The sequence below is a fragment of the Cibotium barometz genome, chromosome 41 (assembly GCF_041138505.1).
Source record: "Cibotium barometz isolate CiBa-2024 chromosome 41, ASM4113850v1, whole genome shotgun sequence".
NCBI classification, from domain to species: domain Eukaryota; kingdom Viridiplantae; phylum Streptophyta; class Polypodiopsida; order Cyatheales; family Cibotiaceae; genus Cibotium; species Cibotium barometz.
This window is the reverse complement of record NC_141086.1, coordinates 37707636-37779724: the sequence shown is the minus strand read 5'-3', so window position 1 is coordinate 37779724 and position 72089 is coordinate 37707636. Positions and strand designations below refer to the sequence as shown.

The 72089-nt window shown below is 40.1% G+C and overlaps 2 protein-coding genes across 3 annotated transcripts; one reads left to right on the top strand and one right to left on the bottom strand.

The window, feature by feature from the left end:
- Nucleotides 1-6833: 6833 nt before the first annotated feature.
- Nucleotides 6834-11128, bottom strand: LOC147614935 (carboxypeptidase). Of its 2 annotated transcripts, XM_086780251.1 has the most exons (4): nucleotides 10929-11128; nucleotides 10679-10807; nucleotides 7533-7658; nucleotides 6834-7354 (listed from the first exon to the last, which is right to left on the bottom strand). In XM_086780251.1, exons 1-4 carry the CDS (start codon nucleotides 11053-11055, stop codon nucleotides 7338-7340), a joined length of 399 nt encoding a protein of 132 aa, XP_086636377.1. In that variant the 5' UTR covers nucleotides 11056-11128; the 3' UTR covers nucleotides 6834-7337. The 2 variants fall into 2 exon arrangements, with proteins under 2 accessions (XP_086636377.1, XP_086636376.1); XM_086780250.1 differs by having other exon boundaries at nucleotides 7337-7658.
- A 27038-nt stretch (nucleotides 11129-38166) lies between these two features.
- Nucleotides 38167-48653, top strand: LOC147614934 (sister chromatid cohesion 1 protein 4-like). The gene is made up of 14 exons (XM_086780249.1): nucleotides 38167-38931; nucleotides 39329-39608; nucleotides 39847-39935; nucleotides 40122-40171; nucleotides 40283-40362; nucleotides 40463-40911; nucleotides 40990-41095; nucleotides 41174-41310; nucleotides 41403-41944; nucleotides 42045-42078; nucleotides 47072-47141; nucleotides 47230-47377; nucleotides 47464-47558; nucleotides 48514-48653. The coding sequence occupies exons 1-14, from the start codon at nucleotides 38808-38810 to the stop codon at nucleotides 48518-48520; spliced, it is 2211 nt and encodes a 736-aa protein (XP_086636375.1). The 5' UTR covers nucleotides 38167-38807; the 3' UTR covers nucleotides 48521-48653.
- Nucleotides 48654-72089: the final 23436 nt, after the last annotated feature.

The window sequence follows — 72089 nt, the reverse complement described above, 5'->3', positions numbered from 1 at the left end:
AAGATGCTTCTCTTGGTTGCTCAGGAGGTATGATGCCTAAACGCATCATTAGGTATCCATATATCGGTATTCCAAGAGTTATTGGTATACTTGGTGCCAAAGAAACCATTAGTCTTACTGCCCATTCTAAATGCACTTTAATCGGCCTAGTTCTTGTTTATTATGTACAGATCACGCCACCAACACCATACCCCCACCTCTGGTACTACCATCCCAACTGGTTCCTCCTGAGACCACACCAGTGCAATAGTATTCGGTGACTTTGCAAGTGGACTATGAGAATCCACCATAATAGGAGAGCTATGATTTATATGAGCAATATGACTCCTATGGGTATCTTGAATATGCGTCATTCCTATGGATGAGTTTGAAGACTCGTCCTGCCACACTTGGACGGAATTTGAAACGATGTTTCGAAAAGAGTTTTTTCCTGTTAATGAGGCGGAGAGAAGCTGGGAGTGCTTGATGGAGAACAAATCCCTGACTCAGTACATCTCAGACTATAGGGAGATAGTACTCAAGCTAAAGGGGATCGATGCATTCCAGACATTGCGAGGCTTTAAAAGAGGCCTCAAAGATGATTACCTTGAGTATGTAGAGCCCTTACAGCCTAAAGACTTAGCAGAGGCAATTAAGTATGCGCATATATTTGATGACATCAAGCGCCGTAGTGCGCATGGTGGTTCGAGCAAGGCCGAGGGTAGCGAGAAGAGGAGGTCAGGCCTTAAAAGAAAAGGTTTCCACAGTGATAAGGAGGGGGATATGATGGACCACCCAGGGAGGACAGGGTGGTCATTGGTCTAAAAAACCGCGACCATCCAGGAAGAAAAGAGACAGTGAAGTCCAAAAAAAAGAGGAGTATATTAAAGCGTGAAAGGAAAATCACTGCTTTAATTGCAACGATGTAGGGCACACGAAGGCTGAGTGTCCAAAGCTTAAAGCCAGCACGAGTGGCAACGAGCCCAAAAGAGATGGTAAATCCTCTAGGCAGTTGCATACAGTGAGACTCCCTCTCAGTTCCGCAGAGTTCAGAGAGGTGACTGTGTGTTATTGTGTTAAAGCATCATGCTTGTTCGGTGACACCAGCGATGTGGCAGCCTACTGTAGGTCCGCATGACATGGTGCGTATGTATGGCACCATGGGTGGCCCTAGAGTCACAATTTTTATCGATGATGGAACTAGCCACAACTTCTTGAACAACTCGTTAGTCAGAAGTTGGGGTTGACTGAGACCCAGAGCGATCATGAGTATACTGTTGGCCTAGCCAACGGGTATGACAAAACAGTATGGAATACTGTAGTATTGGGGGTCCCATTATCTATGCAGGACTACGAGGCTCCGCTTGAGTTTCTGGTCATGCACTTAGCCAAAGCAGACGCATATCTAGGCAGGGAGTGGCTATATGGCTTGGGCCCTAGTCTAGCTCAGAGTTACCTACATAATATGCTACGTTTTGAGCATAGAGGTAGAGTCATTACCCTGCAGGGCGACCGTATTGTCCCCGCCACACCACTTATTTCCTCCATGGTGCGGTCTGCAGCGGTCCGCAGAGGCCAGATAGCAGAGGTATATGCTTGTTACCCTCTTTTAAATTTTATTTTCATAGATGAAACTATAGATGATGTTTGCATAGACAAACAAGGAAAACAAAATAGCCTTGGACGAGACCCACTGTTTGAAAACCCTGTTTGGCATGCATGTGATTCAAACAACAAAAAATCCAAGGTGAAAGAGACGTTAAAGGAAAAGTACATAGATACTTTAATGAATTTATTAGAGGAATTTCAGGATGTTTTTCCTGATGATTTGCCAGATGGCTTACCACCATCTAGAGAAGTAGACCATGGCATCGAAGTTATGCCAGGATCAAAACCTATAAGCAAACCTGCTTATAGATTAAGCCAGTAAATATGAATTTTTTGAAACAGAAATTCACTACCTTGGCCATATTATATCCACTGATGGTACGCGGATGGAGCCAGAAAAAGTAGAGGCTATTCTTAAATGGCCACAGCGCCGAAGGATCTCGAGGAAATATCGGGGTTCTACCGACAATACGTGAAGGACTACGTGAAGATCAAAAACTAAAAACATTAGTTACAGAAGAGCTTTGATAGCCGTTTGTCTTGGAAATAGACGCTAGTAATGAGGCCATTGGGGCCGTACTTATGCAAAGGGGACGTCCAATTGCATTTGAGAGTAAAAAGTTACATCGTGCACAGCATAACTACTCGGCTTACGAGCGAGAGTTATTAGCGATAGTTCATGCACTGAAAAAGTGGAGACACTATTTATATGGTGCTCCTTTTGAGGTCCGGACGGACCATGAAAGTCTGAAATGGCTTTCAAGTCAAAGTGAACTGAAGGGTAGAAAAGCTCGGTGGGCGGAGATTCTACAGGAGTTTGACCTTCAGATACGTTACCAGAAAGGTAAGTATAACGTGGTGGCAGATGCACTTAGTCGAATGCCACATATTAATGAACTTAGTTTCACAGTCTTCAAGAATGATTTCTTGGAGTCACTACGTGGTTTATGTGAGCACGATCCATCTTTTAGAGAGGTCTGGCGCGCGCTGTACGCGTACACACTTCTTCACAGATGCGACCACCTCCCTCGTTGGCATGGATTGCTAGTCCGGAGAGACTGGCCAAAGGTGCAACGGGAAGGGAAGCGAGAGTTAGTTCGGAGAAATTAGCCATGTCTTCTGGGTATAGTTTGGAGCTGGAGAGCTCTGACGTAGGCCCTTCATCACCTTTGACTGCCACGACTTCAAAGGGAGGTGATAAACTTTGTCGGGGGGGAGAAATATGCTAATTACTCCATTGACGATGGGTACTTACTTTACAAGGGTAGAGTATGTGTACCAACTATTGGTGACTTTCGGGCCCAAATTCTTAAAGAAAGTCATGATAGTCCAAGTGCGGGTCATCCCGGGATTCAGAGGACCTATGCACTAGTAAAAAGACAGTTTTATTGGCCTAGTTTGTTTAAGGACGTCTAGACTTATGTGCTGAAATGCAATAAGTGCCAGGTCAATAAACACGAATGTCTTAAGGTTGGAGGACTACTCCATCCGCTGGAGATTCCTCAAGGGAAATGGGAAAGCATTTCCATGGATTTCATTACCGGTTTACCCAAGACGAGTCGAGGGAATGACTCGGTGTGGGTGGTAGTGGACAGGTTAACTAAAATGGCAAAGTTTATCGCCACACGAAGAAAACTGTTAAAACGCCAGAGTTGGCAAAACTCTTTATTGATCATCTCTACAAGCTATATGGCTTGCCTGCCTGCAGATATAGTGTCGGATAGAGATAGAAAGTTCAACAGTCATTTTTGGAGGGAAGTCTTCAAAAAGTTGGATACTACTCTGAGTATGAGTACGGCAGATCATCCGGAGTCTGATGGTCAAACTGAAAGAGTTAACCAAATTCTAAAGGATACGTTGCGTTCTTATGTTAGTAAGAAGAAATCTAATTGGGAAGAGTACTTGCCCTTATCGGAGTTTGCCTACAACAGCTCCAAACACTCAGCGACTAGATTTACACCATTCATGTTAATGTATGGATTTCAGCCGAGATCTGCGATGGTTGTAGGCCTAGAAAAGGAGAAGATTCAATCTGTCAAGGATTTCCTTGAAGATAGAAATGATATGCTCAGATCCGCATGTGAGAGCATTTGTAGCGCTCAGGATCGCGCTAAAACTTATGCGGATAAAGGACGTAGAAAGGTGACCTTTGCAGAAGGTGAATTTGTATTCCTCAAGGTTCCTGCAAGGTCAGAAACCATGAAAACGGGGAAGTGTGATAAACTTTCTCCGAGATATTGTGGTCCTTTTAAAATCCTTAAGAAGATTGGGGACGTAGCATATAAACTTGAGTTACCGGAGAGTTCTCAAGTCCATCCTGTCTTCCATGTTAGTAAACTGAAGAAATCAGTTCACGGGTTAGAGAACGCAGTTTCTCTAGAGATTTTGGTGGACTTGATAGTGCCACCAAAGATACCACGTGAACCTGAAAAGATTCTAGGGTATCATGACAAACAAACCCGACATAAAGTGTACTAGCAGGAGGTACTTGTTAAATGGACAGACAAGGATGAGGAGGCAGCTACTTGGGAACGCCGTAATGCAATTTCCAAGAGGTTTCCCTAGTTTGTTTTCGAGGACGAAAACTCTTCTTAAGGGGGGAGTAATGTCACGTAGACTGTAATGCCTGTGAGACCGACAGTAGACCGGATGGCCAGACGGGGCTTTAGCGTCAACACCTTGGCCGGAGTGCCGAGGACGTGACCATCCGAGGTTCAGTGGGAGAGGACGCCCATGCAGAGTCATGGGCGGCTAGGCTAGTGTCGACGGTAGGCCACACACTATATAGCCTGGGGGATGAGGGGCAATCCTCATTCTTCCTCTGTGGGGCTGGGTGGTGAGCCAAAGGCCGTCCCCTCCTGTGGTAGCACTCGTAGTGGTGCTACGGAGATCTAACACATAGTGGTCCATCAACACATGTTTCACTCACGATTAACACATAATCTGTCACTCAATCATTGTCTTCATTGTTATTAGTGGTTCAACACACGTTCCATCCGTGATTAATAACACATAATCCATCACTTAGTTATTACCTTCATTATTAATCATTGCATGCAACCGATTAAACACATTAATCCTGACGATATCATACCATCGCATATAGCTGATTAAACATATTAATCCTAGTAGATATCATACTAGCGCACACATTCCATCCGTGATTAATTAACACATAATCTATCACTCAATTATTACCTTCATTATAGTCAGTGTACATAGCTGATTAAACACATTAATCTTGATGATATCATAACAGCTGATTAAACATATTAATCCTAGTAGATATCATACTAGCGCACACAGTTGATTAAACACATTAATCTTGGTAGATATCATACTAGCGCACACAGCTGGTTGAACACATTAATCCTGGTAAAAAGCGCATCCAAAATAAAATAATGGACGTCCCCATAAAGATTATGACTAGCATTCTCTCTTACTTGGGTTGCAATTAACTTCAATTGCATGGTGGTCCCCCAACACATGTCCAATTCGTAATCCGCCGCTCAATAATTGTCTTCATTAGTAGTAGTCCACATAACTGGTTAAACACATTAATCCTGGTAAAAGGCACATCCAAAATAAAATAATGAACGTTCCCATAGAGATTATGACTAACATTCTCTCTTGCTTGGGTTGCAATTAACTTCAATTGCATGGTGGTCCAACACATGTTCAATTCATAATCTGCCACTCAATAATTATCTTCATTATTAATAGTCCAACACATGTTCCACCCACAATTAACACATAATCTATCACTCAATCATTACCTTCATTATTAGTCAATACACGCACCTAATTAATTTATTAATCTTGACAATATCATACCAGCGTATATAGCTGATTAAATATATTAATCTTGGTAGATATTATATACGTGTACATAATTGATTGAATACATTAATCCTAGTAGATAAATAAAAGGTGCATCCAAAATAAAATATCTCAAAATAAACTAATAAATATCCCCATAGAGGTTATGACTAACATTCTCTCTTGCTTGGGTTGCAATTGACCTCAATTGCATGAATGGTACAAGTGGATGAGAGATAAGAATGAAAAAAAACTTTTCTGACATCCATTTAGTATCTTCAATAAGATGATTCTTGAAAGTCACAAGATATGTTGCTTGTGCATGCAGTGATAGTCTCGTGGTCAATGACAGACTTAAGCACAAGATATAATTCCTGTATATATATATATATATATATAATCTTGAAAGGTCTATAAAATTTAAGAGCTAATTTTAGCATATGTTACTTTCTCTAAGACTCTTGGAGAAGGAATTCTAATTCTTAATAAGTACAAAAATTAAAGCATAGCATAAACTTACATAAATTAAAAGCATAAATCTTAATAAAACAAAATTAAATAGACAAAAAAGATGAAAACCAGAGAAGAGATCACCGTCGACACAAGATTGGGTTAAATCTCCCTTAGATGAGTGTGACCCTTGTACCTTTCACCCATATTTATATGTATTAAAAAAATCTTGCTTTTCAAAAAGATAACTTAAAAAAAACATAAATATGTTTGAGTTTTTGAGTATAAAAGCTTTACAAAAATATAACAAACTACAATCACAAAGTCTTGGACCTACCAAAAGTATCAAATACTAATTAGTATGTATAAAAGTTTGAAGTCTTAGCCTTGTAAAAATATTAAACCAAAATATGAAATCATAAAAAGTGTTAATATGTCTTCAAAAATATTTCATAATGATCAAACATATATTTCATCCACGATTACCACAGTCCGCCACTCAATCATTATCGTCATCCAAAATAGTATTAGTCAGTACACACAACTGATTAAACATATTATTTATGTCATATCATTGCACATAGTTGATTAAACACATTAATCCTAGTAGATATTATACCAGCACACACTACCAATTATACACATTAATCTTCGTAAATAAATAAAAGACGCATCGAAAATAAAATAATCCAAAATAAAATAATGAACGTTATTATGACTAACAAAACTACTAATAAATACCAAACCATTTTTTAAGTTTAATTAACCTAATGTAAAAACTAGTCACTCGTATATAAGTCAAATTTTACACTAAGCAATACATAATAAATACCTTACAATAGAATACTTGTGAGCTTTCTATCTTCCTTACTCTTGCTTGCTTGTACTCTTGTGCTCTATTGAATCTTGCATGCTTGATAGCGACTTCATGGTAAGTTTCTTTGTGACCCTTGCTTAACCAAGACTAAAAATCCATATTTTGTTGAAATGAAATTTTTATATTAGAAGCTCGTTTAAATAAGAAGAATCACAAACGTTTTTCTTCGACCATACGATATATGCAAGGGACTTCATTTGACCCCTTTTGAGATGTTACATATGCATTTGAGTTGTTTCATCTTTGGTTCCATATACCAATTCATCTAGAAGTCCTCTATATGTAAGCCTCTAACATCATTTGATAGTTGGAATTTCTAATTGATGGAGAACCCAATGACTATATTTCTACCTCCTCTCTTGTGTTGCTCGTATATGTTTCTAATATAGATTACTCATAGCATTGTTGCATCCCTGCTCCATAACTTTTAAATTATGTACTCCTCAACTCCTTTTTATGTTGCAGTATATGTTACTAACATACAATACTCATGTTACTAATATACAGTAGTCATACTTTTGGCACAGTAGCATTGTTGCATTCCCTGCTCCATACCTTTCGAAGTATGTACTGCTCTCGAGTTCATCTCATGAGGCAATGGCATTTAAAACTTTTTTCCTGATTTCAAAAAGATTTCATATGTCAAATAAAACTCATCAGGCCTTTTCTTAAATAAATCTTTCTGCAAGTCCAAATTTATATTTTGGGATCAAATCTATCATGTCAAACAGCTATCATCCACCACCACATAAACACTACTCCACATTACATCAATCATCATATGAAGCATGGGGTCCTGCAACACAGCCAGGATCAAAAGGGTCCTCGCTAGCACAGCAATGCCAGTAGCTGGTTATTTCACCACCCCCAGCAGTATCCATTGTTCCTCCTGTGTGAACACTCTCGAACTTCCTCTTTGTTTCACCTATAATGCAAAAGCAAGATTATAGCAACTTACTTTAGCCTATGAAAAATAAGCAAAGCTAAAAAATAGACCTCTGTTGTGATGCATTGATCAGGAATAAGCATATCCATAAACTGTAACATGGCTGCGGAGGCAGAATAGATTAACACTACGCAAACAGTGAGATTAACGCTAATCAAACTTAACAAGCACACAATAGAGAAGCGCATGTAGAACTAAACTGTTGCCTATTGCCAAAACATGATTCGATGCAATGAGATCTCAGATCTAAACTCAGAGCTGTACTGTGCATGCTGTGCAAACGACTACATAAGTGCTGACTCTGTTGTCCTCTACGAAATGCTCAGGAGAACTGAATTCTAAAGGTTCTTGATGCTATGTTTGCTGCCAAGAGGTTCAAGCTCTGCAAATGCTTGTTCACATCTCAGTCCTCTTGCTCGGGAATGACATGTATCTGCCTAAAATTAGGCATCTGATGTGCTGGTCGTATGCTGGTCAGCCAGCACTCTGCAGACCCAAAAATATTATCAAAAATATCATGTAACATGTCATATTGTGCCCAGTTTGCGTCCCATCCATAGGTGTGTGTCATCAGCACTTCTAAGCACCTATTGGGCAACTGAATCTGTCCCAAACAGTCCACACTCGCCCCCCTTGGGCAGCTGCGGCAGAGAATCGTGTCCATGAGCATCCCGCGTAGGGCATGCGCATGACATGCCACACCCAAGCATTGCTGCAGCCATACCCTCACCATATTGGACATAACCCCTTGAGCACTTTCTCATGATTAGACACCATGCTTTGCACCCTTGTAAAATGTCATTTATGACAAAATTCAGACAAGGTAAACACCCTTCAGAAAGCTGACTCAGCTCTGAAATTAGGTTGTTGAAGTGGGGGCACCCACTTAGTCATGAGGCATGAGGCACCTTTCACAATCAAAATTGAGTCTTTGATAGCTGTCTGGACTCAAACCATTGGAGTGTTAGATTGATAAGGGTTCAGAGTCTCGATACCTATGTGATTCCCCAGCTGTGTGACACTACCATGAACCCAAAAAGTGATTGTCAAAGAGAGCTGCTGGAACCCAAACGTTTATAGAGAGTATTTGGAAGAGTACGCATGCAAGCTAGACAAGCTCTTAGTGTCCTGTTTGTTTTTTTGCCTCTACTCCTGTGGCCGATGCTGTTTGCCTTGGTGTGGTACATCCTTGTCATTGGGGTGCAAACTCTAAGATGTGTTTTCTCCACACACTACTTGGAGAATATCTTTCCTACCCTTAGACCGCCCACATCCCACACCAGCTTGAGGCTGTGCCTATTGGTTTCTTCTCTCACCCAAGATGAGCTGAGGCAGGAGGTGGTCGAGAACATTGTCATGCAAGCTGAGGAGATGGCCCATATGGTGTTTGATTCACAGATGGCTAAGATAGGTGTTGTCGAACTAAGAAGGGAACATATGCATCAAGGCTAGAAGTTGATGGAGCAATGATACAAGGTTCTTGACGAGGTTGAAGCAGCAAGAGTTGTTGCACAGGAAGTTTATGAATAGGAGGCTTCACACAAGTTCCTCAAAGAAGATATTTGTCGAGATAGTTCCATCAACAGCAGTCGGAGGCTGGGTAAGATTATAAGAGGACAACCACCTGCCACTTCAATCCATTGGTGGACAAGATTATAATCTGCTATTTTCTTGCAGGAGGTTTCTGTTGTGAGGACTCCACTTTTTTGAGTTAACAATACACATTATGTAACATCACAATGCCTCATGAAGTATCAAGCTGTAAAGATCTTAGATGTACCATATAATTTAGTCACATTTGGGCATCCTTATAGGGACTGCTTGGCTTTTTAGCTGCACCTGTGGTATGGATAGACTAGGAGGGTGACACAAAATTTCAAAGAAATGATGGTCTCTCACGGCTGCTTGCATGATGAAGTTTGAATAACATCTTTTTAAGAAACTCACAATGATGCACTTTTGGTGCCTGGTGCCTATGAATTACATTTTTCCAGCATAATCTGGCTCTTGCAGATTAGATTGCTCAAGAAAATTAGCTGTTGCAAATTAGCTATTACATGATGTAAGAGATCCTGATCTAAAGGGTGTGGACCCTATTAGACCAGATAAATGAGAGAGTATGTACATGATATGTCTGAGTGCCCTCAATAGCTGAAAGTGGTTGCTGTCATCTTGGAATGTGGTTGCTAATGCCATCACGAATAAGGGTAGTCTCTGCTGTATACTGCTAAGATCACCGAAGAATTTAGCAAGCCCTGTGACACGAAGGCTTGGCGACAATATTGACTGAGACTCAGTGGAGGATAGGATGCGCTTGACATCTAATAGGTTTTTCTGATGGGCAAGCAACACAACCGCGGCTTCCTGTCAAAGGCAAACTGCGACGGCCAAGCTCCTTTATTGCTTGCCCACACGTGCAGATTTTGGTGTGGAAGCTGCAGGTTCTTTTTCCAGGGAAGGCTCAAGCTCCACGTGGTTTAAAGAAAGTCTTCCGATGGTACAGGTACTACCTGTAAGTCAATTGGGGGGCATGAGCTAACCTTCATGACTGGACAGAATTGAAGTCTTTTTCCTACCTGCTTTATGTGAAGAATATCTTTCCTACCCTTAGAGCGCCCACATTACGGCCCTTTGTTCTCATAAGAGGTAGTGATACATGTGGCAAGAACCATGCCGTACATAACCATGCTCGCCAAGTGCTTTGCTTCACATCACTAACATATTTACACTTAAATGACCCTTTGAGATGGGCTGACTGCTAACAGTTTTATGTGTACCTACCCCTCTTGAACAATGTTAACTGCATAGACGGTGCCTCTGGGCGATTCTGGAGAACTTCATGGCGAAAAGTTGCTTGCTTTTCGAGAAATCTCGCCGAAGACTTTAGGCAAATGCACATAAGGCGACCTTTTGACTAGAGGAGAAACAAGGCAAATGCATGCATCTTGCATATCCTTATGAAAAGAGTGCATACCCATAAAGGGTCTTTTCAAGCTTACCACCAAAGTGGGCGGTGTGGTAGAGGCAGGCCCGGGGGTGATTCTCTGAAGGGTTGAATTGCTTTTTACAATTACGGCATGTTCTCACTGTTGCAGTTGCTTGCTGTTCTCCAGATGCTCGGATCCATGCTGCAATTAGAAGAGGTTTAAGAAAAACGATAAAAACCTTGATTGCGTGCCCCCTGTGTGTGTGTGTGTGTGTGTGTGTGTGAGAGAGAGAGAGAGAGAGAGAGAGAGAGAGAGAATATACCTGCAGGCGCCCTCCAGCTTGCAGTCGCAGCAATTAGTGAGCTTGTAGGCAACAGCCCTCGATGAGAAGCGAACCTGGAGGAGACAAAGTGATTGCTCAGCAACATGATGCTCTCGATTGAGCTCATCGCTCATCGCCCCTCACCTAGATACAAAGGATGCTTAACTCACTAGTAGTCTCGTTGTCGCGGTATGTAAAAGATAGTAATATGCTAAAGGAAGTCTGAATACAAAGGGTCAATGGAAGGGATTTTCTCTCTCTTTTTTTTTAGAAATCCATGACTTCTCTTGTCTCTCTTCTCCTTGTTCCTTAGTTATCTATCCATCAATATGTAATAGATTAGTTCTATTCGTGTGATTAAAAAACTCTTAGTTTATTGTAATTATAATTTTAAAAATTTTAAAAACTTTTAAAAATTAAACAAGAAGAAAACTTGCAAATCTAGACCGATAAGGACCCAAAATATTTTTTTAGATTAATTAATTAACCGGCAAATGCTATCCATGACTTTTACGAAGGATTGGAGCTTCGGTTTCTTTTGGAATTGTGTACATGTGCCTTGGTACGTGTTTCCTTCTTGTTGCATGCCATCGTTTTCTTCTCTAGGTTGTGGCGCTCCTTCATCTTCGATTACAAGTGCGTCTTGAATGTGTTTGCTTGTATGGCATTCTTCTTGGGTGATCGATGTGCTCTTCTCTACTTGCTAGTCATGGCCATCACATAGGCATCTAGAACGCCTGTGATTGCTCTTTGTGTGGTGCTCTTCTATCGTGATCGATGTGTTCCTAGTTCTAGTGTGATCGATGTGTTCTTAGTTCTACATGTTCCGGCCTTGCTGCTACTTGCTATGTGTCCATTGATTCTTGTTTTCGAATCCTCTATTGTGGCTTTCCAAGGTATGGCCTATTGATCATTCATAGCACGCTTTCTATTTTGTCCTTCGTGCTCTTTCATGGCTCTTGGTACCTTCTCGCACACAACGACCTTCTACAACCGTCCTCATGTTACTGTGCATGGACCACCATGCTTGCCCAGGAAATACCGTAGCTCACCCGAATCCTTCATCTCAAATTTTTACTTCAAAAGCCTCATAACATCATTGGATATCTCTTGGCACCAGCGGCTATATGTGCAATGTCTATACGTTCATGTCTCTTGTTTCTTATTCTAGTGTGCCGTTTGGGGGAATTGTTTATAAATATCGCCATTTTGTCATTGCCCATCTGCTTCTAACCATGCCGCTTAAAAGGATCCCTCTTCGTGTGATGTCACAAACTCAGCACCTGCTTCTCTATCGACTGCCCTTTTCTGTTATGAAGCAGAACCAACTCAAACTACTTTTCCAAGAAATGGAGCTCCCAATTTGCTACCAGGAAGGATACATACCCCACCTGAAGGTCCCAGTTGCGTTCATAATGTTCTAGCAGTGAAAAGGAGAGCAACATCACTAGGTTGGTTTGTTCTTACATGTATAGAGCACTTATTTTAAAATCTATTAGACTGTCTTAGATACTGAACCACAAGCATACTTTGCAACATGGATGCTTGTATGCTTCACACGCTACTCTAATATATGTATGTATGCTTGTATGCTTCACACGCTACTCTAATATATGTATGTATGCTTTGTATCAGGCTCTTCTGAAACTCTTGATATAAAAGGTAAGGAGCAACAATCAAACCTTTTGTCAGCACAATTGCCCGAAATTCCCTACTCTGAAAAGGACAAAACTTATTGAGGCCTCAATCACAGTAGGGATTGGAAATGGTAATATTGACGTATCCAACTAGGAACTGCTTAAAGAGTTTGTTCGAACCATTTTCATTTCCAAATGGTGGTTTCTCTGATGGCATTGTCTTTAATAATTATTGAAAAACTGATAAAAAGATACATGCAATGGGATTTCTTCAAACCTAAAGGAGGATTGGTCATGTGTAGAGGACTGCGTCAAATCCGTATGCACACTTTTGAAGGTATGGTTAGCTAAGGATATTCACAAAAGCCATTTCAAGTTTTTATACCACAACATTTCATCTGAAGACATAACTCATGGGCAATAGCTATATGCTCTGTATGTTCAAGGGGATTTGAAGAACAAAGTATGTCTATCATTAGTCAATCTATTTGAGTGTGCATATGTCTACATGGAGAATTACATTTCGAATAAATTCGATGCAACACTTGAAAACACTCTACTTAGAATGATATGAACCGAGAAGTATTACCTTGCTGCATCATGGATAATATTTAAAATAGGAAATGGCATGGATAGAAAAAGAGCTTCATCGATTTGGAAGGTCATGAAAATTCCACACTTCACACAATGCACTAACATCGAAACAATTTTCTACATGGACACACCATCAAGAAGATACTTCTATGGAAGTAACACAGAAGATGAGAATCATGTAAATGATCATGGAAATGAAAAACATGACGAGGCAGGGAGTCGTCAAAAATCTAATTGTCTATGCTGAGGAGCGTCTTGAAGAAGAAGACTACAACACCACAGCTAAATTAAAGGAAGCAATTATCAGTGGACAAGACTATATGCCTCTATCCCCTACTACTCAAAAATATGTAGGCCTACCAAAGGATGTTGCCTGCTTTCTTTAGTTTGGTCTTTTCGTACACTGTGATTAGGTTCAATTTTCTCGTGGAGGTTTCCATGTATTGTCATCGTGTTTTTGTATTTGCGGTTCTTGTTTGTGCTATTTTATTCGTTGGTTTTCCATGTAAATCGATATGTCCATATTATGTATGCAACGACATTTCTCACTATTTTCGTGCAAAAATATGTGACTAGATGAAAAATGCGCCCGATGAGCCTACCATAATTTAAGTCATGTTTCTAATAAATATTCTCACTAACCATCGTGTAACCTATCCCCCTAAGAAATATTGTGATGAGACAATGAATAAACATACACACCAAAAAAAAGGTGAATATGCACACCAAAATTTCAAGTAGCGAACTTGAAAGTTTGGAATTTTTATATGCGATGATTCAGAGAGCTTTTCACTCTTGTAAATTTAACTTTTTTGGCAAAAATGGTGTACAACACATGTGAACATATATGGAGGGGCTCTTGGCAAATATGAAGGGGCTTAGTCTTAGCAAAAGCATTTACTTAAAATGAGGCTATTTTGCACCACTTCTCGTGTCATTGTGATATATAATAAGTAGTTTCTCTGTCTCATGGCATTGTGACATAATAAGCAGTTTCCTTGTCTCTAGCTTTCTCAATCTTCTCTATTACTCAATATCAATGCAAGTAGCTCTCTCTCTCTCTCTCTCTCTCTCTCTCTCTCTCTCTCTCTCTCTCTCTCAGCACTCATGAATATTAACAAAAAAGCCTTTTAGCTTTTCTTACTACATTAGTTTATTTTCATTGTCTCTATTGATTAGGGTTAATTTCATGAATAAAGGATTCAACAATAATAAATTTTTTAAGTATTTTTAGTGAATTATATTCTTAAATTAATTTTATGTAGTGATTTTGATTTTCTCTATTGTTTAGGGTTGAATTCATGGACATTTTAAGCTTTTAAACATGAATAACTCAACTATTAAAGTTTTTTTCCTATTGTTTAGGTTTTGGTAAAAGTGAGGCTTAGTAAATTTGTTTCTATCTAGTGATCGGGATTGGTGTCATGAACTATAAATTATGGTGCACATACAAACATAAGAATAATATGAAAATCCACAAAAAGGAGCAATATGCTATAGTAATCTCTAAACAAGTAATAAAAGTTAATTAGAGATTCATATGGTGATTAGTGGTGATAATTAACTCTCAAACAAGTGAATTTATTAAAATCAAAATTTTTAATAGAAGAGAGAGAAATTTGCGAGCAATATTAGAGAGAGAAAATACACATAAAAAATCACTTCTAATTATTACTAATGATTGGGTACACATAACACAATGAATTTGCAGCTTAAACACTCTAATTCTCTGGAAATGACTCCTATGGTTGCATATTTCCCACGCTTATTTCTCTACAACTTTTGGCTAATTTTTTTTCCAAACTTTTGCTAGTTTGCATGCTCTTTACTCTATCTTTTGATTGTGCACTATGCATATCATTTGAAGTATCCAAACCACCTTATTTTACTCTCTAGACTTGCTCTAAGGTTGCCCACAGCCTTATTGACTCAAATTTAATTGTTTCTCTACTCTATGACTATATGTAAGCTCTTAGGCCAGTCACCAACTAGACACTCATGGATTTGGTTATGCATCCTCAACACTCCCTCTCAAAACTCATGAATTTGGTTCTACATCCTCAACACTCCCTGTCAAAACTCGATCTATCAATTCAAACTCATGAATTCATGGATTTGATTCTACATCCTCAACACTCCCTCTTAAAACTCATGGTTATCAATCCAAGCTTCCAACAAAACTTCTCATGTTTATCTCTACTTACTAACATCGTCATAATGTCTACAATTTGATCATTTATATACAATATCAATCTCCTTTCGCAATACTTTTTCCTATATATAATGATACTATACTTCCACATGTTTAGTTCTTGCATTTATTATCCAAGTGGATCAAGTTAACATTACCACAAAAGGTACGTACTGGCTTCTCCACTTCAAAACCCAAACTATCAAGTAAAGATAACGTCCATGAAACCTCACATGAAGCTTCAGCCGATGCTTCGTACTCTACTTTTGTACTGCTTAAAGCCATTGTTAGTTGTTTCTCAAAAAGCCAAGAAACAAATCCATTTCCAAGTGAACACTTCTCCTTGTATTGGGATCTCTTGCCCAATTTGAATCACTCTGTACCTGTAGTCTCAACTACTTATCTCTTTCATAAAACAAACCAAAATTTATCATAGTCGTCACATACCTCATGATTCTCTTCATTGCATCATTTTTACGAGGCTTTGTGGGTTCCTACATAAATAGACTAATTACACTAACACTATATGCAATATTTGGTATAGTGGTGATAGTTAGATAAACAAGATTTCCCACTAGCATGTAATATAAGGTAACATCTTCAAAAAAAATCTTTGGACTATTTTCTTAGCTTTTGATTTATATCCATGGGCATGACTATTGTCTTGCAATCTTGTATGCCAAATTCTTTAAGAAATCCAATACATATTGGATGTGACATAAACACATACCATCTTCCGTTTTCACAATCTCTATTCTAAGAAAAGACTTTAACTCACCCAAATCCTCCCCAAATCCTTCATCTCAAGTCTTCATGCAATTACCTTTTTCACTTTCTCTACTTCTCTTACATTGTTCCTGGTCACTATCATCCACATAGACTACTATGAGTGTAGGACTCCCATTCATTTCTCTTATTACAAACAAAGAGTGATCAGAGGGGTTGATGTGAAATCATATTTACTGTAAATACATAGCCAATCGCTCAAACCAAGCTCTTGGAGCTTGGTTTGAGCTATATAGTTCTTTCCTCACCTTGAATATATGTGTCTTCTTTGAGCTATTCACATAACCCTCTATTGTGCCATATATACTTCTTCTTATGAGCATTCTTTCAAGAAAACATTCTTGACAAGTTGGTGTAGAGTCTATCTTTGACTTAATGCTATGGATCACATTGCGTATTGTTGTTGTCTTGGCCATTAGTGCAAACCTCTCATCATGATCAAATTTTTATGTTTGTGCATATTCCTTATAGCAACCAATCTAGCCTTAAAACAACTTATGCTTCCATCTGCATTGTGTTTGATGTAGTATATCCATTTGCATCCTAGGGTCAGCTTTGTTCAAGGAAGTTGTAGCTTCACAACAAGCATTTTCTACATTAAGGAGTACAACCCGTCTAAAGCATGAAAGCACGTTGAAAGCACGTTGATTGTAGGAATGAAAACCTGAAGGGTGGTCAAGCTTTTGAGAGCTCTTCCAATCCAATGCTTGGGCCTCCGTTATCTAATCACTCATGAGGGAGAATCTAGCAAGATTCCTCTCTCTCTCTCTCTCTCTCTCTCTCTCTCTCTCTCTCTCTCTCTCAATTAATCAAACTCTCTTAATCACACACTCCACATCTAGTTAATCACAAGCATGAATTAAGGAAGCTTACCTCAAGCACTCACACATGCAAGAAAGCAACTCAACAAGATTCCATAGTTAATGATAAACATACAATGGAAGCATACAAGAATTAGGAAAGGAACAAGACATGCAAGAAGGAAGGAGCTTCCAAGCTTGAGCTCAATAGTAGATTATATTATCAAAAGTATCTTTACACATTCCCATAAGTCACTTATATACAAGTGGGATTTACTCAACCACCCACACTTATGGGCTGCCTAAAACATGTTCTCTTTACACTTATGGGGTGCCTTAATGGCCGGCTTTCATTATAACATTGGGCTTTTCTTGGCCCACCCACACTTATGGGGTGCCCAAAATATGTTCTTTTTACACTTATGGGGTGCCTTATATGGCTGGCTTTCATTACAAGAGTGGGCCTCCTTTGGCCACATACAATGTGAAATATGTAAGCTAGGGTGGGGATTACAAAGAGTGTATCGAAAAGGAGTAGCAATCCCCCTTCCCTAGGCTACCTTCCATCGTAAAAGATGTTATTATATAGCAAGACAAGTGGCATGAGCGAGAAGTTATAGATGGCATCATGTCGAAGAAGAGGACTAATAGAAAAAGGCTAGCTACCATCCTCGGAAATGTTATTATAAAGTGACGAGTAGCATGAGTGAGAAGTTGCAGATGGTGTCATGTCAAAGAAGAGGATTGATAGAAAAAGGCTAAAAAATCTTCAACGTGCCACATTAAAATAACTCTATCATGAAGCATTTTGGATGTCCTTTGGTGATGAGATGGGAGGTATTGAACTCATTTATAATAGCTGTAAAACTGAGAGCAAAGTTGAAGGCTAATTTTTGCACTTCACTTTCATCTTATATGTGCCACCCCCACTTCATTGGAACCTTTGAGACAAATTGACAATGCGTGGAATATTTACAAGTTGCTTGGATTTGTAGAAGCTTAAACTCTTTGTGTTCACCTATGAGCATGCTCATGACTTCAAGCATACACTGCTTGTTGGTGATGGCTTCACCTGGCTAAGAGGGTAAATTTGAAAAATTGATCAAAAAAGAATTGGTGGCCTGCCACTTGAAGTATATCCTCCATGACTAGATCCTTTTGATCGGCATGTATTGTGGATCTATTTACCATTGGGGGGTCAGCACCTTGTGGTATTGGGGGCCCTTGGCGAATCATATGAGCCTCCACGTTGGTTGGTTTTCCACCACGGTGCTTTAAAATTCTCCCTTGGGCGGCTTGTGGTAGCTCACCCTCTCATGTTTTATATGGTCTATATCCCATTGCCTCCATTTGGACTTGAAATACTCCTTTAATAGAGGTAGCTCCATCTTGTAGATATTTGACATCATTGGAGACTGCACTCTATGGGGCAGGCTATTGTGTAGATAAAAGTGTTATACGGAGCAAGCTAACTTTTGAATTCCAGAGCAATTCCCCCTCCTTATCTGAACTTTCCTCTCCTACACTTTCTTCCTATTCTAGTATTAGTGTGTGTCAAGGGATTGAGGGCTCTGGTCAGGGTTCTCCTTTGGGAAAAAATGTTGAGAAAATCCTTTGGGAATCTTTAATGTGGTTTGGTCACTTATGCTGAAGGTAAATCGGTAAAATAAAAGTGTTGAGGCTATGCAGGTGATTCCCCTTCCCTTTATTGCTTCTTGTGTTCTCCAGCCTTGTGTGGTTCCTATGTAGATCTATCCACTGGGTGGCATTGGACTCCTTTGGGTTGATTCTCCTTATCTAGCTAGGAGTCTTCCTTTGTCTTTGGATCTTGTCTTTGCTGCCTGTAGGCTCTATGTACCCTTGTTTATCTCCTCTATCATTGCCTTTTCCATCCTCAACATATCCCTCTTTCGAGTTGGCTGACTGTTTTCTAGACCCTTGTGCTTCTCCAAACTCTCCAGTTCCTCAAGGAGATATTCAAATTCTCCTTGATCTTCTTTTGGGATTGTCTGAGGGTAATCCACATGATCTATTCTAAAGAAACAAAGCATGCATTTTCCTTCATCTGCAATTGAAGATGCCTATAAACATGAAAAAACATGTTCTATTCTAAAGAAATGAAACATGCATTTTCTTCTTGTGGGGTTGTCTAGGGGATGGTAAGCCACATGTTCTATTCCAAAGAAAGGAAATATGAATTTTCCTTGATCTACAATTGAAGTTGCTTATGGACGCACAAAGATATAGCAATAAAAGTTTGTGCGTACATATGCCAGGCACTCCATATCTACTAGCTTTTTATAAGTTTAGGGGTTGTCTAGGGGACGGTAAGCCACATGTTCTATTCCAAAGAAAGGAAATATGAATTTTCCTTGATCTACAATTGAAGTTGCTTATGGACGCACAAAGATATAGCAATAAAAGTTTGTGCGTACATATGCCAGGCACTCCATATCTACTAGCTTTTTATAAGTTTTTACAGTTATCTTCTTTCCCATGCCTTCCAGCCATGTTAAATCTACTTCTTTCCCATGCCTTCTAGCCATGTTAAATCTACTTTGCAAATGGCCATATCCATCGGCCAGGTCCCCTGAAAAAACGTTATTGTTACATAAGCCTCTAAAGCAGAGGGGACCTACCTGTATAATTTGGTAAAATGTGATAGGGAGAGTGGCTCATCTAGCATCATTATCTGATTAGCTTCATTCTATTGCGAGGGCTCTCGTTGCCGCATACGAGTTCAAGGAGCAGTAAAGCTATATCTTTCAAGTTGGCCTCCCTTTCCTCGGGGCGAGGGCTCTCGTTGCCGCATAGGAGGTCAGGGAGCAGTAAAGCTATATCTTTCAAGTTGGCCTCCCTTTCCTCGGGGCAGTGGGCTATTGATGGGAGTGCTAGGTGTGGAAGGCTCTTCGGCCTATTTGTTGTGAGCATCTCTAAGCATATGAAACTTTGCATCCAATGCCCTTACGTCATCATCCTTGACCTACAATTGCATCATCATATTCTTAGTGTTTTTCTCTAAGGCTTTTGGCATCTCATCTGCCCTCTGGAGCATGCCTCTATAAGATTAGCATTGTACTTACTCTGATGATTTGATTTTTATGTACTTAGTCTGATAGTTTGATTTTTATGCTTACTCTGATAATTTGATTTTTATGCTTACTCTGATAATTTGATTTTTATACTGAAGTATTTTATGGATCTAGAGAGGTGGCCATCAAGCATTGCTATTTTTTGTGTGAGCTTAGTGCCACCTTTTCTTTTATTACTACCTCCTTGCACTTGAACTTCTAGAATGATCCATTTTACATGAAGGGTTTTGGCTTCTTGTGCATGTTTCTGTTATGTGCCATCTTATGCATCTTTTAAAGTATTCTCATACATTTACACTTGTGTTGTGTGTGATTTGCAAAAGCTATAGTGTATTATAGATAATAGCCTTTGCACACCCCTCTTCCCTCCACCAAGCCAAGCTTCTGTGGGTGGAGGTACCTTGGGGGAGATTGATGAAGCCCCAGCTATGGAGGAAATGCACACTACGCATGTTAATGAGTTGGTTGATGTTGTGGGGATAGGTGTGCTCATGCCACTATAGGTGAATGTTAGGGGAAGTGAGGATAGGTGTGCTCATGCCACTATAGGGGAAGTGAGGACGTTGATAGTGGGGATTATGAGGTTAGTGATCAAGATATCCAATTGGCAAGTAGAGGTGATTTCATTAAAAAGTGTAAAATTGTGAAGTTTAATCAGTGTCCTTGGGTTCCTTTGTGTAGATTAATCACCTATGCCCGAGTAAGAGGATTGAGGAGTGATGTGTCAGCCCTCAAGTCTACAATTTAGCATAAGGGGTACATGGTAGAAAAGGGTGCATTTATTGCCTCGATTTGTACATGATGTAAGGGAGAGGAGATTCTTGTGGATGATGCTATAAGGGCCTCTTGGTCTCATTTATGGCAAGAGATTGATAGTGAATTTCAGACAAAATTAGCAAGGAGGCTAGATCTTCACTTCTTATCCAATAGAATGTTTTATGTTTGTGAAGGAAATCACATGACAATGTCTTAGATGTCCTTGATTGAGGAGATGTACACTGAAACAAAGTGGAGGCACATAAGTGTGGGGTGCACAATCATTGATCCTAGAAAGACAAGCGAGATAGCTCTACTAGTTGGCTTGCAAAAAGAATGAATGCATGAGTATACATGTTGCATCAAAAATTAATCTTTAGTAATTTTGATTGTATGTTTTGTGTTGTGATAAAGATGTTTAGCAAGGGAAGTGTTCTTAGATAATATTGAGAGGAATGTCATTACCTCTTTGGACAACCTATGTGGGGTGCTTTCAAATGCCCCACCTATTGGGTGATCCTCGGGGATTACTCACTCTCACATTATTTAGATGACATTAAATTGGACGGAAGAAAGCATATGTTTGCTACTTTGAGAATGAAGGATACTAAAGCAGAGTCAAATATTATTGTAAGCAAGGAGAAGCATCGAGTGGGAAGCCAAACACTAAACTAGTACAAGCTGCAAATCAAGTATATATAGGTACACTACAATGTCAACACAAAGAGTCTAGCTATTGATTGAGTACTACTATGAAATATGGCTCTAATATACATGAATGAATCTGTGGTTGATTTTTCTTGAGTCGTATTTTTATTAATCAAGGTACCTCTCTCACTTGTTGAAAGGAAAAGGGATTTTGGAGATGCCAAAGCAATGCACGGAGTGGAAAGCAATCTCTTAGCCTTTGACTTGTATATGTATCCTAAGAGCATGCATGGTCTCTCCCAGTGGGGAGTTGGCTGATTGCCCTTCATGGATAGAATTTACCTTAGGATAGATTCTTACGAGGGAGAGGGACATGTACATGTTGCATGCTACAAAGAAATGAACCTCGGTAGAAACTCAAGAGAAGACAGGGGAAAGAGCCAACAAATAAAGATATGATAGAAGGTATTGTGTGCCACCCAAGGCCTTAGTTAAGTAAGTTTTAGGCACCCATTTGTGAATAAGGGCCAAATGTATATAAGGCATTTTCTCATAATGAAAAGACACAATCCCCCTTTGTGCTATTGAGAGCTCTTCTTGTGTCTTGAGAGAGATTGAGAGAGAGAATTCTAGCATTTGTGCCTCTTCTATGCTTTTATGTTCATGCTTGTGTGGGAGAGTGAGAGAGAGTGATTGCCTTATGGGATGGTGTGAGCAACTCTACGGTGACAGTGTGGAGGTGGAGCTTGGAGGTTTGGAGCTTAACAAGTGAGATTGGAGGCCTCAAGGGACTCGAGTTTGAAGCATTGATAAGTGCCCTACGACAATTGTGTTTTATTGCTTTTCCCTTAGGTGAATGCATTGAGTTCCCTCTTGGAGGTGTGGTAGCCCATAACATTTTTGGCACTGCCGGGGAAACACCTTTGTTTTTTCCTTCCTCTTGGAGTTTCAGCTCCCATTGCATAAGATTCATGATTGCCTTTGCATTCTGGTAATGCATTGTGTAGGAAATGAATGGATAAGATTTGTGTGGAAGTAAAAAATTATGTGAGAAATTGGTTGTGTTTGTTGTGTATGTGTGTGGTGGAGTGGTCTTGGAATAGAGCTTCACTGTTTTTTCTAGTTAATTTTGATATTTGCATCACTAGAATCATCAACGTGAACGAGCTACCACACCTCCAAGAGGGAACTCAATGCATTCACCTAAGGGAAGAGCAATAGAACACAACTGTCATAGGGCACTTACCAATGCTTTGAACTTGAGTACCTTGAGGCGTCCAAGCTCACTTGTTAAGCTCCAAACCTCCAAGCTCCATCTGCACGCTGTCACTGTAGAGTCGCTCACACCATCGCATAAGGCAATCACTCTCTCACACAAGCATGAACATATAAGCATAGAAGAGGCACAAATGCTAGAATTCTCTCTCTCAATCTCTCTCAAGACACAAGAAGACTCTCAATATCACAAAGGGGGATTGTGTCTTTTCATTATGAGAAAATGCCTTATATACATTTGGCACACTTGGGTACCCAAATGCCTTATATACATTTGGCACACTTGGGTACCCAAAACTTACTTAACTAAGGCCTTGGGTGGCCAATATCTCATAATGTACAACTTTATAGTGCCTTTTCATGATACTTATTAATGTCCTCAATTGGAGGAGCATACTTGTTAATTGAGAATGGGATTACATCCCCCCTACCTGATGTAGGTTCTGTCCTTAGAACCTACCGAGGTCGAAAGCCCTGGTCACTGAACTCATGATGGTAGAAGTTTCGATATGATTGAAGCTTTTTGAGGGTTCTTCTGAATGCTAAGCGTAAACGCCAGAACCTTGTGTCCACCATGTCCTGGAATGTGACATGCATGTATGCAGGAAGACACTGCAAAAATGATGATAATACAGCATCATTCCCTTATCAAATGGGCCTTGATTTATGTCGAATTGCAGTTGTTCAACTTCATATCCATCATATGGCTCTTTGGGTTGATCAATCAGCACCGCGAGCAATTTTAAGAATCTAACACTGGCCACAATTGCTGGGTCCGCCGAGATACAACGCCATGCCTATATCCAAGTGAGCATATGTTTTCTTTACTCCCATATGTCTATAAAGGTGCTAGCATGAAGATTGGGAAGTTGTGATAGACATGCGAGTAGCGCTGCTTGGCCTCTTGAAACTCCAATGGAGTCCATCTTCTCTTTAGTGGCATGTACAATAGGTCAACTCGTTGAGTTGGTGGCACACACATATAGACATGGATGTATTATGGAATTGTTAAGAATTCCTTTCTCCAGTCCGGTTGTATTCCAAAATCCTCTAACTTGGGATGTGCATCATCTATGATGATAGTTGCATAGCCCCCTCGTGTGTGGACTGGGGGTGAGCTTTTCTCCACCTACGAAAGTAATAACTGATCATGAAGGTAACTATTCGGATTTCCAGCAAGTCGGCCAATTGTGGATTGGCTAATTTTGTTTGCCGTGCCACACTAGACCATAATGTACCCTCTCCAGCCAAAGGGAGTAGTTCTTCTAAATTTGGGAGAGGTGCTCGTAGAGGGTATTGTACATAATGTTTGTCGACGTGACCTCAGAGTAGGCCTTGGGTAGAATTCTTTGAGTTGGCTCAAATGGTGTTATTTACATTAATACCTTGAACGTCAGCTTCGACTTTAATAGTGGATTGCTAGCTCGAATGAAGCCTTCATATTCTGCACCAAACAATGACTCCAAAACTGTATCATCAGTAAAAGCTTCAATATTGTCTTGGGAGATAGTATGGCGTACCTCTTGAGGTTGCCATTGGGAAGGCAGGTGAGTTGCTAGTATCTCCTCGAGGTGAGAGGATTAGTGGGAAAATCTATATGTTGAGGAATGAGAGTAGAAAAGATGCAGTCGGCCTGAGACTTGTTAGTAGGTGGGGCATTAGGATAGGGATTAAGTAGTTTACTAGCGACATTAGAATATGCTGGGTAAGTGGAGATGGAAGATGAAGATGGTGTCTCTTCCTGACCTGAGCTAGGGGTGGGTGGCTAGGTTTGTGAGATTTCATAAAATCTTGAAGGTCACAGATATCCTCAGGATTTATATTAGGATATTCAATATGGGTGGCATCAAAAGTGTAAAGCACTAGTTAACATGGATTCTTAACGTTTGTAGATATTAGAGTATAGTTAACATGGATTCTAAATGTTTGTAGATATTAGAGTATAGTTTTAGAATTCCAAAAGGGTGATATAAAGAAGACTCACATAATTTTAAATGTTGGTGAGTATTGTAGACTTCTAGCCACTATAATCCATTGATAACTTTGTGCTACCACCTCATAGTTGGCCGGTGTCTTGGGAATATCATCTGGAACAAACAAGTCTAATTTTTTGACATTGTTGTCCAGAATTTCATAGTTTTGTAGTACTTGACACTAACTACGAAGGTTTAACAACACAATAGGGTGTAATGGATAAAAGTAGATATCATGTGGATTAGTTAATACTATATCTCCCCGCAAAATTCCCATTATGATAGTGGGTCAGTGTATCACGCTCAGTATTTTGCTTAATGAGGGTTAGTTCACCTAGGCCTAAGTCCTCATACAGATTTATATCGTATTGAAGTAAGGAGAGGGTTAGGGTAGACAAAAACAGAGTAAGAGTTTGAGGAGGGGCCTGAGGGGTTACTGGCACTGACCTATCTTCGAGGCTTGCTCAAGGAGTAGATGCATTTCATCCGTAGGCTTTTGTTTTTGACTGCGGTCCTATATTGCCAATTAGCATTCCAATTCTTGTAGACAGGAGTTGTTGGTGCTGAGGAGGTTTGATAGGGCTGTTTCGTAGACTGCGGTCCTATATTGCCAATTAGCATTCCAATTCTTGTAGACGGGAGTTGTTGGTGCTGAGGAGGTTTGATAGGACTGTTTCGCAGACTATCCGTGCAAGCAGTATCCAACTCCTCAAAACACCTCGTTGCATCCTCCTGGGCACACCTGGTAGTAACCTCTCTTTCTTGAGTCTCTATGATTCTTTGAAGTCTTTCGGCAGCCAGTCTTTAGCTGTCTTGTAACTGTTGAGTGACTTGTGCCATTGCCTCTCGGTGTGCTATCTCCATTCTTTGCATTTTAATTTGTTTGGCACTAATGGTATCATTAAGGGATCTCACCTTCTCTGCATGTGCCTTATTTGTTTATTCCCTTTCTTGTTGTAAGTGAGTACCCCTGCTTTCTGCTTCCTTCAGACTTGAGGATAGCTGCTGGATCTGGCTTTGCAGCTGTCTTCTTCTTTGCCCATGGACATATATGCTCGAGCTTTTGTACCTACTGGGCATGAATAGCTATTAGCTCGTGGTTGTGGGTAACCTTCTTCTAGAGTTGCTCCTTAGCATGTTCCAGCTTTGCCTTAAGATCCGTATTCTCTTTAATTCGCTGAACAATAGTTTGGCTTAGAACCAAATTATTGATTTCCAGTGATTTGTACTTGGCCTCTTGCTCCTCAGTGGGCTCTTGCTCCTCAGTGGCCTTCAAACTCTTCATGATTACATCTCGATGCATGGCCTCTACTGTTGTCAAGTATTCCTTTAAGGTATGTACTTGTGTGTTTGACTCTTGAACTTCCTGCCAAAGTGCAGTGTTCCGATCATATGAAGCATGTGTGTAGTGAGGAGATGGCAGCACCATACTCTTTGCTCTTGCTCCCATAGTGGTGCACTTGTGCTTGCGGCCCCTTCCAGTCCAGCATGTGGCAAGTTTAGTAGTCCATCCAAACCTTCCATAGTTTCCTCCTGCAGGAACTGTTCATAATCTATATTCTATAAGAAGGACAGCTGGGGTAGTCTTTCTTTATCCTCCAGATGCCTTTGTTTACTCAGACTAGATGTATCTTCACCTCTTGGTCTTTTACCTATATTAAGTGGCGCTGCTGGATCTTGCACTGGGATTGATGTCAGTCTCAGGTTCTTGTGATTCTTCAGCCACCACTAGTAATACTTTTGCTGTCTTTGGCTCCATCTCCACAGGTGTGTCCACCATGGTAGAATCCTTGAGCGGGGACAGGTTTTTGGATATAAGCTAAGCTAGGATCTGAGGAGGACTAATCTGTTGCGTTTGTTCTTGAGTGGCCTGACTGACAGTGGCTTCTTGCAGTGTCAGTACTTCCTGGTATGATCTAATCTCTTGTGCCAACTCAGCCTCTATCCTTTGTGATTCTTCAGCCACGTCAAGAATGATACCCCTCATCTTCCTTTCTGTTTTCTTTTTCCTCCCTTTCTTTATCTCCTTCATTATGGCTTGTGTTTCTGTGAGGACAGCTTGGTCTTCTTGCATCTCTGCAGTTGTCAGCATGCTGGTTGCTCTGGAAGTAGTGCTAACTGCATCTGCTCTGCTGGTTCAGGTTCTGGAAGGGTCCTCTTTGCCACATGGTTTAGGACTTGTGTTAGCAGGTAGGGGTTGCATATCTTGACTGATTGGCCTTGAGGTAGTTTTCCATCTCCTGGTGTATGTAGTATGCCTAGTCCTCCTCCTTCTCTTCATGGAATTTTGCAATTCTGTTTAGTGGGACCCTGTTGTAGCGGTCCACTGGCTTCACCTGCATCATCAATGACATTGCCTTGCATGCCTTCTCCATGGCCTCATCTTGGATATTTTCATATTCATCCCCATTGGAGTTATATGAGCTCTTCTCTTCAGCATAGCATCCAAGGGCATCTTATCAAAGGCATGGGCATGTACCTTGACTGGTGGTGGAAGCTACAAAGCTTCATGGTAGATCTTCCGTGATCAAGACCTACTCTGTTGTGCCATCATCCTTCATTATTACTGTGCCCCACTTGGTAACTTTGTCATAGGTTTTAATGTACTCGGCACAAAGCTCCGTGTTGATGTTCTTAGGAAGAATCTATGCCATTCTGCCTGCTGTCGAGGCCCACTTTCTCTAACTTTTCCTTTACTTCTGGCTCTTCCAAGATTTGGAGGCACTCCAGGCTATGATATTGCAACACCACCTTTCCATGGGCCGTATAGATCTCCTTTTGCTGATGATGGCACCATGGAAGGTTTGGGCATATGGGCCAAGTAATTCATCTTTGGTCCCTGCGTTGGTTTCTTCTTCTAGAAAATCAATCTCCAAACTAGTGGGGCAAGTACCACTCCTTTACTTTTATTTTCTCTCTTTTTTTTTAATGGCAAGAAGGTTAATCTCGGGATGAGAAGAGTGTCAGTGATGGGAGCAATAAACAAGGTGTGTTAGTTTGAACAGGTCAATTATGGAGCGTGAAGGTGTAGGTTTTTGGCGGTTTCGTGAAACTGCAGGTCGTGAGGAGTAAACTCGTGAGAGGGATTTCCATGAGGCGGAATCCCGTGAGAGTTAAGGACGTGAAAGTTAAAAATGCGAGGGGGATTTCCATGAGGCGGAATCCCATGAGAGTTAAGGACGTGAAAGTTAAAAATGCGAGGGGGATTTCCGTGAGACGGAATCCCGTGAGAGTTAAGAATGTGAGGGGGATTTGCGTGAGACGGAATCCCGTGAGAGTTAAGAACGTGAGGGGGATTTCCGTGAGATGGAATCCCATGAGGGTTAAAAACATGAGGGGGATTTCCGTGAGACGGAATCCCGTGAGGGTAAAAAACGTGAGAGTTAAAAACGAGAGGGGGATTTTCGTGAGACGGAATCCCGTAAGGGTTAAAAACGTGAGGGGGATTTCTGTGAGATGGAATCCCGTGAGAGTTAGTAGCGTGAAACTGTAGGTTTAGTTCCATGAAACTACAGGTTTTTGGTGGTTACGTTTTTTCTCTTAAAGGTTCAATTAATGCAAGTGATGAGTCCGCATAGCGAAGTTTAGAGAAAAACATGAAAATCGTGTGATGAAAATGCAGATGGTTTTAATGTGCAAGACATTGGTTGATTATAATAATCAAAATTAAAAGAGGATGAAAATGAGAAAGAAAAGAAAAACAAGGAAGGGTCCAAGCTTCCACCTCAATGTGTGAATGTTGATTAGAGTTGGAGTAAGTCAGGATGCGATGCAAGATCGATTGCGGGAACGCACGATGGAAGACGATTTGGGTTGGAGCACACGATGCAAAATGACGAAAAAAGGAAAGATTTTTGAATTTATAGTGTGACCGTCAGACTAGGCGGCTTCCTTAATGAAGAATGCCATGTGGTATCTTGTGATTGGTCCATGAGAAGTAACCGTTTCATGGCATGAACTGTTTTGGATTAGTTCATGGCGTGAATTGTTTTGGATTAGTTCATGGCATGAACTTTTTCGGATCATGAGTGTGCAAGATTGATACCTTCTATTTATCTTCATGCTCAGTCATTCAAACATGCATTAAATGAGTGAATGATACACCCAGTTTTACCTTGTATCCACCATTGTGTGGCTAATGGATACCTTCATCTTTTTATTGCCATGGGAACCAAGGTGACACCTTGGCACTACACCTTGGCACTTCTGTGGGGTAGGTGTTACTGCAGGCGTTTTAGCTTCGTGTGGGAGTGCTTGATTCTTCCTTCCACCCAAGTAAACGATGTTATTACTGAGTCCTGTGGTTTGGGGCTTTTATCCTTGTCCCTTTGCTGAACTTCTTTATTTCTCTCTTTAGGGTCCTTGTCCAGCTCCTTGATCGAAGTGGTATTGGTATTGCTTTGGCAATACTCAACCCATCTTGTTGAGTTGTCTTCTTCCTCCATACCAGTGTTTGTGCAGTTTAAGCATTGGTTTTAGTTGGAAGTTGGTTCCTTATGTTTTTACTACCCTTTTCTTTGTATTTGGAGAGCGGTTTGTAACGACAACCACTAGGTGGGTTTTTGGCACCCACACTACCATATTGCCTTGGTAGTATCCTTGTGCCAGTAGTAAATCCTTTCGAACCCATTGCTTACGAACGCCTTGTGGGGTGTTGGTTTGTCTAGAGTACTGCCAACCTATTTGTAAAGGCCATTTCTGATTTTTGGCCTCCTTTTTATGGGTTCCGTATTAACCTCCTTCTCCTCCTTGTGGGGCTGGTTTTTGAGTTGAAACCTGGGTACCCATTGCTGTGTACCCTGTGACTTTGGATATTGTTTGTGTGGGGTTTGCAAAACCAATGCTTTTTTTGCTTCATGAGTTGATGTCACCGTGCCTGGTGTTCCTATCTCCTCAATTATGGCCTATTTCCCTGTGTTTGTCAAGCTCCATAAAGGTATGGACATGACATTGTCACCCTCGTCATTAGCAGTGTTGTCCTCTTCTCCCATTGGATATTACAATTGCTGGCACAAATCCAAGATCGTCCTAGGATCATTTCCTCTTCCATGGAACCTACAAGCATGAGACAAACACCTTTCCAACTAAGGAATTATTTCTGATGGAAATGTTAACACTTAAAAATCCCTTAGCTTTCCTGGTTATCAAGTGCACATTGCGTACTTGTGCATTGGTGGGTTCAAGGTGCCGTCTATCTAAGGCTACCCATGTCTCATATGAGATTAGTGCTCGTTGTATTGCATTTAGCTGTAGAGAGTTCCACCCTGAGTTGTGCTGGCCCAATGTTCAGTTTCTCTTTATCTAGGAGAGTCAAGGAAGCCATGTTTGCATGCAACATTCTCTTCTGGAGTAATTGTTTGGCTTTGGCCTCCCTTGCCTTAGCCTCTTCTTGAGCTTGCTGGATTTTTTCCTTTGCGAGTTGTTTCAATGGAAGTTTGTCATAAGAACTTAGTTTAAGGGGTCACATGAATGAGCTAGCGTAGCAAATTAACAGGAGTTTAAAATTATTGAAAGTATTTCAAGAGTTAGCAAGGTGTCGAAGGTTAATCAAGGTCTATAACTTGTCTAAGTCAAGAAAAATTGCCAAGCTTAATAAATAAACAGATGACAACAATGTGTCTAAAGTGATGTCTAAAGATTGTGCTAAGTTCTACCAAGAAGTGATATCAGTCTAGAGCATGCACCTTACAAAAAGGTTATTAGTCCCCCACTCAACTTGTGTGCATTGGTTGCATAGTATGTGTACCACCTATTATGGGAGCTAGTGTTAAATTTCAAGGATTTGCAAATTTGACTCCCCCTTGGGGCTGTTGGGTGGGTATTTATGCATTATCTATAACTATTGGGTGGCATTCCCAACTATTATTTAAGAAAAATTAAAGTTTTGACCAACAGGGCGTCATTGCATATTTGAGCAACTCCTACTAAAGTAAATCTAGAAGTGCCAACTCCCAACTTAGTGCTTTGATTCCTTCTAAATTTGGGGCATTTAATAGGTCAATAGGGGCCATTTGGGTTGCTTGTGTGACCAAATCAAGACCTAAATTAGCGCTTTCTTGGCCCATTTTGAGAAGAGACTGGTCGCTCAAAAAGTTCTCTATGAAATCTTGTCTTTCTCATCTTAGTTTGGATGTACTCTACCAAGTAGCATGGGTTTGATGTGACTAGAAGCTAGGTGGATAGGAAGAATTCTAGATGTACTACAGTCACATAGATTGTTGTTGCGAATATTTTTTTAAGATCAAAAGTGCATCAAAACGAAAAATTCACTACTTTTTGGGTTTTTTTAGGGTGACTATTTGGGCTTGGACTCAACGATTTTAGCCTGAGAACTCATAAGGAAAAATCTAAAATGTTTTCTCATGGCATGAGGAATGGTTTTCTCATGATGATGTCAAACTCTACTCAATTCATCATTCATACAACATCGATGAAGATGGAAGATTCAAAAGTTTAAACTGGATAGACAAGTTGAAACATTCCCTTACAAATAGCGTCAACAAGGTTTTCTCACGATCGTGTCTATCTAAGAACTTGGCCATATAGGTGGAACATGGTAATGTAATTTTTTTTATCATACATAGGTTTAAACTTGAAAGGTTTCCATACAAACAATGTCAAAGAATAGCACTTGAGAAAAGGTTTTCTCATGGTAATATGTTTATTTTACAATTTGGCCATACAAGTGGTGTTAAATTATGGCGGTGTGAAAGTTTGAACCTACTAGTGTCACGCGTTGTATAGATTGTAGTTAAAAAAACAGTGTCATACACGAACCTAAAATTGGATGTGAGCAAAGTAGGGATGGTTGCCAAACCGAGAAATTAGCGAGTGTCTCTTCGCTAGTTCTTCATTAATTAATTTTTTAGAGTTGTCTATTCTCTACTTCTTCATTAATTAATTTGTTAGAGGTGTCTATTCTTTTGTGCGTTAAGGTTTGACCTTAGCACTGTTAACCTATGGCGGACATTGAGACGTATTACTTTTTATGTCATATAATTAATTTAAGTATTCTGAGTCATGGGCCGGCCTTGTCAGCACCACATGTAAAGGATAAAGGGATTGGGTGATCGCCGATGAGAGGCGCCTCGAATGTCATCAGGATAAGGGTTAGGATCGGCCGACCATGTGTGGATGCCCATGTGTGAACAGCTAGGTCACATATAAGAGTCAAATGTAACCCTAAAAACTCTCATTCTCAATGTGTTGAATACAAGGAGTGCTCTTGCCTTATCTTCTCCTTCCCCTTCTCCTGCGTGTGAGAGAGAGAGAGAGAGAGAAAGAGAGTAGCGATCAAGCATTGCATGGCGGCACGGCGGTGGCGGCTCCTTCTTCACCGTGGTGCAAGAATCCTTCACGGACAGTGGTCTGAGCGGCGAGTGACACACCTTTGCTCCCTGTTTGAGCAAAGGTGAGTGACACACCTTTGCTCCCTGTTTGAGCTTGCTAGTTTCTGGTTGTGTGCTTGCAGCCATTCGTCGCTCGTATACGGTGCCTGGCAAGTCCCCAGCTCCGACACGTGCGGCAAGAGTGCACATTTTTGGCGCCGCTGCCGGGGATATGCCCTGCACCAAGCTACAGATGCAGCTCGGGCTGCTGTTTGAAGTCAAATTTATCCTATAGGAAAGGCATAGAGAGGCGTGATTGTGTGTATGGCTATGTAGTTTCCTTTAGAAGAGGTAAAGAAAATAAATTCTCATTGAGTGTTTCATTTTACACATGAAGAGGGCTTCATTTTCTTGAAAGGAAATGCATTATGTTATTACCCAAGGTCTCTTATTTAGGCTCAAGCTTTAACCTTTGACTCTTGCTTATCTAAAGGTATTTCCACTCGCTCTTCCTTTGCTCTTAAATGTCCAAAGCAACCTTGTTTTTCTTGAATCCCTTTTCTTCATTGCTTTTGTAGAGAAAATTCCATTTGTAAATTTAATTTTCTCCCATGATGCTTTTTTGAGATGTGTTTTTTTAAACACAATTTCTAAGCTCCAAATTCTCTCCTTGAAGAAGGCCTTAGATCTGATACCACTGATAGGATCTTGAATAGGGCCTCCATTCTCATCAAATTTGGTGATTAGCTTTGAGGTGTGGACTGGCTTTGCCTATTCTTAGTCCAGGGCTCTTTGCATGGGTACTAATGGCCAACCTACCTTTTCATTTCCCATGCCAAACTTAACATGTCTTTGGCATATTCTCTGGTAGCAAAATGAAAGATTGAGGTTGTGTATAAAAACCTGCATTCATTAAGTTAGGATTCACATGCCTTATATGTAGGGTTTGGGGCTATATTGGATCTATCAGTAACTATCCCCCTTGCTTACTATACCATCTTTAGTGGTGGGGACTTGAATGGTCAAGAAATCATTCCCAATAGAGGTTGTGCATTGATTAGGTTAAAGGTTGTGCATTAATTAGGTTAGGGTTTTCATGCCCTATATGGTCTAATCATAGCAGATCTAAAGACTATAACATTGGCATCTTTCCAATGCTATCCTAAAATGGGGTATGTGCTCTTATCTTAACTTTGAGTTCACATGAAAAGCCATGAAGATCTCTAAGAGCTTCCTTGGGAAATTCTTATATGAAGTATACATAAATCTCTGAAATGTAGATGGTGCATTGGTTAAACTAAACAACATTACTCTATATGAAAATGTTTCCCATTCGAAAGCAAATATTGTCTTGTGCTAGTCCTTTGGGTCTTTGGATACTTGATTGTACCTGAAAAAACCATCTAAGAAGCTGTAGGCTTATTTTCTTGCCACTCTTTTAAGCATATGTTTAGTGCATGGCAATGGATAATGACCTCTTACCATGGGCAACATTTATGTTTTAACACACATGTGGATCTTATCATTCTTCTTAAACACAATTACGCTGATGACACCCAATATATATGATCTCAATCTCATAAATGAAACCCGTATTAATAAGTCTATCAATTTCATCTAGGTGTCATTATACGTGTATGATATTTGTTTTATTGGCCTAGTACCATCCACTAAAAGAATTATATGCTAGTAAACTTCTGGAGTGACTCCTTTTAAATTTGCATAGCTTCAAGCGAACACATCTCTATATTCCTTGAGAATTGCTACCAATTTTGTCTCCTCCTCTTGGGTCGACACAGGCATCACGGGCGAGTGTCAGTTTGATTTTTTTTTGTTCAATTTTAGGTTTACTACACAACACGACATCATTTGGTGCGTGAAGAAAGGCCTATCGTCATCATTTGGTGCGTGAAGAAAGGCCTATCATCATCATTGACATCGCATCTTCAAGCTTATCTTCAACAACATTATCAAGACTTTCATCACATCGCATCTTCAAGCTTATCTTCAACAACATTATCAAGACTTTCATTGACATCGCATCTTCAAGCTTATCTTCAACAACATTATCAAGACTTTCATCACATCAGTGATGGGCCATACTTGTTGCATACACTTTGTAGGCTCTTTCATCATCAGTGATCTACTCGTCATCACCAAGCAGCCATATTTGTTGCATTCATACACTTTGCAGGTCTCTTTCATCATCAGTGATCTACTGGTAGCCATATTTGTTGCATTTAGTGGGCATTGACAGAGTACCTATAGGTAGTTAGGATACTTGCATTTTGTGTCATAGTTAATTATTTTCATATACTTTGGAGGTTTCTTTCATCATCAATAATCTACTGGTAGCCATATCAAAATGCATTCAGTGGGCATTGACATTACCAATACAGGTAGTTGGGATACTTGCATTATGTATCAGAGGTTAGTTATTTGCAGTGATGTATTTGGGATTCTTTCTGTTGAGAATAAGCTTGATGGGACCAACTACTCATTGTGGTCCTATATGATACACCATGTATCAGTCAACCAAAGGGCTTTAGGATGTTGTTATTGGCATTGAGGCACGCCAAGTCTCCCCATCATAGTAGCATAGTACATGTACTTTGGATGGTGATATGAGTTCTAATGTAACTATGGCATGTGCCTTCACATCTCCCATAGTGGAACAAGCTAGGTAGGATGGCAGGGATGCACACGCACATGCATTAGTGGCACTTTTAGTGAAAAGGAGCATTATTCCTCATATTTGCTCATGTAAAACTATGAAGCACTCTTGGGATACATTTGTTGCACTTTACTAGGTGCGTAACAAGGCATGAGTGGCCTACTTGCGCAAGCAATTAGAGTTCGAGCATATAAATGAGGAAGATTTAATAGATGAGTTCCTCACAAGGATCAAAGATCTCAAGGAGCATATTAGATAGTTCTTTAGTGTCTATTTTTCTCATAGCTCTACCAAATTTCTACTAGGGTTTTACATCTACACTTTGGCTCATGATGAAGGGTAACCCCAATGCCCTTACTTTTGATAAGTTGGTTGTAGTTGTAAAACGAAACTAGTTTGCATGTGGAAGATTAGGCATAGATTGCTAGTCAAAAAAGGTAAAGGCAAGGCCTTTTCTCAAGAACCACCCAATCTTTTGGAAAGGATGACGATAAGGGGGGTGATACGCCTAAGAAGAAAGGCAAATGAACCTACTATCAGAAGCAAAGCTTTTATTTCACTGAATATAAAAAAAAGGCTGGAGAAGGAGAAGAAAGAGTTAGGCATGGTTGTAGTTATGCATTAGCACCAAGTGCTAAAAAGGAGGAGTCAGTAAACTATGCACAAGATGATTGGGCATTCATTGTGCACTGTGGTAATGATCCTTCTATCCATGTATGCATGTCAGTGACAAATTAATATGTTTGGTACTTTGATAGTGGTGCTAGCAAGCACGTTACTTCCCACGTGATTTATTTTCCTCACTTAAGTATGCTCCTCAAGGAGGTATAGTCACATGTGCAAACAACTCCTCGTATTTAGTAAAGGAGTTGGTAAGGTTGTTCTCACTCCTTCTGAAAATGATCAGAAGTCTTGTTTATGCCAGGCATTAAAAAAACGTGGGGTTAGTCTCTGCCATTGCTAGAGCAGGCCTAGTGGTCAGATTTGTTGATGACATGTATACAATTCATGACCGAAGTGATGGAGACATCACCGTGGTATCTAGTACTTTAAGCCATGGGCTTTACAAGTTAGACATGTATAAGATATTAACACATAATGCTTGTTCAGCTACATGTTATGAGTGATGCGGAGCTATGGCATGCTTGCTTTGGTCACTTGAATTTTGGAAGTTTATGGAGCCTTAAAAGACAAGAGATGGTGTCAAAGTTGCCAAAGCTTGAGGCCTCTGTCAAACATGTGTGTGAGGGGTGCATTCTGGGCGAGATGCAACATGCATCATCCCGATTAGTTATGGCTATTTAGAAATTATAGCTTATACATAGTGATGTATGCAGTCCCATGAGGACACCATTGATCGGGGGATATCTCTACTTTGTGACTTTTATTGATGACTACTCCCCAAGGCACACCTGGGTGTATCCATTGAAGGCAAAGTTATCTAAGACAATAAAAGAGCAACTCCAGGAGAAGATGACAAGGGGGTGAGAGCCAAGAGAACTTGCTCTGAGACTAATTGTTAGGAACACACAACCACTTAGGGGGGGTGTCTTAGCAAAGTTTTTATTCCTAGTTTTTCATCGATCATGACGCTAGGCAAACAAGGTTGAGGCATAGCCAAAAAGTTTTTATTGAGCGCTTATCATTATGGACTAGACTGTTTGTGTTGTCTGCAAACTATTGAAGGCACATTGGCCCTTATCTTCTTTGGCATTTCTATTCCTTTCAATGTTTGCATCTTGAACTAGCCAGCAAAGTGCATCTACAACTATTGTAAATAGGAGATGTGCAAGAGCACAGACCAAAGGCTTTTGTTAGTAGTCTATTCATAAGCTTTATCGTCAAAATCAATCTTGAAGAAAACAGAGTCCTAGTTTATTTACTAAGTGTGTTCTATTCCTTCCCATAGGGCAATGATGGCATCAAGAATTTATCTACCTTTGATGAAGTCTTTTTGTTCCACCCTGATCCATTCTTTAAGGCTATCGACTAATCTTCTTGTCAGAGCTCAACAAATATCTTGTAGGTGGTTGTCGACAACATAGTTATGGGTCTCCACTTAGCAATGATCTCCTTGGGAAGGGTAGAATGGCATGGGCTAGAGCCGCTGACCTTCTTAGTATATTCGATTACCCTCATCCACCAGAAGCAAGCGAGGGTTCTCGAAGGATAGGGCGACTACCCCTGCCATGCACACCTCCCAGTGAGTGCAGAAGGTCCTTTTTGTTTGTTCAACCCCTTCTAACCACTATGATTGCACCAGAGGTCCCTGAGTCTTGTTGGTTCTTGGATAGGCCCTAGTTTACGGTACCTATGGGACATGGCAATCTTTGCTATGGTGTTTGCTCAGCCCTTCCTTTCATGACTACTAGCAAGGAGGAGCCTTGCCTTTCACACTCTGCAGATGTTAGATTCCCCTGATTATCCATTTGGCTAGAGGGACTCGGGGCAAGATTGGGAAATGGGTTTCAAGTAGCATACGTGGGTGCAAGGGTATTGGGGGGACTGGGTTTTAGGTAGATTGTCAGCTGTGGCTACTGATGGGGCTGTTGATTTGGTTTTTAATATAATTAGATATTGTTGTCTTTGGGAGATATAGAATTCTAGAAACAGTATAATCTTTTAGAAAGAGACTTATCTAGGGGTGGATGTGTTAGAATGGATGCATAAATGTGTATATAAGTGTTGGTCAGTATATTATGTTAATAAAATGAATGAGGATGCTGTGGTTCAGTTAATTCAGGCCCTTCAAGCTAGGATTAGATGATTTGTCCTCCAGCTAAGGAGACTCTTGTACATTCTAGGTTACCCTAACTGTGACAAGGATATTCAGGGCTGGAGGTGAAAGCAAAACTGCCTAAATTTGGGCCAAAGACAAAGAGGTGGTGTGTCGCCTTCATTGAGAATCCTTTGGGGACAAGACCAGTGTGGTGAAAGTCTGGACAAAAGGGGCGGTTATGGAGAAGCAATCTCCTAAATGCTGCACTTTTGAGGCCATGATTTCTGCATGTATGCAACTAGGGTACCATATCTCATGGGAGAAATCTTCCTTTGTTTGGGAGGATGAAAGGTGGGACCTGATCTGCAGGTTACTAAAAAAAAGAAGAAGTTACGAAGTAGCATATCTCATGGGAGCAATCTTCCTTTGTTTGGGAGGATGAACGGTGGGACCTGATCTCTGAATCCTGTTGTTATCTGTTGACTTAGTTTTAATATATTTGATGTTTTCCCGAAAAAAGAAGAAGTTCGGAAGTATAAATGGATGCTTCAGAGCGATCATATGATGCCCACTGATGAATTTTAAGCACTAAAATTAAAGATGCTTCACATCGATCATACACGCTGAAGGCGTCAAGTTTTAAGCACTAAAATTAAACGGTAAATGACCTTTGAATTCTCTTAGAGCGCGCCATAATCTTGCATGAAAAGATTGAAAAGGGCAGGATGGGCCCAACTTGGTTGGCCAGCGTGGCCTGTTACTTTTAGACAAGCGTCGTGCCGGCCCTGAAGCTTGCCATTGAAGCCGCCTTTGGTCATCATGATCATAACGGCGCCACAGCTTTGAACAGAAAAGATTAGGGCAGAAGCTTTGCAGAACTGGGGTAGATTCTTGCAGGTCTGCAGCAAGCAGAGAGAAGGGCTGCATAATCGAGAGAAAGGAGTTTTCCAGAATCGAAAGAGAAAGAAAAGAAGCTATGGAGCTTGTTATGGTGCAAGGAAAGCAAACCTGACAGAGAGGGATTATTAGGGTTCTAGCAGGAGTGGATTGTGTTGTGGCAGATACAGGGCGCGATATCAACATATAAAGGAAAGCAACCGTCGCAGAAGGACTCGCCTTCGCGAGGAGTAAGGCCTGTGAAGGGAAACGCCGCGGAAAGGCGCTCTTTCCATAGCTAGGAGTCGGGGGCGAGGAATTGTCGAGACTTAAGACAAATGCTAGAGAAAGAATCGCCATAGCTTAGGGTTAGGTCTAACGCTTGCAGAAGAAAGCTCCACGGTTAACAGCTAGGGCAAAGGAGTCGTCATAGCCATTATTTAGGACAGACAGCAAGCTTAGGGTTGATTTGCGTCTGTCTCCGTTTCACCCTTGTCGACATTTCTTTATTCTGCGGTTGGTCTTTTGCCATGTTTTACTCTCAGTTCATCTTGGCCAAGAAGGGCCCTCTGGCTACCATATGGATTGCTGCTCACCTTGAACGCAAGCTGCGCAAGAATCAGATTACAGAGACCAACATCAGCGATTCTGTTGGTATGTCATCTCTGTGTGTGTTTTCTGTGTGTGTGTGTGTGTGTGTGTGTGTGTGTGTGTGTGTGTGTGCAGGCAATGCAGAGTTCAAGCGCCTTTTGATTGGGAAGTAGAAATAGGGCATAAATCATAGTGTCTTGGAACAGGTTTGTTTGATTTTTCATTTGTCTCGCCGTTCATGTACATTGAATCTGTTTTAACTCTGAAACCTGTCAATTCGCTGAATAATGATGGGTTTGGATATGCACTGCCTTGGTTTATCGACTCACTGTCTCTGTGCTGAATTCTCATGGATGCTCTCTCTTGAATCTGTTGGCGTGTCATTAGTCTGTCAAATTTATCATGAGATCACAGATTCTTGTTTATGTACCATTACTGATGGATATGGTGGTCTGTCTAGATTCCATCCTGTATCCGGAGGTACCCATTGCATTGAGGCTCTCTGGCCATCTTCTCCTGGGTGTGGTGAGAATCTACTCGCGAAAGGTGAACCTCCTTTTCAATGATTGCAGTGAGGCATTGCTCAAGATACGCCAGGCATTCCAATCAAGTGCGGTAGATTTGCCTCCAGGGGCTGTTGTGGCACCTTTTCATTCCATCACTCTTCCAGAGTCCTTGGATTTTGATGACTTGGAAGCTCATCTCAGCCGCGAGAATGCCATTGCTCGAGCAGACAACAGGCTGGTTCCTTCAGGCTTTTTTCTCTACCGCTCTTCATTTCCATGCACAGTGGCTGCTTCTTAGGAGGCAGACTGTTAAGGGTCAGAGGCTTTGATATTGGGTAGTTTGGAACCTCATTTAGGTTGTGGAATTTTCATTTTTGCCTTAATTGCTTTGACACTTTTAGTGTTAAATGGCCGAAAATGCACATCCCACAGTTTTAGTTCATTTCAATTCTTGATGTCTGCTACTTTGCAGAACTGAGTTCGAACACCATGTTACAACAAGAGACCTTATCACTCTGCAAGATCAAAATGATGACCGCCAATCCTTTTTTAATCTTGATGGTGAGATTACTCTATTGTTTATCTGAATCTTATAAGATAATATCAATGTCTTCGAAAGAGAGGCAGCTTTAACTGGTGACTCACACATTACTGATGATGGGTTTAAATTTCTTATGTTTCTGCAATCATCTTCTCCCTTCTATTGGCTCGTAATCTGCTTGATAATTCTCTCATTTACATGTGCAGAAAGATTTGAAGATGGCAATCCTTATGCGGTGTTGGATCTGTCTATTGAGGTCTGCACAAGCTTTTATTGCCTTTTTGACACATCTGAGTTTTCTCTTTGAAAAATGAGTTTCAGCATGTTCAACGCACTTACTCAGGGTTATGTTCTGCTCACTTGGCAGGAACTCACTCCTCCGAAGGCTGCTTTTCCAAGTGCAGTTTCTTCTCGTTCACATGTAGAAGAGATGGCTGTAGAGGATGAGTACGTAGCACCTTTTGAACTTCCACCAAGTTGTGCTAGAAAAATGCATGATATGTAAAGTTTTCAGTTGTCTGATAGGAATGCTTGTGTTCTCTTGCAGCATGCTTCCACCGCTGCCCATGGAAGACATTGATGGCATGGATGTCGACAGGGAAAAGGCTGCTTCTGCAAGTGACTTTGATATGAATCTAATGAATGAGAACTTGGAGCCACGAATTGGAGCAGTTGCAGGGGGGTCATCACCTTTCCCAGACACAGCGATGGAGATTCCTGACATTGAGAAACTACGGGCTGTGAATGAGGTCGGTGAACATGAGCTTCTCATTGGATTCGGTGACCTTGATGTGCATAGAGAGACATCTGTGACAATGGATGTAGATGACGGGTTTCAAAGCATTAAAAAAGGGGTTGATATAGGAAGCGTACACAGATTATATGAAACTCCAGTATTAAGGGAAGAGTCAACACCCTTTAAACCTGAAAGGTCTTCACCCATCAGGAGTCCTGCAGCTTCTTTTGAAGACCATGACATCTTGGGAAGCATCCTAGGTACTGCATCCTTGGCCTGCTTACCTTGAATAAGTTACTTTTGCTTCGGGCTTCTTAATTCTGTCATGTGTTACATAGGTAAGAGAACACCCAAGCTGGATGTCATGCCTACTCCAGTGTCAGCTAAGCGGGGTGGAAGGAAAAGAAAACGGATTTTTGATGGTATCATGGCACTGTCTAGTGCGTAAGTATGTTGCCCATTTTTAGGAATTGCATCTTTTTTGTTTTTTTACTAGCTTATCCATATGTTTGTGTCTGCTAGTGACATGAAGAAGCAACTGAAGAGCACTAGTGACCTTTGCCGAGCTCGTAGGAAGGCTCCTTCCACTGAGTATGAGATTTGGATGTCACAGAGGGATAATCATGTCGTACAAAAATTCTCAGCACCATCTGCGCCTGGTAGGAAAGGATGGAAGGATGAGGTATGCAATTGTAAGATGTAGCCATGCTCTCCTGCTTATTGTTTAACAGAAGGTTCACCATCTGTGCAGGTTTGTGTGAAGAATTGAAAGACTTTTTTGATGGTGTGATCAACAAGAAATTGAGTTCTCCTGTGAAGGAAAGAAATAATTGGCCTTCACTGAGAACACCTAAAGCAGTAGGAAGGTTGGATTCTTGTTCTAAAGAAGGGGTTGATGATGTGAGAGCAATGGCTGATGCTGAACCTGATTTAAGACACAGTGAGGCTGTTACCAGTGAGAGAGAACTTGCAGCGCCTTCCACAGCTGATGATTCAACAAAGAAATCAGAAGCTTCTGGTGAAGCTCAGCCTGGAGCCTTGTCTCCAGATCCTCAGCTCCCTGTTGATCAAGACCAACCTGAGGAGCCCTTGTCACCAGGTCCTCAGCTTCCTTTTGATCAGGCGCCGGCCATGAATGATGCAGGAGCACTGGAAGTTGCTGTAGGACAGGATGAAGGAGCTCCAGAGTTGGAACATATAGAAAGCACAACTGTGATGGAAGCCAGGGAAACGGAAGATGAAGCTGTTGCTGTAGCACATCAGCCAGATGTTTACGAGGTGCCCAAGTCTCAAGTGAGTCCAATACCTTCAATATTGAAGTGGAATGTAATTTGTATATTTTTAGTGAGTTTCTTCTTTGTTAAAACATGTTCTTTTTTCTGGTTTTAAACAGGGGCTAGGTTTTCTTGCTGATTCCAGAGACACAGGTGAGCATCGTCCTGTCTGTAAAACAGCAAGCATTTTTGTGAAGATGTGTTTTGTTCATGTATGGGTCACAGAAAATGCTGCTCCCCCAGGCCAGCGGAAGGCATATATATCTGTGCACTCTGATTGGCTTCTGTACCCAACGTTGCAGTCTGCTGGCACATCTGTTGGTGCTCCATTGGGGATGAGAGTGGGCCAGCTTAAGCTTAGAATGCTGTATGGCCTGCACCAGCACACCTAAGCAGCAACACTGGCATTGAGGTTGTCGAAAATGTCTGCTAGAGAGTGAATCTGCTGGACTAAGTTTCAGTTTAAAGCAGTTGGAGGTTCCATATTCCTCTACAGGTGTACATAGTATTATTCCCAAGGGCCAAGGAGTGAAACATAGAGGAGCTTAGTAAAACTTATCTGATATCATGACATTCTTCTATGTTTTACTGGTTTCTGAAAACCCGATCCCACTGTGCCATGGTACTCCTCTACTTCCTTGATAGGGATACCCTACGGTGTGGGGGATCGAAAAGGGCTCCTCATGGCCCTGAGTTGCTAGTGTTGTGGCTGTTGGCCTTTGGCTCTCTCCCTTGGTGGTTCTGAGAGCTTGAATGTAATGAAGTAGGTTTGGGTGCATATGCACATGGGGAATGGGGCCTAGGCACTTGGGCTTAGGGACATTTACATGTGTACTTTGAGGGGACCCTATATGAGGCATAGGACTCATGGACATTGTTCCTTTTTTATCATTATACTTTTATGAGTACTCTTACTCTCTGGAGCTCTAAGCTTTCATGGTGGACTTCTCCCTCTTGAGAAGCTATGTGTGTATTGAAAGAGTGCACAGAGCGAAAGCAAAAGGACACTAGAGTGTGCTGAATAGAGAGTGCAAGAGAGAGAGAGACAGCCCCACCTATTTATAGGTGGGGAGAGCTGGCCGACTGGAGCTGAATAAGCTGGCCGACTGGAGTAGAGTAGCTGGCCGATTGGGAAAATACCAAACGGGCTAGGAAAAATCCCAAAAAAATATGGAAAATAGGGGTGGCCAGCCCACAATCAAGAGCCATGGAAAAGGGACCAAAAGGACACTAGAAATGGGCAGAAACTAGGGATGAATGTGCTAACACCCCCTCTCAGCACCAGATGCTGAACATACTCCGAGAAGCCGAAGAAGTCCTCCTCTGTCTCAAAGACAAAAGAATGCAACAACAACAGGTACCAGGAAAGCTCCACAAGCAATCTCCATAGCAACTCAGCTAAAGGGACGAGCAACACATCCTGGTCATTGGTTGTAGAGTCGGAGGCGAAGCAATAGGAGACAAATCTCCCTTAGAAGCTGTGAGATAGCCCACTGTCTTCCTCAAAAACATTACCAGAGATATCATCCTGGCAACAAGGAGAAGTATGCACAGAAATTGAAGGCAAGGCAACAGGAGAAACGAATTCCTCAGATGCAGTGAGCAAAACTAGCCCACTATCCTTCGCTGTAGGAACATCTCCAAAAGAAGTATCCATAAGATCACTGGCTGCATAGCACCCAGAAGCAGAAACCATCTGTCGATCGCTGGCATCACCATACAGGTCACAAAGCAATTGCCTCACATAGAAAGTAGAAGCGTCATCAGGAGCACAGATGAAGTGTCGAAGAACCGAATCTTGACAATTCAGGAGGAGAAAGCCATAGATCTATCCGTCAACCTTCCTTCACTGACACACATCCTCTGCAGAGGCAAGGTCCGGCAAGCATTGATTCTTGTACGAGAGAAACTCCATCAAACCATACTCCTTGAGAATAGAAGTAACCTGTAACTTCCATGACTGAAAGTTACCACTATCCAACTTGTCTACCTCATCTAGGAAATAACAAGAAAGTGGTACGAGAGCCAAATCTGAAGCTATCATCATTGATCCAACCAATAGGACCAAATCTCATAAGATAAAAAAACTGTCCAAATCAGAAAATGCTGATGTAGGTCCCTTCCTCCCACCAAAAAGCAGTCCTAAGAGGCTAGACATCACCCGAAAAATCCTCCTGTAGCAAAAAATGCAGAAGCTTTTGTCGACTGTACCTCCAACCTTGAGGCCCACCAGAAGAGGGAAGCAAAAAATGCAGATTTGATATGGAGAGAAAAGGCAGCCACACAGGGCCTGGGAATATGCTGTAAGAGGGTGCAAGAGGGAAAGGCATCAACTAGGACTGTAGCTTGGGCTCTCCTCAAGAAAACGCTAAACTGTAGATCCAAACTCCAAGTAGGAAAGAAACGCTGATGAAAAGTTACCTTTTGGTTGCAAGCGATGAAGCCAAACTGAAGGAGAACCAACCAGCAGAAGCTGTCCACAAAACGCAGCTGATAATGGTATTGTGGGCAATCTGCCGTCCAAGAAGAAGGTTGCAAATCTGTGAAAAACGCAGAGGATAAGGGGCTGGAAATAAGGCTAAATCTGGGACAGCAGATGGAATCGCTGAACCGGGAGCGATGACACCATGAAAGAGTGCACAAAGTGGAAGCAAAAGGGCACTATAGTGTACTGAATAGAGAGTACAAGAGAGTGAGAGAGATATGGAGCAACTATGCTGAATATACTGGAGCAAAACAGTCCCAAGCAAGAGACACAAGTAGTCTCATAAGTGAGGGAGTAAAGATGTACAAGACAAGATGAAAAGTGAGAGGCCATCCCCACCTATTTATAGGTGGGCAGAGTTGGCCGACTGGAGCAGAGTAGCTTGCCAATTGGGAAAATACCAAACGGGTTGGGAAAAATCCCAAAAAAATATGGAAAATAGGGGTGGCCAGCCCACAATCAAGGGCCATGCAAAAGGGACCAAAAGGACACTAGAAATGGGCAGAAACTGGGGATGAATGTGCTAACATGTACTCCATTATGAGTGCAATAGGTGCTACTCCCTATGATGAGTGGGACATGTGTATTCCATGCTAATGAGTGCAATCCTCATTGCATTGCTCTCAGCTTATCATAGGGAGTAGCACCTATTGCACTCATAATGGAGTACACACATAGCTTCTCAAGAGGGAGAAGTCCACCATGAAAGCTTAGACCTCCAAAGAGTAAGAGTACTCATGAAAGTATAATGATCAAAAAGGTACAATGTCCATGAGCCCTATGCCTCATATAGGGTCCCCTAAAAGTACACATGTAAATGTCCCTAAGCCCAAGTGCCTAGGCCCCATTCCCCATGTGCATGTGCACCCAAACCTACTTCATTACACTGAAAGCTTCTGATGGTGCCTTGTCTCTCACTATGTTCTTTGTCCTCAGCTTTGGCTAAGTCTATATATGGTGGTTCAACTCATTGTATCCATTCCCAATGCTACCTTATCGACGTGTGGTGTCACAAGTGGTGTTGTAGTGAGGGACTGAGCTGTGCTGCTCTTGAGTTGTAGAACCCGATTCACTACCTTTAGACAAAGGACTGGATGTAGGACTTGATTTACTAGCAGCCATGGCCGACACTTTCCAATTAAGGAATAGATGTGTGCATTAGGGAAGCTAAGCAAGGGAAGATGCAGCAACATGGGGCTTACCTTGTTCTGCACACTATGGTCTCGTCCTTGTAAAATCTCGCTTCAAAATCCTGCTTTTGACTTCATGAAATTTGGGCGAAACTGTTATTTTTCAGAACTTCGCAGTTTTAGACTCGTTTCATAGGCTCAAAACAGGTGATTTTTTTTCTTCCTATGCCCATTATTTGGTTTGTTGTCTCTGTGCGACTCTACTTGCCTATTTTTGAGCTCATTTGCAGCCCGTTGCTCTTCCTTGAACCACTCTTTGCTCTCTCCTTGCTCCTTCCTTGGCACCCCTTCGCTTCCCTTGCTCCCTCCTTGCTCCCCCCCTTGGCTCTCTTTTCTTCAATTTTCTTCTTCCCCCTTTGCTCTCCTCCATCTCTCCGTAAATATTCATCATCTTCCTATTTTTCCTAATTTTGCACAATGCCTTACTGAAATCCCAACGATTCTACTCTTGATGTATGGAAAGATACCATTCTAATTGATAGATATGGTATTATTAGAAATTAGTTTTTGGTTTATGTTCTTCAAACTTCACTTTTGACTCTTGAGAGACTGCATTTTAGAGTCTAGGAGTTTATGCTTTGAAATTTCTATGTTTCAAGCTTTCAAATTCATGAATCGTTATGTTTTTTGGTCATCTATTCGTATATGGTTTGTCTCTAAATGCTCTAATTCATGAATCATTATGTTTTTTGGTCATCTATGTATATATGGTGTGTCTCTAAATGATCTAATTCCGTTTAAAATTTTATTAATATTTTGATTTTTCGAAACCTATCCTTTACGACCACCATCCAAGCAAGGCTCACAACAGCTCTTTTCTTCTTCTTCTTCTTCTTCTTCTTCTTCTTGTGTGTCTTCCATGGCAGCCTCTATTGCCTCCTCAGGTTTGTTTAATTTCGGGACAGAATGTTTCTAGGTGAAACTTCAATAACCTTTGAAACAAAGAAAACCTTGAAAAGTTTTTTTTTTTCTGACTGGCCTTCGGCCCAAGATCCTCCCGTAGTTACCAATTTTTGACCACCCGTAGACACTTAATTATCCACCCGTAAGTGATGCTGCCAAAGAAGCACCAAGGGGGGTTTTGAACTCAAGACCTCTTGGTCCTAGGTGAACACCTTTACCACTTGAGCTATCACAACCTTGAAAAGTTTTTTGTGACTATGTTCCATCCAGATCAACTTAAATGTGTAAGAAAATGCATGTTACATCAACTTATTATTCCCCTTCTATTCTCATAAACCCTAAAATTCATGTCATAATGTTATCACGTGTGTACAAACAACCATGAACTTTCAGCCGCTCCCCTTCTTAGCCCTCCTTGCTGACATGGCATCTCCCAGTTTCCCACAACTATGATGATTACCTCGGTGTGTTATCTGTATGCATGTGTGTGTGTGTGTGTGTGAGAGAGAGAGAGAGAGAGAGAGAGAGAGAGAGAGAGAGAGATGCTTTCTAACTCATTTGGTGACAGACGAACCTGCAAACGAGGAACAGATTGGAAAGAGCTCTGCAGATAACAGTGGCTGGTCATCTCGCACAAGGTTTATCTTCTTGACTTTTATATGCATTTTTCACTCATGAGTGCGCTTGCTCGCAGGCACATCTCAGACTTTCTGAACATCTTTTCAGGGCAGTAGCTCAATACCTCAAAGAAAAGTTCAAGGACATGGACACTGCCAAGAAAAGTGATACGAATCAGAACCGTAGTCTAATCTTGGCGAGATTACTAACAGGAAGAACACGAAGAGAAGCTGCACGCATGTTTTTTGAGACACTGGTGATTTTTCTAACATGAACCGAGTCAATGCATTACATTTTCATACGAGGAGTGTTTTGCTTCATCTCAATGCTTGCGTGTTTCAGGTTTTGGGAACAAAGGGTTATCTTCAAGTGGAGCAAGATGGTTACTATTCTGATATTCATCTCTTGGCCAGCCAACGATTACTAAAGACAATCTTGTAAGAAGCATTTGCGGAGGCATTGGATAGTTTGTATGAAAATTTTGATGGTTCAGTTAGAATTGAGTGCTGCATATTTTGTGACCTATTGGGAATGGAAATCATTTTGTATGCACAGGATTCCATTTTCTTTGATTTGCAGTAGTTTCTTGTATGTTTGATCTCACACCTTAAGGGTCTGCATGCTGTATCACGTTGCTTCAAATCTTATTTGGCTTGTTACCTCTTCTTTTGGAGGCTTCTTTTGGAGGGAAGGGGGAAAGAGCAACATTGGGCTTGTCCTTGCGTTTTAAACCAAGTGATCCATCAGTCTTGCATAGCCTTGGACGTTGTTATGATGATGTTCTCAATTTCATGGACACCTCATGGTGCTAGCTTCTTTCTGATACTAAAATTTGTTCTTAGCATTGACTTTTCTGAACACATGATTTGTTTAGTACCACACACACTAATAAAATCATGTTTGTGGCGTGAGAGAATCATGTTTGTTTAGTACCATGTAAAATCATATAGAGTTAATAAAATCATGTTTGTCGCGTGAGAATCTAGTTTTTGGGAGAGTTAATGTGGGTTCGAGCAATGATTTGAGAGCTATGACTGGATTTTATGCAACGATGTTGAATAAAAGCCTCTGAAGTGTGGTTGACACCACTCAAAGACTAAATAATTACCTTCCTTTTCTTTCTAAGTTGCAAGGCAAGCTCTTTGTTTTAATAGTAGTAAAAGGTCATGCATCATTCTCTATAAGAAAAACTAGTAAGGAAAGTAACTTATTTACAACAACAAATTCCTAAATCCAAACTATGGCTCAAAACTATTTAATGATTTTCACACCATGCCTAGTCTAAGAAACTATAGTACAATGAGAACTAATTTAAAAATCATTCTCTCTTTGGAAGGAGATACATTTAGGCACACTAGGCTCTGCCTAACTAATATGTTGTTTTGTATTCAGGGTTTGACAAAGTTCAAGCCAAGGGTTAGACTTGTAAAGTTTGGTCCTTCAACTAAAAGATGGTATAAGAAAGGTAAAGCGCGTGGATCATACTTTTGTAGCCTTTATATTGAGAACCCAGTTGGTACAAGACCAGTGTGGTCTAAAAAGGGGAGCAGTAGTCACCAAAAGGATGCACTTCAGAGGTCTTGATACCTCTATCCCGTTGGGATATTAGATCTCATGGGAAAATTCCTCTTTTGTATTTGAAGCTAAGAGATGGACTTTGATTTGTAACTTGTTAAATGGGGTTTGAAGGATGTTAAATGGGGTTTGAAGGATGTTAAGTCAAGAATAAAGATGTTAAAGCTTTTTGGTATATGATATATATATATAGGTCAGAACTAATTTGAAAATCAAAGTTTTAATGAAGTTTCCTAGATCTACCTTACTAAGGAAGTCAAATTCAAAATCAAGTGACATCATTGAAGGCACTCATAGTTGATTATGTAATTAAATAATTTAATACCATGTCTAGTGCGAGAAACTAAAAGATTACAAATAAAAGATAATCAAATAAACAAGTGAAAGTCATTCAACTTTAAATTGTACCTTATGACAAAAGTCAAAGCTAAGTAATAATCAAATGTTCAATTGAGTATGTCATCAAATATAGTATGTTACTAAATACGCATGTTTTGAGTTTTATTGGCTTTGGTGTAAGTTGCATTCTTGTAAATTAACCTTGGAAGTTAGAATCTTGGTATGCATTGTAGATACTTGGGGATTCCACCTAGAAGCATATTATTAGTTGGGAAGACACGAAGACGAAAATGCAAGAAAGATTTGTCATAGATAATGGAAAAGTTATGGTGCAAAATTAACATTGAGATTATAAAAAAAGCCCATGTAATTAATAAATGATATAGCGCAAAATGTGGGAAGAACCCTAGGGCATCCTTTAAAAAAATGTATGGTACAACCTCAGTAGTGAACAAGAGATGAGTTTTATTAAGTTTTCTTAATTTCTCTACATTTATAGGTCTAATAACTAAACACCAGATTAGGGCTCTCATATTTATCTTAAAAGTATCTACACTGTGTGTGTGTGTGTGTGTGTGTGTGTGTGTGTGTGTGTTTAGGAAATATAAATACACCCCAAAGAACTATAGAATTAAAATAGAATTTAGAGAAAAAAAGGGTAAAAGAGAAGTTGTTAGGATAAAGGGATTGAAACTTGGGCATCAAGTGCCCCTAACCAAGGTGCAATTGTACCAAGCATTGTTTGAGAGGAGGAACCATCTAGCAGTTGATTAGGATCTCTATATCATGATGTGAGATTGATCTCACTAAACTCTTCACCTCTATTGTATTATCATACATGACCCGATGTATTTTGCAAAGTGTGAGTGTTTTGTTAAATGTTTCGTGCTCATGGGTTAATGGGTGAGCACAATAAATTAATGCAAAGGGTAATACTAAAATTTGTTTCGTGACAATGTTTTCATAAAGAGATTTTAATTTTAATTTAATAATTAAACTACTATTTAGGAGTTGCTTTGGTCATTTTCTTTTGTTTTAGAATTTATTTTAAGTGCAAAAATCAGATTCTTCGAAGGTAGTAGAGAAGACTTATAATCGGCTTTTATTGGGTTTATGAAGCCACTAATGGTCTTGCATTTTGTTACAAATTCAATATATGGATATTGATGGTCTTTTATTTCATAAAAAATAATCAAGATATTGGTCTTGCTTTTATGTCTAAAGCTCATGCTATCCCTCTTCATTTTTTATCCCACTTGTGTAATCAAATTTTTTGGTAATCTTAGAGGCCTTCCACTATTCATTTTCCTCCCATTGGCACAAAAATGTCATCACCACCCATTTTTTTTTTGTTTTTTTGCACCTTCAACTAGGGTTTTCCAATGACATGAGTGGGAGGGAGCATGTGTGTTAGATAATATTTTGTACACAAAGACCACCATTTTCATTCTGGGGCTGTTATAGCCACGTTTCGTAAATCACATGAAATGAAAGAAATCCCTATTGATATCTTGCTTGGAGCATTATTAATCACTTCATAGTTATTTGGACCATTATTAACCACTTCATAAGTTGCCTGGATCATTATTAAACACTTCATGAGTTAACATTGTTTCACCTGGCCCGACCTATCGTTTACCTTCTTACCCACTCTACCTATCTTTTATAAAATGGTATTGGAACATATTAGGGGCCTTAACATGTGCTTAATGTTGAATAGTAAAAGTCTAAGGACTTTGTGTACATATTTGCTTAAGACTAGTACATACTTTCTTATACTTGTAATAGTGAAACCCAATATTTTTCGCCGTTGATTAGGAGGTTAAACTTTGAAAAACATATTGTTTTGGAGCTTTGGTGGATGTGTTTAGATTGTTGTTTTTATGTTGTTTTGAAGATTGTTACATTAGGGCATTCTAGTTACATTAGGGAAAAACCCAAAAGACTTAGTTTCATTGCATTGAACTTATAAATAGCTTAGAAATTGTGATTAGGAAGGAAATCCACTCTAAAACATGAACATTGAGCTCCATTAGGTGTGGATTAGAGTGAGAAAGTTGATTTATTCATGCATTGTTGAAATTAGTAGCTTACAGCATGCAAACTCAACCAAAATAATTAAAAAATAATTCCTTGTACAGCTACCATTAATTAGGATTAAGAACCCTAACCGCCCCTATGGCAAGTTCAAAAAACCTTAAATTATGAGGTATGTGCCTAGGTAGGCCTATTTCATAAAACTCACTAACCTTGTCACATAGGCTATTTCATAAAAGGCAAATCGTGACTTATTGCCTAGTCACCAATGTTATCATAGGCCTATTCATAAAAGTCTATGCCTAGGTATGTCTATTTCATAAAAGTCAAATTTGTGAGCCTAGTTTATATAAAAAAGTCAAATATGTGAGCCTAGTTTATATAAAAATGCCGTGAGCCTATAGACATGAGTCTACATGCATGAGTCTACAACCGTGAGTTCACATACGCGAGCCTAAAGAAAAAGGTATTCCCTTCTATTTGTGCAAGGTTCAGACAGAATAAGGAACACAAGGAAAGGTAACGAGCTAATGGTTGGGACTACCTTCAACCGAAGGGATCCACATGAGCATTCATGTAATGTGTCCTTAGCCACAACAAATCTGTAACCTCAAAGCCAACATGCCAATGTAAGAAGCACATGCACATGCACACAATTGCATGTGCACTTACATGTTCACAAATGCACCAACACATGTACACTCCCCCCCTCTATCCGCACACCACACATAAGCACACGTCTTTTTGAAACCCCCCTCACCTTGATTAAAATTTTGAAAAAGACCCCACTCCTCCCCTCTGTCAACTGTTTTAGCTCCTCCTTTTTTCTTTACCCCCTTCCTTTCTCTTTCTTAATTTTTTGAACCCCCCTCTCTAAGTTTAACTTTCCTTCCTTCTAAATTTTTTCTATACCGCCCCCCACACACACTCACACACAAAAAAATCCCTAGATTAATGTTTCTTAATTAAAAAAAATAAAATAAAAAATCCCCCTATTTCTTCACACACACACACACACACACACACACACACACACTCTCTCTCTCTCTCACACACACACACACACACACACACACACAACATTAAAAAACTGAAACTAAAAAAATAAAAGAAATAAAATCACGCAAGCGGGGGGCCCTAGATTGCCATGTGGCAATGGACCCTAGAGTGGGCCTAGGCTTGCATTGTAGCTCGACAATGTAGTCGAGCTGGCGGGTGAAGAAAAGAACAAGTAATCCCACCTCCTCCAATTCAGACGAAGCGCCTGTCGGAACCTTTTCCATGAGCCACGTCGTCCTTTGCAATCATGCTATACAAAGGTGTTAAATATTAGTTGTTCATGCCATTTTTAAAAAAGGCAGGTTTGCCTTGAAAATACCTCCTTTTTCTTAAAAAAATGGCGATATGTTGTTTGGTAGAGCTTTTTGGTATTAAAAAATCAAGGTTTATCAAGGCAAACCTCATATAAAATTAATTAAACGCACTACAAAAAAATGATTTTGGTGGATTATTAGCATTATTTTAATAAAACAACATTCCCACTAATTATTTTAAAATACATTAACCGAGCCATTGATGCAATAGAGAAATCACCAACTAATGAATCATGAATGTGTCAATTCATTAAAAAAAAGATTTTATTCGATAACTCGATGCAACATAAAAGACACTCCACATTATGGATGATCAAATGAAAAAAAAGAGCTATGTCACCATTAGATGAAGAAGAGCTGGTGTTATCATTGTTGTCACCAAACACTTGTTAAATGGTCCGTTTGGAATGCTCTCTATACATTGTTCTTGCCAAATTGTTTTGACGATCTACACCTGATCCCAAACCATTCCCTTCCACAAGGTCACCACCTCTTTGCCCACGATCAACTTCCTCTGCTGCTGTGATATGTCTCACTGTCAACAAGTGAATTTAATGTATTCTTTTGACCTTCCTCTTCGAAAGATGCAATTTATAAACTGGCTTTAGCCTCACGCACCCAATCCATGTCAAATGCATCACCATGGACTATGCAAATGTTGTGTAGCACAAGACAAGCTCCCACAACATCAAGAACATTTTGAAGATCCATGTCACATTGCTTAAGTAGAATTCAAAATCTAGCCTTTATCATTCCAAAGGCACACTCCACTGGCATCTGTGTGCTAGATTGAATGAAGTTCAATTGATACTTTGAATGCGATAACCCTTCCTTGTATCCTTTAAATGGTACTAACATGTAGGGTCGAGGAGAGTAAGCACAATCTCCAACCAAACAGTAAATGCCAAGGTCACCTCTCTCACATCTTCGACCAATGTCACTCCTACTAAAGTTGACAGAGTCGTGAATTGAACCTGCCCATCCAACATCATATCTCCCAATGAAGCAATTTGTAGCCGCAGTTAGCTGAAGTAGGATTGAGTGAAACCCTTTACGATTAAAGTAATCCACATGGTTGGCCTTCGGGGCTATGATTGGTATATGTGACCCATCAATGGCACCTACAACATATGGTATGCCATGAATTGCCTCAAATTCACTAGCAAGCTTTACTAGTCGAGATTTTGAAGGCCATCGTATGTAAAAGTCTCTTAATCCTGACTCTTTGATTGCCTTGCAAAACTCAAGAACAAATGCCACATGTGTTGCTCTTAGAACACCCATACATATCTGCCAGAACCTCCAAGGACGTGCTAGATGCAAGTCTATGCAAGGAAAGACTGACCCGATTTTCCAAGCTTATTACTTCATGCATCATTGTGGTATTGCGTTGAATGCATGGAGCTAGATGTCCACATATATAATGGAATGTTTCTCTACTAACTTGAAGATGCTGTTTGAACATACTTGTTGAATATGAACCTAGCAAGTAATGCTCCAAGAGATAATGTCCCCGAGGATAGGCCCAACATGCACGTCGACCATGGCCTTTGTTACGGTTTAAGGTCTTCTTGCCCTTGGCTAAGTGACCCACTTTCCACCATATGCAACCATGTTTGCATAATGGCCTCATTATGATCATCATCGATTATATAAGAAAAATTAGAAACATAAAAATAGGACCCCGTTTATTATCAAATTCAAAAAACATGCTGGAGATCAAATGATTTAATATTATAAAAAAGTAATAAACCTATTAAAATTAAAAATGCAAGAACTAATTTTGAGCTGAAAGTTTGAACATGGTTAGAATTAGAACATTAAACATTAAAAAATTTAAACTAAAAAAATAACAACTTGAGAAAAAGATTAGATACTTGAGAAACCTTTTGCAATAATATTGGAAACATTAGAACATTAAACACATTAGTAAAAAAACCCTGTTTTTTAATCAAAATGAAAAAATATGTTAGAGAGCAAAAGATTGAACATTTATAAAAAAATATTAAACTTATTAAAATTAATAACTTAAGAATAAAAATGAAATACATTCTGAACATAGATATAATTTTGTTTAACATTAAACCAAATAAATAATACAAAACTAAAAAAAATCAACTAGTCAATGTTGTTAGAATTAGAACATTTAACAATTTAAAAAATCTAACTTAAAAAAATTTATGAACAAAAATAAGGTACATTAGAAACAAATGTACCTTTGGTTAATGGACAACTTGAACTCGTGAAAGATGACGTCCTCTCTAATATATTTTCTAGCCTCTTGAGGTTATCCGCACGCCCAAGAAGATCTACAATATTGCCATAATGTGCCTCTGCAAGCTTCTAGAAAAGGAGCTAAGGGGAAGAAGCAATAAGGTGATGGTGTGAACGATGTGGAAGAGGAGCGGGTGGGAAGAACTATTTGCCTGAAAACAATGTGGAAGAGGAGCTAGAGGGAAGAAGTATTTGCCTGTAAACAATGTGAAAGAGGAGCTGGAGGGAAGAACTATGAGCATTGTAGAGAAAGCACAATGAATAAACACATGTGGAGTTGTGGTATTTGTAGGTGAACACAAGCTACATAATGAATAAACATGTGTGCAGTTATGATATTTGTAGGTGAACACAAGCTACATAATGGCAGGAAAATTAAGCAAAGAATATTATTGGTTGATTTTCAGAAAACTAGTGGGTGGGCGAGGGTGCCAGGGTGGTAGAGTTTGCAAGGGAATGACATGCCAGCTTGAAATCATGCTGTGGTTGCCTCCGGGTGGTGTGAATAAGGATCTCCACATGTCGGGACACCATTTGCTTGCGCTCTCATTGAGGGTATGCTATGGTCGAGACGTCTGAACCCAGCCTTAGTTGGTGAACCACTAAACGGCAAGTTGACCAACATCTACAAACAAGTTTGTGTGTTAAATCCCTAAACTCTCCTTTTATTGCTTATTTTGGCTTGCCACTTAGTGGGTAGACACTCCCCATATAGCTAGTACAAATGGATTTTCTTATAGGTACATCGCTCAGATAGTCCAAATTTTAAAAAACTCTTCATACACATCATTTTGCTCCATCGGTGCTTATATACATTCCTGGGTAGTCCGCTGTCATCCGTCATACCATGTGGTCCATCCAGCACCAATCCACCGGTCGCACATAATGGTGTTATTTTCTTCTCTACTCTTGTTTACATGTATGCTATTGAAATGCATGCTAGATAGGTATGATTACAAGTTTCCCTCTTCTATTAGCTTCTTTCCAATCCACTTTTGTGAGACAAAACCACTGTAAAAGATATATCCTTATTGCCACCATCTTGGCAAGGGAAGCTCTTTCTTTAACCCCTTAGCAAAGGAGCATTTTGGTGTGATAATGGAGTGAGGATAACGGCTAGTACACCCACATTTAGGAGTTGGATTGTTCAGCTCAAAGGCATGTTATGAGAGGAGTTAATTCATGGAATTTTATATTCCCACGTTTTCCATTATTATGAGTTCTCATAGATAGGTTTAGATTGGGACTCCTTTCTAAATCTAGGCGGCCGTAGCTTACTTTATGCATACACGAGTGATTCCATACATGCGTGCATCGTCTTAATGTTATGAGTTTTGTATGATTATTTATATTTTTAATCAATAAATTTATTAATTTATTGGCATAGTTGATGAAGTGCAAATCCTTGGTTTGGATATAATGAGGAGGCGAGCTGGTGGTGATGATCAGGAAGATTTTGAGACACTTGATTTTGGGTGTCAATGGAATACTATTTGATTTTGTGGCAACACGCACCATTATTCCATTTTTTGGGTGCCAAAAGAATACTATTTGATTTTGTGGCAACACGCACAATTATTCCATTTAAGTGAGTTCCATATTTATTGTCAATGTATATATTTATTGGGACGTGTGAAATCTTCCTTGTGCATATTTTATTTTATAAGAGATGTACACATTTATAAAGTTCAAGGTTTATAACTATTTTTAGCTTGCATGTTTGACTATTTTTTGTAAAAGTCAACATATTTATAAAAGTGGATACTATTTTAAGCCCCACAAGTAATTTCAAGAAATATGATTAAATTACACCAATAGGATGTGTGGGCTCACTCTTGTGTGGGCACAAATTGGACCCAATCTTGTGTTATGTGTAATTTTTATTCTATGTTTTGTAATTATTACTTTACAATTAATTTATTGGATTGTTTTCCTCCAATGATGGTATCAGAGCCAAGATTAAACTGCAAAGTTTGAAGCCAGTGAAGAACTAAAAGACAAAGAAGCTTTGGAATGCGAGAATGTAATTTTTCAATTACAAATTACAAGGGGATAAGGTTCAAAGGGAAAGATTGTTTTTATCGATTGGATAACCAAAACCCATAATCCTTTTACCCACAAGGTAACCAAATGTGAAAACCATTTTTCAAAACCACCCAAAATATGATAGTAATCGGCCATCGTAGATGTTTTTTCTCATACCTTCAAGGCTTCAATTCTACTCTTATCAAGATTTTTAGTTGACTGTCTTCACCCTCCCTGTTCCAATAGTGCATGGCAAATTCTCTGCCTTAATCACTTTGTCGATTTTGCTTAGCGCAGGTAGCCAACCATTTTTTTTTTTGCAAACAATAAAGTATATATATCAGACCATCAACATATATCACACCCACACCCGACTTTCTCACAACCTCTATTACCCCACATCCACACTACTCTACTCCTTTTTTATCTCGTTTAGAATTTTACAAAGGAAGTCCCATCTTTCATCTTCACATAAAAACTTGATTGATCTCCCAAAAAAATCTGATATCCCAGCAGTAAACAAGCCTCCATCATGGCCTCAGTAGTACAGCCCTGGGGAGATTGTTTTTCTAGTAGCCCTCCATGTTTTGATCACACCTTAACAGTAGGTCTTGTGCCAACCGGGTTCTCAATAAAGGCTGTGAAAGCATCATCAAGTCTCTCTCTTTTTTGGTTAGCTAAAACTCTAGGGATAATAGATTTAACTCTTTCCATCCAGCACTATTACTGTCCCATCAATGAGCCAGGTGTCTAATACCTTTGTTATTAAGACACTTAGCGACCTCAACATCCAATGCAGCAAGAGGAGGGTAACTTGTGAGTCCACCATAACCCAAGTGACAACATGGAATTCCTTGATACTCTCCCTCCACCATCCCAAACCATAAGGCTCAGCTTATCTTTCTAGCTGTTGCAAAGCATTTTGTAGAAATTAGAGCATGTAATTTTCAGAGGAGTAACTGAGAACAATTTGTCTATCCAAGTTAAGTTCCCCCATCTCCCTCTGGCCAAAACCTCCGTCAGTTCCACCATCTCCCTGATCATCAAGGTCTAAGTGGGGATTTAAGACAGCATCCTAGGTAACATCAAGATCCTCCTAGCATCACAATGGGCGGGCAGATGTATAATACCAATGCCTCCTTCATTTTTTGGCACTGCTAGCTTCTCCCAAGACAACCATGCAGGGACTCTTTTCTTACCTACATCATTTCTCCATAAGAAATCCCTAATAGTACCAATATTCTCCTTCCAGTGACACTTCCCAAATTTAAGCATTGGACTTAGGAATATAACATAGGCATTCAACACTGAGTTGCATAAATCAATTTTGATATGAAAGGGTACTCTCAAACCTTCCCACTTCTTTAATTTCTCAAACAAATCTATTTATGGCCAACTAGTTTCTTTTAACCTTATAAGCTTTAAAACGCTTAAAGCTATTAAGCTTTAAAAAGCTTATCTTAAAGCTTTTAGATAAGCTATCAAGCCTCATATTTTTTAAAAATCTCTGGCCCACCATCCACCACCATAGATTTTGCAAATTATTTTCTCTCTTTCCAGCAATTTCCAAAAAATGAAAAGTGCTTTTTGGTCTCAAAAAACATTATTTTTTAAAACCCAAAATAGCCATTTTTAAGCCCAAAAGTGCCCTAAAAATTCATGAAAATTTTTAAAAATTTCCTTGAGCTTTGGCCACCAATTGGGCAAGTTTTAAACAATTTATGAGGGTTGATTCCAATTGAGCCACCAACAAATGAATTCTTTATTATTTATTTTTAATTAACACACTTGAAAGTTTATTTTTGTCTGAATATCTTATACACATCACAATGACTCAGATATCTCCACATGGCCCTCATTAACCGTCCAAACTCTTATGACTTATGGTGGAATGTCTTCGACTTGCTTCTATATTGGAACAAAATTTAAACTTACTTGAGGTATTGCCATATGTATCTTCAACAACAAATTTGACGAATGAATGGTCAAAGATTGCACGATCATAAAGGGTGACTGTTGGACAAAAATGACCTAATAAAATAATTACAAAGCTATTGGAATTAGGGTTGCAGGAAAGCACACAAAGCTTGGAGAAGAAGAAGCAAGAATGCACACAACACACAGTATTAGATTGTGTCAATGTATAAAAGATAAGTTAGCCCTAGAATGACGGGCGTATATACAAGCCGGGGGAGAAAACCTCCTAAAGAGGGAAAAAGTACCCCGGCGGTTCTAAGTATGTTCACACACATCACTGCCTATATATATGGCAACAAATCCCCCTTGGGAGTGATGGTGTGAACGAGAGCTAGCACTCATGTATAGGGAAGTGCCATGCCCGAAGTAGATCAGTCCACAAAGGGGAGCAAGCCCAAAGCTTTCCGGAAAGCTTCGAACTTCTCACGAGGAAGCGCCTTTGTGAAAAGATCGGCGAGGTTGTCCTGTGTTGGCACATAGGCCAAGCGAATCTCTCCTGCTGAGAGTCTCTCCCTGACATAGTGATAATGCACCTTAATGTGCTTTTGTGCGAGCATGAAAAACTGGGTTTCTCGCAACAACTGCCAATGCGCTCTGACTGTCAGTGTAGATAGAGGTAGCAGACTCCTGTCCAACACCCAAGTCAGCCCCACCATAAGCCGTCTGAGCCACATACACTCAACCGTAGCTGTGAAAGCTGCCCTGTACTCAGCTTCACAACTAGAAGTGGCCACAGTAGGTTGCTTCTTGCTCAACCAAGATATGCATGAGCTACCGAGCATGAAATAAAAACCACTTGTGGACACTCTTGTGTCATAGCAACCAGCCCAATCTGAGTCCGAAAAAGCATGTAAATCTAGCGGCAACGATCCCCCCTTGGGATAAAACAACCCAAGATGTATGGTGCCACTCAAGTAGCGAAAGATGCGTTTAACTGCCTTCCAATGCTGAGACCCTGGGCTATACATAAACCTGCTCACCTGTGAGACTACAAACTGAATGTCTGACCTCGTAATGCATACATAAATGAGGCAACCAACAGCTGTTTGATAGAGTGTGACATCAAAGTGATCTCCAGCATCATGAAGACTCAACTTCAAACCTGTCTCCATTGGAGTAGCAATAGGCTTGCAGTCTTCAAGGCCAAATCTCCGCAATAATGTTTCAATATACTTTGTCTGACACAAAGCAATACCTCCATCAGACTGCTTAAATTGTATCCCCAAATAATGATGCAAATGCCCCAAATCTGACATCTCAAAAGAGGCATTCAAATCAGCCTTAAAATCAGCAATATGACTCTCAGTTGGTCCTGTGAGCAGCATGTCATCGACATAGAGAGCAATGATTAGATGTACATCATCCACACGTTTAACATACAAAGTGCTTTCTGTTGGACTATTCTGAAAACCATGTGCAGTCAAATATGCATGTATCTTTTCATACCAAGCTCGTGGAGCTTGCTTTAAACCATACAAAGCTTTTTTCAACCTGCACACTTTATTTTCCTGCCCTCTTTGAACAAAACCACGAGGCTGCGATACATACACCTCCTCATACAAATCTCCATTCAAGAACGTAGTCTTGATGTCCAGCTGATGTACATTCCAACCATTATGAGCTACCAATGCACAAATGCTACGAATGGTAGTCATACGACAAGTGGGAGCAAAGGTCTCATCAAAATCAATGCCCTTTTCTTGAGCATAACCCTTTGCAACAAGTCTAGCCTTATAGCGATCAACACTGCCATCTGGCTTTCGTTTCAACTTAAAAACCCACTTACATCCAATGACCTTTTTATCAATAGGCAAATCACACAAAGACCATGTACCATTCTTCATTATAGCATCATATTCACTTTGCATTGCAGCCAACCAATTTTTTGATTTTTGTGTCTCATCAAATGAAAGAGGTTCTTCGTCTTCACACATACTAGACACAGCTAAAGCATAACAATCTGATGCATAAGAGGCATGCTGAAAACGTGAACGAGTACGACTAGACATAGGTGCATCAATTTTACTATCACGCAAGGTTTGCACCAGCCATTTAGGCATACCTCTAGCCTGCTCATTTTCAGCCCTATCCTCATAAATTACATCCTGTAAATCTGCATCAGAAACAGGCTAATCTATGATGTCGTTTGAAATCTGCATAGGTTGAATATTTGCCTCATTAGGACTTACATTTGAATTCCCACCTGTAAAGAAAGGCAACAATGTATCAAATACATCCTGTGAGCTCACACCTGTCTCTTTGGTACATGATAACAAAGGCTGCACATCATCTTCCACAAAAACATCTCGACTAATCAAGATACGCTTTGACTGCGGATGATACAATCTGTAACCCTTGCTCTCAGCATTGTAACCAACAAAAATGCATTTGACAAACTTATCATCCAATTTTCTACGTTGTTGCATAAGCACTAAAGCATAGGCCAAGCAACCAAAGACACGCAAGTGACCAATAGAAGGTTTCCTGCCATGCCAAGCTTCGTATGGAGTAACAGACTGCAAGGCCATCTGTAAGGCCATAGTGGGACACCTGTTGAGTACATATGCAGCACACATGACAGCCTCAAGCCAAAATGCATGCGGCAACGCTTGGCTCTTGACCATACATCGTGCCATCTCATAAGTGACCTATTTTTCCTCTCAGCAACACCATTGCTGAGAGATATATGGCATTGTACATTGGTGTTTTATCCCACGACTAGCCATAAATGCATCAAACTCTTTAGACATGCACTCCCCCCCTCGATCAGAATGGAGGGTGCCTACAGTACAATTGGATACATTTTCAACCATAAGCAAAAACTGTTTGAAGCACAAAAACACTTCGAACTTTGCCTTCAGTGGATATACCCATGCATGCCTTGAGTAATCATCAATGAAAGTCATGAAGTACAAGTGTTTACCAAATGACAGAGTTTGCATAGGCCCACATACATCACTATGTACAAGTTGCAATTTGCGAGTGGCCCGCACAGAACCATCCTTTGGAAACACAGAACGCTACATTTTGCCCCAAATACAGCCTTCACAAACATGTTTCAATGGTGCCTCAAGAGGGGGCAATGAAGCAACCATATCAAATTTCTACAAACGCAACAAACTAGCAAAGTTCAGATGACCAAAACGAGCATGCCATAGTTTTGGATGTGACTGCCTTTTCATTAGAAACTGCATTTGCTGAATCTTCCACACACTTGTTATAAGAATTGAGCCTATAGAGCCCATGAAACAAGGTGCCAGATATAATAATCGTATCACCAAAAGTCAAATCATGAACACTACATCTGTCATCCACAAATTTGACTACAAGTCCAAGTCTAGTAAGCGCAGAGATAGACAATAGATTCTTCTTTATCCCTGGCATATACAAAGCATCTGAAAGTGTGAAAGCGCTACCATTTGCAGCAGTAAGCATAATTTTACCAATGCCCTTCACTGGGTAAGAAGCATTATTGGCACATGTGACGTATTCCCATTAGGGACAGCCTCAAGACAAGTGAACATATCACGATGCGAGGTAATGTGCTTTGTATCACCAATGTCAAAATACCATACATGAGAGTCAACAGAAACTGCCAAACATGCATCATGTACAGATGGGTCATACTGGCAATACATGCTAAACGCCCATTCTGTATCCTGCATAACATTTGCAGAATCTGCATTTGTAGAAGCATCCGCTATTGTGGCTGCATTTGACTCTTTCTTCTTTGCCTCTTTAGCCTTTAGCTTAGGGCAATTCTTAATGACATGATCAGTTGTTGCCTTACAATAGTTTCACCTTATCTTTTTCTTGCCTTTGTCAAGTCTAGCCTTCTCAGACCTATTATTGCTACCTGTGGAAGGAGAAGAAGTTGCAGACCTATTAATAGGAGAAGAAACAGTGGAAGGGACTGCCTTACCACTTCTTCTCTGCTGGGTAGTAAAACAAATGCCTGATCAACTGCACGCTGCCTAGCATTGTTTTGCCTGGACTGCGCTTCTTCCAAGAGCTTGTTGACTAAAGTATCATACTAAACAACATCAGGTCTGTCCTTAGTAACAAGTCTCCACGTGGAAGCAAAAGTCTGATATGACTCAGGTAAAGCATCAAGAACAGTCTCTGCATAAGAGAATGATCAGGAATAATCTCACCTGCAGAAATCAACTGTTCCTTGAGATCTTTAATCTCAGCAAGAAAAACATTCATGTCATCATCTTCCTGCATAATCTTCGATTCTAGCTCTTTACGCAGGTAAGAGATTTTTGCCTCGTTACGACCTGCATACAAACCAACTAGAATATCCCAAGCATGTTTTGCTGTTTTAGCTGAACGAATATATGGGGTGATGTTACGTTTGACAGAAAGTGCAATCAAGGCATGAGCCTGTGTATCTTTACCATCCCAACGAGCTTGTTCAGCAGTGGGTAAAACAGCAGCAACAGTAGAGCTGCTAGAACCTGCAACATCCTCAACAGATCCTACATCCACAGAACCTGGACGTACATCCATACCCTGCACAATGTTCCACACTCCTTTTGCAACCAAAACATGCCGCATCATGTATGCCCAAAGTGGGTAGTTGCTGTCTCCATCCAATTTGTCATCAGTAGAGCAGACAACATGCGAAATACATCATTGCTATTTATCAGCCATGGCCCCACTGACTGAAACTGATGCAAAAGCTACATTTAATGAAGCAAAGACTGAACAGAAAACAACTCGTGCTATGTAGCACAGTCCATAGTAGAATACGTATGCCTGTTTTGCAGAAAACTGCACTATCGAAATTTTTGCACAAACTGATGAAAACACCTGTGTAGAAATTGAAATGCAAAAACGGAGCCCGAAACGACCTCAGATGCAATTTTTGAGAATGCAATGCCCTACGAGCATATCTGCAGAGTATAGGGACCTGCAAGCGCTCGAGAAAGCCATTTATTAATTAGGTAGAATGTATGAAAAACACACTATAGAGTAAGGTTTTATATAATGAAAATTTAGTTTGAAGGAAGTGTGATGTAAAGTGATCACATATAGTGAAATTTTAGTTTGAAGGAAATGTGATTTAAAGTGATGACATATAGTGAAATTTTAGTTTAAAGGAAGTGCGATTTAAAGTTCTAAAAAAGAAGTGATGACATATGATGTAATTTCATACACTTAGCACTCACTTTAAATTTTGATTCTCCAACCATAATGGTCTCGTTTATGTTGCAGCACCATGTAGATTGCGACTTGTTCAATCTGATCTTTTTTTAGGTATGCGAGTTTGATGATATTGCTCGTTCTTCTTGATAGTAGGATTCTCGGCTTTTTTATGCACAATGGAAAGCCTACACTCACCATGTGCTTGTACGACCTTCTAAAAAGCTGTACAAGTTTTTTTATCTTTAGTATCTTCTGCTTGGGTATTTGAATTGCTACTAATGTTTTGTAAACACAACTTCTTGTCTTGTCAATGATGTGTCCAAAGAGAGGTGCTTTGGTGATCATAGACATGCACGATATCAGTTTGTTGTCCAGCCTCTCCTTCTCTTCTATGTTGTTCGCCTCCCACAAGCTTGAGTGCTACTTTCTCATAGAAAGTGACCTGCTTCCTAAGATTATCCACGTATAATAACTACTTCAGAGGGTGATCCTGCTCTTCGAAACCTCCATATAGAGTGAAGAGAGAGTGTATATTACTTTTTGGTATCCTTCCTTTGTATGTTTTTTAAACTTTTTTTTTCTTCTTTTATCTCATTTTCTTCTCAAAATATTTATATTTCTTGTGCCAAGGTGGCTCTTTTCAAATATCTTAACAAGATGAAAGGTGACTCTTTTCGAATATCCTAAAAACAAGATAAAAGGTGGCTCTTTTTGAATATCCTACAAGATAAAAAAGAATATCCGAAGTTGGGATCGATTTCTCCTTGTTGAAGACATGCCCTCGTTTTCCATCGTTTTGTTGAAAGAAAACAAATTCTTAGAGGTTTTTATCACAATAGTGTAGGGAATGAGGATATGGATCTTTATTTTTGGTTTTCTATAGAGGAGTGTTCAAGTTAAGAGCTTACCTTAGCCTTACCGAAGCATGTGTTGTTTGGCCTTGCCTTAGAGGAGCCACAAATGAGCCACAAATGTAACTTCCCTATGTACGTCTCCGCTAGCTTGCCCATCACGTTCTCACTCCGTTGCTCCTTCCGAAAGGGAGAGATCTCTTGGCCTAGATGGAGGCAAATAGAGATGATCCTTTACGATGGTTCTCTCTCACAAAAGGCTTGGAAACAAGAGGAATCTAATGCAAGCAAAAACCTATAAACAATCCTATCTAATGCAAGAAGAAAACCTATCTAATGTAAGCCGTCATCAAGCATGCAACAATATTCAATAGAGCACAAGCAAGCAAGAGAAGAAGGGGAGCTCACAAGTATTCTATTATTATAGGGAAATTATTGTTGAGAATCATGGATCAAACTCTCCTAATGACAAGACATCTACCTAAGCATAAACTAATCCTACACTAGTGAGATGACAACACTAGACTTGAATAAGTGCAAGTGAGCTAATAATATGCACGAATCCTAATCTCGGGTTTCTTCCATTTCTACGGCAGCTGGCTGACGACATCTCCTGTTGGAATGGCGCTGGCTGCTGGCCCCGCAATGACCTCGGCCTTGCACCTCCCATTTGTTGAAGTCATGTGTTAAAGTTTGAGTTGTACAATCTTTAAGCCATTCCTTTTGGAGGGCAAACGCTCTAGAAGCATCGCTTTTTGGCAAAGGTGTTGAATTTTGGCAACGCTCTAAACCTTTGAAATCCAAATATATGTTTTAGTATCTTCCTCTTCCTTTGCATTTTTGACATGGCACACCCAATGGATTGGAGAGTATCTCCAATGACTCAAAACCCACAAATATAATAGGCTCATTCCAATGTTGTTCACATAACATGTAAATACGATACCATGCTATATCATACAATATGAAAATGTAGAACTGTGCATGAATAATAATGTCCACACTCTAAGAACATGGAATGAAATAGAAGAATCTATATGAAACACAAGTGTCTACATCATAGGTAAAAAATAGCCTATCACTAAAAAGATATGTCAATGTAGATCCTCCAGCGTCACGATTCATGTACCAAAAAAAGCACACAACCAAGGAAATGTGTCAATGAAGCACATGGTAAACAATCATCACCATAAAACCATGCCAAATAGGATCGAAGCAATCTACATCAAGAAATCATGGGCGGTTAGATTTATCCTCCAAAGAGAACACCATCAACAAATCACAATGATCCACCATAGGTACTAGAACAAGAATATGCTCCTCTAGTTGAACATCATCTAGAGCATCATCATGCTCTAACTCAGGCACATCATCGTCGTCATCAAAGGTATGATCATCCATATGAATATCTAGATCACATATGGTAACACCACCATGAAGATCATCACCAATGACATCCATAGAAGAAGAATCCGGATCCTGATCAAAAGATGGCACACCTAGAAAACCCAAATCAAAATCTAAAACATGTTGACCATCCAGATCACTATATCGGTAACCTGTGTACTCTCAATGGCACATCCAAAAAACCCAAATCAAAATCTAGAATCAGATCACTATATCCGTAACCTGTGTAGACACAGTGAGAGTTTGTCACATCCAAACATTAGGGCCAAAAACGGCTAGAAAAGGGCTGTTTGTTAATCCAAGGATTAAGAAATTATCCAATTGTGAATTGACACGTATACAAAAGTATGGCATTCTTGTCTCCTCCAAATGTCTTCTTAACGGTTCTATTTTAGTGGCGAACGGCTAAAACGGCTAAATTTAGCCGTTTACGATGGCCAACATTAAAGTTTGGGTCCAAAATAGTGACATCATGTTCCATTTTTTATTTCAAAAAATCAAGCATTAAGATACGAAATCCCCTTTTCAGGCCTTGAAAACAACGCTATTAATGACAAAACATCAGACGTCTACTTTCCGCCTTCCTTTCATTTTGGCATATGGTTTATTCTTTCTTCTTTGCACTTTCAAAAGATTCACTATTCAAAAGATTCACTATTCAAAAGATTTACTATTTTTCTCTTATCTGTGAGCTTCTATGGCGTCCTCACGTCGTCCTTCTCATAATATTACTTCTTGTGATTTTCATAACACGAGAGAAGATGGTGTTTGGAAACCCATGTCTTTTCGTGTGAATGATTGGGTAACAATGCTTCCCTCTTGCAAAGGTGCCCACAGGGTGAAAAGAACCAAGCGAAATGAAGTGAAATCCCATTGGAAAGGTCGTGTTCTTGCATTCAAAGTGACCGACAATGGCTGGCTTACAAAAGTTCAACATGTCTACATGGCCAAAGACATGGTGTTGAACTTGGATGAACATCCAATTCTCCATTCTTACTGTAATTCAACAAACCTTTATCTATTTGACACAACACAATATTTCTCTTTCTGATATATTTGTTGTTTGTTTCATTTCAGTTATCTTTCCGTCAACAGCTGTGGAGTGGCAGCCTGTTGAGAGCTTAAGTGGCACATTCAAGGCAATTCACAAGGGGATTGCAGATGTCATGTACGCAGACAAACCACCTTCATTTTACAAATCAGTGGATTTATTTGTGTATTTTGCAGAATACAGGGTTCCATCAAGAGAAGGTGTTCATGGAGAATTGTATGACATACCTATTCCCACAATAATGTCACTAGAATGGGAAGTTCCTGATCCAAATACCATAACAAGCTTCAAATCCAAAATCAAAGATGATATTCTTAAAGCAATGTCTCCTGGAAGGATTTCAAGAAGGATTAAACTTCAATGGTTCTTGCCTATACATGTCTTTGTGGCATGTTTCAGAACAATGGAATTGGAGAGGACAAGAACGATGTGGCTTAATAGAAGACTATCTTTGACTGATCTGGACACTGTACTTGGAGAAGGATGGAGTACCAAGGAAACTTTTCATATGGGGGACAATATCAGTTGTAGAGTAAGCCCAAATTCTTTGTCCATCTCATACCAACTGTGTCGCCAATCCTTAGTTTTGGGCTATGACTATAGGAGATGGAAAAGCAAGCTTGGTAGTTGGGTCCCTTTGGACTCTGAAGAGAATTGTCCAGAGTTTGAATTTAACATCATAGTCCATCCATTCATAGATCCTAGGAAACTCATAGTAACATCAAACTGGCGACTACAACATGTTAGAGAGTCGCTTGAGTTTCTGGATGAAATATCACCTGAATATAGATTCAAAGTAGATGATATTGTTATCCGTACAAGGATGGAGAGTGTAACCTCATGCATCACATGTCTCCCCCCAAAAAAAGTTGTATTTGAGCCACTTGCAAGGGCAAGTTTGTATAGTTGAAAATGATAATGTAATTAATATATTCTGCTAGATTTCGTCTCGTCTTCTTCACAAAATTGGGCTTCAAATTGTTCGCGACACAAAACAAGGTTTAACAGATTGATATCAAATTATTGATACAGAATTTTATAGAAAATTAACCCAAAAATTGTGTGTTCATATGGACAAAATGAACAAAACAAATACAATATGTGGAATCACTCTGCAAAATCAACTTTCCTTTTGGCATGAGATGACCCTGCATCTTTAGAGAATCTTTCTCTCTTCTGTTTGCTTCGATCAAATTTTGCTGATTGAGGTTCTAGTTCTGGAGTTTTCAGCACTTGAGGTGTTGGAGAGGAAGACTTTAGAGTGGATTCCCCTAATGGTGGTAAGTTGGGCTCCTCTTTTAGACCTTCACGTGTTGGCGAGGGAGATTTGGCAGTGGGGTCTGGTTTTGGAGAAGATTCTTTGGAGGTTGGCCTTGGAGACTTGGCAGTCTTCTTGGGGAACTTGAACAAGAAATTAAATGGAGAGCCAACATTTGCCCTCTTACTACCTTTGTTGGACAAACGACGCTTCTGAATTTTAAATTTCACTGGTGAGTGAAAAGGAAGACCTTTAGCAGCACTCCTCTCTTTGACAGGGGTCTTCTCTTTGATAGGTGTCTTCTCTTGAGCTGGAGAAGAGCTCTTCTCTTTGGTAGGAGGACTAGGGATCTTCTCTTTGATAGGTGTCTTCCCTTGAGCTGGTGAAGAGCTCATCTCTTTGACAGGAGGGCTGGGGGTCTTCTCTTTAGCAAGTGGGCTAGGGCTCTTCTCTTTAATAGGAGGGGTAGGGATCTTCTCTGTAGCCTGAGGGATCTTTAATTTAGAATGGCTCTTCTCTTTAGAATGGCTCTTTTTCCCCTTGGAAGACTTGCTCTTGGAAGGGCTCTTCTTTCTCTTCTTCTTCTCTTTGGCAGAGGTCTTTTCCTTTTCTTTGCTTTCCTTCTTCTCCCTTTTCCTTTTCTTTGAAGTTGTATCCTTGGATCCAGGTGGGAAGGGAGAATCATGATCATATGGATTGATGGATCTGCTCAAAACCATGGACACTGCCTTCTCCCTTACCCAACTTACCCAAGAATCTGAATACTCATGCAACTAAGACAAAAGAAAATAAGAAAGTAAGAAAACAGGTCAATGTATTCACTAAATCAATCAATGGTTTTTATTCATGAACTTACAGGAAGTGTTGTCATTCTGAACCTTGACTCAAGAAATCTCCAAGCATTAGCAAGAACCATCCATCCACAAGATGTTGAGTCTTTTTGCAAGGGAACTTCCTGATTGAAGTACTTAAAATCTTCAAGTTTGTAGGTAGAGGCTAGAAAACTCAAGATAAGTTTGGCAGCACTGCAAACAAAAAATTTTGAAGGTCAACCAAATAATTGAAATCATAAAAGAAATTTGAGGGTCAACACATGGCAAAATTGATTCTTACATTTTACTTCTCCCATGGATGGATGCCAAAGAGTTCATAAAGATCACATCTCTATCCAATAGATTGATAATAATAAGACTCCAATGGCCTCTGTGATAATATGAATACTGAAATTAGTAATGAAAACTGTCATGTCTATAATAGGCAAAAGGTAATTGAGAATGAGTCTTACACTTCAACATAAGGGTACACAATGTAATTGCAGGTAAGCATATCAAAGTTTTTGAGAAAACTTGCTAGATCCCCCTGCCTATTGAAAAGGCACTGTGTAATAAGGGGATCAAGAATTGTCACTTGCACAGCCATTGATTCATGAAGATCCCTCATAAGACATCTGGATTCACAAACAAAACATGTCAACAAAATATGGTTCCTGGGAAATTCAACAAAAAAACAAAAGCAAATCCCTACAAACCTCAGGCAGATGAAGAGGACTGTGTCAGATATCTCAATATTAGGATTCACAAGCATGCTTGTGTCCTCAGGGGCAATGTCACAATACACTTCATCTTCTCCAGGCATGGACACATCTACTATCATCTGACCTGTCACATTCTTATAAAGCTCTGAATGGGAAGAATGGAGAATCTCAGCTTGCTGAGAAAGAAGTGCATCCTCTGAAATTTTCTCTTGCTCTCTCTCTTTTTCAACTTCTTCTTTGATATCCTGAGCTTTTCTTGTATCATAAGGATGAGAAATATCTTCAATAACAACAGAATGCTTGGGTTGCCTTGCTGGAGGGATATTGAGAATTTCAAAAGCTCTCATATCTTGACTTGGAATAGGCTCCAAAGCTTTGTCAAACTTATATCTAAGTCTGGACACCAGCACAAAATCTTTGCTCATAAGAGTGATCCTATGAGCGAATGCAGCAGCAATGTAGCCATCATTCATAAAGTCAATTAAAAAATCTTCAGCAGCCTCTTGAAGACACATGAGGGCCTGGGTTTCCCATCTAACTTTCTGAAGATATGTGTTTCTCATTTTACCAACCAACCTTTCTGATATATCCCTGACAACCCGTGTAAATGGGAGTCGAGGGATGAGGAGACTTGTAGATTTCTGTGCTGCTCTTATCTCTCTTAAGGACTTCACCTGATAATTCAATCTCTTTCTTGCTGTCGCCCTCGCACGAGGCTTTGGAAGGGGCTTTTCCTGTTCGGAAGGACCTGGCTTGTCTTCAGCTTTTTCAGTCTCCAATGGTGGGTAAACTTTCCTTGCAGTCTGCTTCGTCCTTGCCATTGAAGCTAGAAAAGGAGACCAGATCACGCGATTTGTATTATAGGACAAAAAAAGGAAGTAGCCCGAACGAAGCGATGAAGGGATTCCAAAGATAATGGATGGTGATTATCGCTTGATTCGGGCAAGAAGTAAAAATTCTAAAAATCCCGAACGAAGCGATGATGAAAATCCGGGAGGTTTGGATTTGTCTTATCGCTTGATGCGGGATGGAGAAAAAAAATGAAGACCCGCACGAAGCGAAGTGGAAAATCCAAGTGGATCGGATGTGAGCAATCGCTTGATTCGGGCAGGGAATTGAGAACGCTTGATATGGGAAAAGGTAGCCTGATTTCGCTTGATACAGTGACGGAGAAAAAAATGAATATTTTTAACAATATTAACTATTTATACCTCGGATATGTCGTACAAAGTACCGTTGAGTGCACGTGGTATGTAATCATTGTTGCCACGTGGCATAAACGGTCACTATTTAATGTCTTTTAGTCACGCGCTTTTAAAATTTTTCCCCAGTTTTGGACCACTCGTTTGCGTCAGATCAAGCTGTGCACCGTTTTCTCTTCCAAACCCTATTTTGCAAAAATCAGAATTAATTTGGAGACCTTGAAATTGTCAAATCCCGCACCAAGCGATAGAGTCATTCCAATTTTTTTGGACCTTTCATTTTCGCTTGGTTCTGGCACATCAGAATTTTTCAGGCATGAGTAAAGGTGTTGCGGGTCGACATGAGCTTGTTGAAGAAGGCCCAAGTGAGAAGCTCTTGAATGCTATTTTGCAAGATGGTCATGATATGAAGGTATACTTTGATGCAGTGGAGATTTTCAATCCAAGGTTTTCTCTTTCAGATGTTTTGTTGAAGCTCAAGGATATTCTTGAAGATGAGTACAACCAATTTGAAATGTCAATTCAAGCTCATTGTTTACGTGTCGGAGACCATGATTTTTGTCACCTTACAGATTTTACACAGCTATCTGTGGAGAAAGCCAGAGTAACAAAGAGGTTCAGTAGGTTTTCAAATAGAACTTCTTTCACATGCCCTTCATCCATTTCTTGTCCTATCCATAAAAAACATTGCAACCTTGTCCCCAAGGATGTCTCCTTTCTTTTCTTCCTATTTTTGAAAGCAGAAATACAGGATAAAGAGCAACAACCAGAAATTGATGCAGAGAATGAGGAAGAAAACTTAATTGTCACCACAGTTTCAAAGTTAGAGAAATGTGAAATTTTAGAAGAGGAAGAAATTGATGTTCAAGCTGAGGAGAGAGAAAGTGCAAATCTTGATGTTGCAGAATTTAGGG

Coding starts and splice junctions, on each gene's coding strand:
- LOC147614935 (XM_086780250.1), bottom strand. CDS start 11,055: ATGAGCTCAATCGAGAGCATCATGTTGCTGAGCAATCACTTTGTCTCC. Junction 10,808..10,928: donor AAGCTGGAGGGCGCCTGCAG/GTATATTCTCTC, acceptor TTCTAATTGCAG/CATGGATCCGAGCATCTGGA. Junction 7,659..10,678: donor CCACACCGCCCACTTTGGTG/GTAAGCTTGAAA, acceptor TTTGCATTATAG/GTGAAACAAAGAGGAAGTTC.
- LOC147614934 (XM_086780249.1), top strand. CDS start 38,808: ATGTTTTACTCTCAGTTCATCTTGGCCAAGAAGGGCCCTCTGGCTACC. Junction 39,609..39,846: donor ATTGCTCGAGCAGACAACAG/GCTGGTTCCTTC, acceptor GCTACTTTGCAG/AACTGAGTTCGAACACCATG. Junction 40,363..40,462: donor GAGATGGCTGTAGAGGATGA/GTACGTAGCACC, acceptor GTTCTCTTGCAG/CATGCTTCCACCGCTGCCCA.